Raw genomic sequence first — 51547 nt, 5'->3', positions numbered from 1 at the left:
GGAAAAGTGGGGCTGGGTATATTTATTTCATTGTATATATGCATGATTCTCAAGCATGAAAACATTTGAAAAACTAATATCTGACAACAACAGAAATTTATGTTGAAGAGGAGACAACCTGCTTGGCTGCTCCACAGAAGATGAGACGCCAAGACTCATTCACAACCTGAGCACTGATTAAGGAAATAGTGGTTATCCTCTTCACAGGCAACACCACAAATTTCACAGACTTAAGCCCTGAGGGGAATGTAGGATGACAACAACGATCCCATGGGACAAGTCGCCCTTAGGAATTAAATTCATTTTTCTATTTGCAGGGTCCCAACTCTGAAGTCAGGAACACAGAGGGTACAGGAGACCTGAAGGCTAAAGAGAATTTGGGGCACATAAGACATATTTTATTCACCAGCACACAGGCCACCAAGAAGCATAATGTGGCAGCACCCAGGCACATGCCAACACACATAGGCAGGCAGAGGCACACACACACAAGCACACAAAAGCCACGCAGAGGTAGGCACACAGGCCTACAGGCAAATCGGCACCCCGCGCCACACAGTGGAGAGAGAGGGAGAGAAAGAAAGCAAGTTTTCAATGTGAAGGCTGTTGCCTAAGACCTCAAGGTGATAATACAGAACCACACACATAAGGCATCCTGCCACAAATAGGTATATAGCAGATTACATCACTCATTTACTTTTGGGTTTTCTGGACTTCAGCGTCAACCTTTTTGTGTTGTTTTGTTATTGTTGTTCATATCCTCAGATGTCCAGTTAGCCATCTTGATCCATGCAAGATGGCCATGTTGTCTGAAGTATAAGCTGGCCTTCATGACCTCCTGTTCCCTAAAACTTCTCCATACCATGGAGGATCATTCCAGGCACTGTTTTGAGAGGGGGGCTTACAGTTAAAGCCTTCAGATAGGGTTAGCTGGGGAACAGGGGAAAATCACAATCTAGAAACCTGGTTGCCTCTCCTCCAGTGTCTGTGGGAAACAGCTGCTGTGAGGGAGAGGGCTGGTGCAGCCATGTTCAGAAGTTGAGCAGCAGGAGCCTTCCTGCTGTGAGGGGTGCAAGGGTCAGTGGCCTCACACTGTGGTGAGGAGCAGACCCCATCACCTCAGGATAAATGGTGTGAATGATAGTGCATGCAAACACACACACACACACACACACACACACACACACACACACACACACCTGAGATCGGCAGACAGATCAAGCATCAGAATCTGTGGACAGGAGGAAGGCCATGATACAAAGAAAAGGCACAGAAAACCTACTTAGTGGGATGGCAGTAAAGTACTTTTAAAATCTAGGGATGGAAATGAAGATCCAAATACCAGGTTATGAATTGACATATCAGAAAAAGCCTCTCTATGACAAATGATCATTAAAATGCCAATATGACAGAAGTAATATTAAAGTTGTAAGAGGTAAATACAATTCTGAAGTCATAAAAAATAATACCACACCTTTCAGCATCCCCCAAAACCATGGAAGCATGCAATGATGTATTTCACTCCCTGAAAGTGAGTAACTTCTAACCAAGGTACCTGTACAGATTATAATCAATAACTAGGAAAGGTGGTCATGGACAGTTCAGTAAACAGCAAATCCTTAACATGAATAGTGGAGAAAGAAGAAACATGATTCATATCAACAAGGAAACAACCAGCAGAATTACAGAAATCAGGATGTCTGTCTCAGAAACCGTCCTAAGAGCTAGACGAGGCTCAGGATTGGAGAGCTGGTGCTGCTCTTGCAGAGGACCATTCCCAACACTCACAGAAGCAGGCTCCAATCTACCTATAACTCCAGAGCCAGGAGATCCAATGCCCTCTACTGGCTTCTACAGGAGCTGCACTCGTGTGCACATACCCACACACAGACACATAGTTAAACAAAAATAAGGCATCGATGGGGTGTGGCCATGCCTTTAATCCCAGCACTGGGGAGGCAGAGGCAGGCACACTCTGTGAATTCAGGGCCAACCTGGACTGTATGGTGAGTTCCAGGCAGGCAGACCTATGTAGTGAGAAGTTGTCTCAAAAACTAATTAGTTATAGGATACAAAGATAAACGTGTATTAATAAAGGAACAATCCATCAAGAAAATATAAAGATTAGGGCAGGGAGATGCCCAGCAGGTAAAGGCACTTGACACTGAGCCTGATGATCTGAATTCAATGTGAATCCACAGAGTAGGAGAAGACAACTGAATTCTCCACTTGTTCTAAGAACCCACATGCATGCTGCGGCATGCACATGCCCACACACATATGTGCACCTATGTCCACAATAAATAAAGAAGTGTAAAAAGGAAAGAAAAAGTTGCAGTGATTGAGTTGGGCATAGTGACTCATGTCTTCATCCTCAGGAAGGAAGCAGGAAGCCTGTGAGTTCAAGGCCAGCCTAGACTACAGAAAAAAAATAGCTTAAAGTATATAACATGATGCTGCCTCAGAAACAAATAAACAAAAAACCTTACAGAAGCCCTGGTTACAAGCAGTGAAATCAAGTACCAAAAGGATTGTATCAATATTAAAAAGATAGACATAAATTTATATAAAAGATCTATCTTAGTGACTCAGAGATGGCTCAGTGGTTAAGAGCACCGGCTGCTCTTCCAGGGACCTGCATCCAATTTCTAAAACCCACGGGGCAGATAACAAATGTCTATAACTCCAGTTCCAGGGGATCTGACACTGTCATATACACATACATGTAGGAAAACACCAAAGCACATAAAATAAAGTAAAAAAAAGTCAGAAAGGCTATATATATTGAGTGTTGATGCACCCATTTTCATAAAGCTAATACTAATGGGTATAAAGAGACAGATAGTTCCAGATACAAGAATAATTGATGACTTCAGTATACCACTGTTACCAATAGATACATCATCCAGAAAAATATCAAATGCAAACCTCAGAGTTGAACTACACTCCAAACAAATGAACTGAGAAGACTTCTAAATGATACTCTATCCAACAGTACTGAAGTACACATTCTTCAATAACTTTTCCTAAATAAAGCATTTTGGGCCATTGTTGTAAAGTAGCCTCATTCAAACTGAAACATTCCCTCAGGAAGTAAGAGGAGGCTGGTGGGAGAGGGAAGGTCTCAAAGGCCTCTTCCCAGAATATCAAAAGGAGTCAGTGACTGCTGGGGGAGGAGACTCTGACCAGCCCAACCACAGAGAGAAGAGGATTCTGTGACTGTCCAGCTGCCTGCAAGCTGTGCAGAGCTCCAGGGCTGCAGGGATCATGAGTCATCAGGCATGCTGGAGTGGGCTTCTGCTGATGCAGCTGCTGTGGAGTCACCCTACTCCAGGTGAGAAAGCCCCCCGCCCGTGCTCCCCACAGTCACTCAACAGTCACCCATCAATAACCCATCAGTTCTCCAACATGGACGTTACTGCAACTGGTTCTTTGTTTTGTGGGTGAGTGGCTGTACGCTGAGGTGCTTGTGTGCATGGGTGCATTAGTGTGTGTGTGTGTGTGTGTGTGTGTGTGTGTGTGTGTGTGTGTGCCTGTCTATGTCTCTGTGTGTCTATATGTCTCTGTGTCTGTATGTGTGTCTGTATGTGGGAATGGCATGACTACAGGTACCCTCAGAGGCCAGAAGACAGCGTCAGATCCCATGGAGAGCTGGAGTCACAGGTGAGCTGCATGGTGTGAGTCCTGACAACAGATTTCTGGTTTTCTGAAAGAACTGTGCTTTTAACTCCAGCCCCTCAGCAATGTCTTTTATCTCTACAGTAACTACAAAAAACAATTTTTAAGGAGAATATTTAAGACTTACCTGACACCAAGATCTCAAGGTGATCACTGGGGTGTGAGGCCAGAAAGGGGCTTCTTTCTGGTGGTAGACACAGCTGTAGTTTCCTGTGTCTGTGGCTGTCACATTATGAAGTGAGAAGTCTGCTCTGTTGCTTTCTGAACTCTGAACCTGGACAGGTGATGGAACGCCTTCCTTCAGGAGCATGAACATTGTGTACTCAGTCATATTATCTGGCTTCTGGCAGTGCAGAGTCACATTCCCTCCTGCTGTTACTTTGCTCCACTGGTGAGATTGGAGGGACGGCTTAGGTAAATGTCCTGAGAGAGAAGAATCCTGTGATCAGCTGAGGAAGGCCTGGGTTACACTCCCACCTTGTTCTCATGACGCCCGATCTCTCCCACTTGGATCTGATCTCACTGTGCATCTCTGGCTGTCCTGGAACCCACTATGTAGACCATGCTGGCCTTGAACTCACAGAGATTCATGTACCTCTAGCTCCTGAGTATTGGGATCAAAGTAATGAGCCAGATCAAACCCAGTTGAAACTGGAAACCTTTTTCCTTCCTTCAAGTCTTAGTTAAAACTAAGGTATTAAGGTTGAGATATCTCAGCAGGTAGAGTACTTGCTGTCCAAAAGAACTGGGGGGAGAAGAAATAGTCAAGGCCCTAAGCTGAGCCCAAGGTTCCAGGAAGTTAGCTATTTGGGAACAGCAGAAGAAAAGCAACTGACCCCCTCTCCAGACACTGGGTGATTGTAGGATGATACGAAGACCCTGCAGTTGGAAACCAGCCTATCTAAGGAAGCAGCTAACCTCACATGTGTGCATGCATGTGGAATCTGGAGGGTGATGTTCACAATCATCCTCAATGGCTCTTCCACCTTATTCACCAAGGCAGGACCTCACAACCGAATCATAGCTCCTGGATATGGTTACTCTCATTAGCCAGCCACCCTATGGATTCCCTGTCTCTTCTGAAGCTGGAGGGAATCTATCTTCACCTTCTCTATCCCTAGCTACCGAAACCTCAGCTTAAATCATGTCACCTATGTTCTGCTCATTGAGCGACCAGGTCCTGTGCCCTGATCATGGCATGGACAGGACGAGAGACCATACCCTGTGACATTAAAGAAAGCCTGCACTAGCTGTTTGAAGTCATGTAAATTCTCATATCTCCTTTTTTCTACAATCTTAATTCTTTCTTATTCTTATGCAACCCAGGCATGAGGACCAGAGTTTGGATTCCCATGATTCATGTAACTTCTAGGTGAGTGGCCTGACTCTAACTCCAGCATCAGAGGCCAAGATAGAGGATCCCTGCGAGCAAGCTGAGTACCAAAGTAACCATTATTTGATTTTGAGTTCCACCCTTGATGAATTAGGTGGAAGAACAACTGACGACTTCCAGACTCCATATGTGTACACACATATGGGCACACCCTCCCATACCCATGGGTGCCCGCAAATATGCATGCACAGACATACACAACATGCACATACAAAAATGAAACAATAGCTAGAAGTATTCATTTCTGTTGCTATCACTCCCTGTTATCCCCAGCTGCCCTGAGGATGATCACCCTTTCCTCCCTTCCTTTCTCCCTCAGATAGATTGACTCATGTCATTCTGAGGAACCCCTCCTTACCCGTGACCAGTAGTAGAACTGTATCACTGTACCGGAACAATAAAGCAATGCCATCATGCTCATAGCATTCACATGTGTCGTACCCAGCATCACTCTCTCTATCTCAACCAGTGGAAATGAAATGAACCCAGAAACTGCCCAAACTGAATATAGTTTAGATGGCCTTTTTTTTCAACCCAAGTTTTGGCCGAGGATCCAAATTAGTGTCCCTCTTATGAATATCACAGTTCATATTTTTGCGGCCAAAATTTATACATTGCCGTGTCACATCACTTCTGGTGGGGACCACAGAGCTGGGCCGGGCCCTGAGGAGGGGCTGGGGTAAGAGGTCTGAAAAGAAATAAAACTGAGAGTTGCATATGACAAATCATCCTGCTTCCTGGAACCATTTCAAAGAAAGGGATGAAGTCATTTAAACACTTGGGATGAAGGATCAAGGCGGGGCTTGATTGAAGAGAGACTTGCTGTAGTCCCAAAATGTGTCTGTTTTTCCAACACACACACCCATGCAAGAGAATGACTCATGAGACCCAGTGCTTGCCTGGAGCTCCCCCATCACCCTCCCTGATTCCAAGAATCTGCTGCTGAGCTCAGAGGCTGGCTTCCCTTACCCAGGCATGTCTGTGCTCCCCACATGTGTCTTGCTCACCAACAGCCCATATCCTCCCTGTATACGTCTGCAACCCAGCACTGGGGAGCAGAGACAGGCAGATCCAGGGAGCTTGCTAGCCAACCAGCCTTCTGAAACAGGAAGCATCAGCCTCAGTGGGAAATCTAAAAAAAAATAGAGGAGAACCAAGAAAGATACCTTGTGTCCTTCCATTGGCTTGCCACATGTGTGCACACAGACAGACAGACAGACAGACACACAACACACACACACACACACACACCCCAAATACAAAAGAAAGAACCGTAAATGTCATATTCAAGTGCCAGAAGGCCACTGAGAAGTTCAGAACCTACTGATTTGGAGGAAAACAGGAAAATATGTGTAAAGCACTGAACACGTTCCCCACAAATGATATGTGTTCACAAAATGAAATTTATTCACTTCTCTTACAGCCTCACTACTTTCCCCACTGGCCTCACCAACTCCAGCTGCCTCCACAACCCACCCACCCACCACAAACATCCCCGCTCCCCTCAGACTTACCAAGACAGATCAAGGACAAGAACTGGGGATTGATGATGCCCCTCAAGTAACAGGATTTTTCCAAGAAGACCTCTTCAGTTTGTCATTCCTGTTGTCTGTGTTTAATTCCTGGGACCAGCAGAAATGGCCTTCCTTAGTTTTTTAATCTTCAGAGCTAACCCACAACTTCTGTTTAACGGTGACACATCAGGATATGATCTCTTACCAATATCACACCACTTCCTACTGGCTTGGCTCACATGGGCCTCTCACCACAAGGAAAGGAGTTAGCCACTTACTTCTAAGTGTATTTGTGCATTCTGAACAAGTTTCTGAGAAGATGCTAATCAAATACCAATACCATTGTGCCCTGCCCTTTTGTTCTTTGTTTGAACAGAATATTTTTATTTATCGTTTCATAATTTTGTACAGCTAACAATGTATCTCAAGAATATTCATAAACCGACATACGGACCAATGGAATTGAATTGAAGACCCTGACATTAATCCATGCACATATGAACACCTGGTTTTTGACAAAGGAGCCAAAACTATACAATGGAACAAAGAAAGTATCTTCAACAAATGGTGCTGGCATAACTGGATGTCAATATGTAAAAGATTACAAATAGATCCATATCTGTCACCATGCACAAAACTCAAGTCCAAGTGGATCAAAGACCTAAACATAAATCCAGTTACACTAAACTTAATAGAAAAGAAAATAGGAAGCACTCTTGAACGCATTGGCACTGGAGACCATTTCCTAAATAAAACACCGACAGCACAGACCCTGAGCACAACCATTAATAAATGGGACCTCTCAAAACTGAGAAGCTTTTGCAGGGCAAAAGACACAGTCAATAAGACAAAAAGACAGCCAACAGATTGGGAAAAGATCTTCACCAACCCCACATCTGACAGAGGATTGATCTCCACAATATATAAAGAACTCAAGAAACTAGACATCAAAGCACTGAACAGTCCAATTAAAAAATGGGCTAAAGAGCTAAACAGAGAATTCACAAAACAAGAACTACAAATGGCTGAAAGACATTTAAAGAAATGCTCAACATCCTTAATCATCAGAGAAATGCAAATCAAAACGACTCTGAGATACCACCTTACACCTGTTAGAATGGCTAAGATCAAAAACACCAATGACAACCAATGTTGGAGAGGATGTGGAGCAAAGGGAACACTCCTCCACTGTTGGTGGGAATGTAAACTTGTACAACCACTGTGGAAATCAGTATGGCGGTTTCTCAGAAAATTAGGAATCGAACTACCTCAAGACCCAGCCATCCCACTCTTGGGCATATACCCAAAGAATGCTGATCATACCATAAAGATACATGCTCAGCTATGTTCATAGCAGCACTATTTGTAATAGCCAGAACCTGGAAACAACCTAGATGCCCATCAACGGAAGAATGGATGAAAAAAATGTGGTACATATACACAATGGAGTACTACTCAGCAGAGAAAAACAATGAAAGCATGAAATTTGCAGGCAAATGGATGGAACTAGAAAAAAATCATCCTGAGTGAGGTAACCCAAACCCAGAAAGACAGTTATGGTATGTACTCACTCATTGGTGGATTCTAGATATAAAATAAAGAACAATCAGACCACAAACCCATAGAACCATAAAGGCTATATATATATAGCATGGAGGTCCCTAGGATGACTGTGCATATAATAAATTTCAGTTTTACTCAATTATTGAAAAAAAATAGCCAAATGAATGGAAACACATGAACTATGAACCAAAGGCTGAGGGGCTCCCAGCTGGATCAGGCCCTCTGAATAGGTGAGACAGTTGATTGGCTTGATCAGTTTGGCGAGGCATCTAGGCAGTGGACCAATCCTGTGCTCATTGCATGAGTTGGCTGTCTGAAACCTGAACTTATGCAGGGACACTTGGCTTAGTCTGGAGGAAGGGACTGGACCTCCCTGGACTGAGTCTACCAAGTTGATCACAGTCCTCGGGAGGACTTGTCCTGGAGGAGTGGAATGGAGGTGGGCTGGGGGTAAGGGGAGGGCGTGGGAGGGGGAGAATAGGGAACCCATGGCTGATGAACTGAATGATATTGTAAAATAAAAAAATATATATCAAAAAAAAAATTGAAAGGATACCGAAAAAAAAAAGAATATTCATCCCCAACTCTCTCCTCCCACTTCTTCCAGACACCCCCAACACATCCTTCTCCCCACTTTCTGTTCTCCCCCACATTTTTGTACCCATGTGCTGACTAGGTTTATGCCAACTTAACACAAGCTAGAGTCATCTGAGAGGAGAGACCTCAGTTCAGAAAATGCCTTCTTAAGTTTGCACTGTGGCCAGCCTGTGGACCATTTTCTTTTTCTCTCCTTTTATCTCATTTATTATTTTTATTTAAGAAATTTTCTCTTCATTCTACATACCAACTGCAGATCCCCTCTCATCCCTCCTCCTGCTTCTCCCCCAGCTTCCAGCCCCCCCCCCCCCCCCCAGGTCATTCCTCATCTCCTCCTCCAAAAGGGTAAGCCTCCCATGGGAGTCAGCAAAGCCTGGTACATTCAGTTGAGGCAGGACCAAGCTCCTCCCCGCTGCATCAAGGCTGAGTAAGGTGTCCCACCATGGGTAATGGGTTCCAGAAAGCCAGCTCAAGCACCAGGGATGGATCCTGATCCCATTGCCAGGGGGGCTCCTTAAGCAGATCAAGTTAAACAACTGTCTCAGCTATGCAGAGGACCTAGTCCAGTTCCATGAAGGTTCCACAGCTATTGGGTTAAAGCTCATGAGCTCCCATTAGTTTGATTTGGTTGTTTCTGTATGGTTCCCCATCATGATCTTGATGCCCTTTGCACATAGAATCTCTCTTCACTCTCTTCGACTGGACTCCTGGAACTCAGCCTGGTGTTTGGCTGTGGATCTCTGCATCTGCTTCCATCAGTTACTGGAGAAAGGCTCTATGATGACAGGGTATTCACCAATCTGATTACCAGGGTAGGCCAGTTCAGGCACCCTCTCCACTATTGCTAGTAGTCTAAGGTAGGGTCATCCTTGTGGATTCTTGGGAACTTCTCTAGCTAGCATCAGGTTTCTCCCTATCCCCATGATGTCTCCTGCTATCATGGTATCTCTTTCATTGCTCTCCCACTCTGTCCCTGTTCCAGCTGAACTATCCTATTCCCTTATGTTCTCAACCCCCAAACCTTACCCTCCATTGCCCCATCACCCCAGTTTATTCATGGAGATTTCATCTATTTCCTCTTCTCAGGGTGATTCATGCATCCCTCTTAGGGTTCTCCTTGTTAGCTATCTTCTCTGGATCTGTGGGTTGCAGTCTGGTTATCCTTTGCTTTACATCTAATATCCACTTATGAGTGAGTACATACCATGTTTGGCCTTCTGAGTCTGGGTTACCTCACTCAGGATGATATTTTCTAGTTCCATCCATTTGCCTGCAAACCTCATGATGTCATTATTTTTCTCTACTGAGTAGTATTCCATTGTGTATATGTGCCACATTTTCTTTATCCATTCTTTGGTTGAGGGACATCTAGATTGTTTCTAGGTTTTGGCTATTATGAATAATGCTTCTATGAACACAGTTTAGCAAGTTGTGATAGGATTGAGCATCCTTTCGGTATATTACCAAGATTGGTATAACTGAATCTTGAGGTAGGTTGATTCCCAATTTTCTGAGAAACTGCCACATTGATTTTCAAAGTTTGCACTCCCACCAGCAGTGGAGGAGTGTTCCCCTTACTCCACTCCCCACCCTCTCCAACACAAGCTGTCATCAGTGTTTTTGATCTTAGCCATTCTGACAAGTGTAAGATGGTATCTCAGAGTTACTTTGATTTGCACTTCTCTGATGATTAAGGATGTTGAACAATTCTTTAAGTGTATTTCAGCCATTTGAGATTCATTTGTCAAGAATTCTCTGTTTAGATCAGTACCCCATTTTAAATTGGATTATTTGGTATTTTGATGTCTAATTTCTTGAGTTCTTTATATATTTTGGAGATCAACCCCCTATGTCAGATGAGAGGTTGGTGAAGATATTTTCCCATTCTGTAGGCTGCTGTTTTGTCTTATTGACAATGTCCTTTGCTTACAGAAGCTTTTCAGTTTTAGGAGGTCCCATTTATTAATTGTCAGTGCTACTGGTGTTGTATTTAGGAAGTGATCTCCTGTGCCAATGCATTCAAGGCTACTTCCCATGTTCTCTTCTATCATATTTAGTGTAACTGGATTTATGGTGAGGCCTTTGATCCTCTTAGACTTGAGTTTTGTGCATGGTGATAGATGTGGATGTATTTACATGCTGACATGCAGTTATGCCAGCACCATATGTTGAAGATGCTTTCTTTTTTTCCATTGTATAACTTTGACTACTTTGTCAAAAATCAGGTCTTCATAGGTGTGTGGATTTATGTCAGGGACTTTGATTTGATTCCATTGATACATGTGTCTGTTTTTATGCCAAAAGATTGTGTTCTTTATGATGGCTTTTTTTCTTTTTAAAGATTTATTCTTTGTGGCTTTCACATCATGCATCCTGATCCCATTCATCTCCCCATCCTTTCCTATATACCTCTGCCTGGCAACCTCCCCACCGAAACATAAAATAAAATAAAACTTAGAAGGAAATTAAGAAAAAGAAAAAAAAAAAAGGAGAAAAATCTCATAGTGGAAGCTGTAGTTTGACACCGTGATTCGCACAGTGTACTCTTTATACCATATATCTTTATTTGCAAGGGCTCATTGCAAAAAGTCTTTTGACTGGTTTGAAGGCCTCTGGTTTCTTTTTTCTTTTTGGTTTTTCGAGACAGGGTTTCTCTGCATAGCTTTGCGCCTTTCCTAGAGCTCACTTGGTAGCCCCAGGCTGGTCTCGAACTCACAGAGATCCGCCTGGCTCTGCCTCCCAAGTGCTGGGATTAAAGGCGTGCGCCACCACCGCCCAGCTGAAGGCCTCTGGTTTCTGCTACACTGTTGATACCAGGCTCTCACAGGGACTCATTTGTTTAGATATTGTTGTTGTCCTGTGTTTTGAAGATCCTGTAGATTTGGATCTACAGGACTGGCCCCTTCACATGCTCCAGCAGATCACAGATATGGTGGATGTTGGAGTGGGCCTATATGTATTCCTGGTTCTGGGGCTGGTTGGTCGCAGGGTTGGTCAGCTCTCCAGCTCTTCCCCATCCTCACCACCAGGGTGACTCTCCAGCATTGTCCTGGCTAGTTTACCCCATGGAGCAAGGAACAACAGACAGGACCAGTTCTCCTTCTTTCACACTTTCAAGTATGACTCACTTACACCTACACCACCAGGGTCAGCTCTACAGTTTTGCTCATCGGGGCCCAGGACCACTCCTGAGTGCTGCAGCTGATGAGGGGCAGAGACAACTCCCTGCTTCCATGGCCTCAGGGCCGCAGGAGGGGAAGGTAGAGGCATCTCTCTCTTACCCATGACAACTTATGGCAGATGAGAGGCTGGGCCAGATCTCCCACCCTCATTTTCTTGGGGCCAGCTCACCCTTACCTCTGTCTGCAGGGTCAGCTCTACTGTGCTGCCCAGTTGAGGTGGAGGGCCCACTTTCTGGAGTGCTGCATCTGGAAAGGCGGAGCGTCATCTCCCTAGCCTGTCACAGGTGGTAAGGGGAAAGGGCAAGTGGGTCATCTCTCACTCACCCTTGCCATCTTATGAAAGATGAGGGGATAGGGCCAGATATCCCATGCTCACATTCCGAGGGCTCACGGACCTGACCCCACCCACAGGCTAAGCTCTATTGTGGGGGGCATCTCTCCATCACCCACGATACCTTATAGAAGATGAGTGGTGGGCCAGCCCACCCCCACTCTTGTCTCCAGGGTCAACTCTACCGTCCTGCCCAGGCGAGGTACAGGACCTGCTTTCTCAAGTGCAGCAGCTGGTAAGAGAGAGAGGGTCAGAACCTTTGTAGTTGTTTTTTTTAAACTCTTTTATTCACTGGGGGCTCTCTACTCAGCTTCCAAATAAATGCACAGAGATTTATTCCTATTTATGAATGCCCAGCCGTATCTAGGCTTGTTTCTAGCCAGCTTTTCTTAACTTAAATTATCTCATCTATCTTTTGCCTCTGGCTTTTACCTTTCTGTATTCTATATAACTTTCCTTCCTTCTTAACTCCATGGCTGGTTGTGTGGTTGGGTGGCTGGACCCGTAGTCCTCCTCTTCTTCTCCTTCTTTTTCTCTTCCCTCTTCTTCTCCTAAGCCTAGATTTCTCCCGCTGTTTATTCTCTCTGCCCGGCAGCCCGCCTGTCCTCTCCTGCCTTGCTGTTGGCTGTTCAACTCTTTATTAGACCTATCAGGTGTTTAGAGTGGGCAAAAGTAGCACAGCTTTCCAGCGTTAAACAAATACAACGTAAAAGAATGCAACATGGGGGCTGGAGAGATGGCTCAGAGGTTAAGAGCACTGACTGCTCTTCCAGAGGTCCTGAGTTCAATTCCCAGCAACCACATGGTGGCTCACAACCATCTGTAATGAGATCTGGCACCCTCTTCTGGTGTGCAGGCAGAACACTGTATACATAATAAATAAATAAATCTTAAAAAAAAGAATGCAACACATCTTAGTATCATTAACCAAATATTCACAGAATAAACAAATGTAACACATCTTAAACTAATATTCTATTACATTTCCCCTTTTTATCTGAATAAAATGAAAGTTTTAACTTAAACATAGTAAAACTATATACAACAAAAACAATTATCAAGTAAGAATTTCATTTAAAATAGTCAGTCCATTTTTATTCAGCAAATTCAGAGAAATTACTCTATTATATATCTTATCTTAGTGATCCAAAGTTTTATACCTAATTTACTTTCTATGATAACTAAGGAAAACTGTAACTCTAAGTCTATAACACCATCAAAGAATCAGAAGGCTATAACATTACCTTACAACAGACATTCCGGCTGCCTGGATAGTCACCAAAGTTCCTCTACAATGTTGGGGGCCTTGGTCTTCAGCCTACAGGCCTAGAATATCTGGCAAACTTTTCAGCAAAGCAGGAAATTTAAAGGATTGTCCTGCCTTGTATTGTCAAATTTGTTAGTCGCTCTCCTCTGTGTCCTGCAGAATATCTGGCAGACTCTTCTGTGAAGCAAGAATCTCAAAAGACAGTCTTGTCTTGTCTTGGCAAAGTTCAACAGTCTTTTTCCTGTGTTTCACTTGTCCGTTCTGTACAGCATACTGTCAGCAGTCAAGTAAGAGCAGTTTCATGCCCAAATAGGGCAAGCGCCTTGCCACATTGAAAGCAAACTCCATGTGGAGTTTCTTCAATGCCTATCATCTTCTTTGAAGAAAACTGGTGCTGCCAGGAGCAGATGTGTCTCATTGTCATGAAAAACCTTGGGTTACTACGTATCTTAAATGTCATAGTTTGTAGGTCTTTGAAGTGTTTGAAAATCATTTATCTGTCTAAAATATATCTGTTTAACTTTTAAAACATACCCAATGTCACTACGAGTTTGATTATTATTGATTATCTACTAACCTCATTTCTAAATTATACATTGTATTTTTAAATGAGCTGCCTAAGCACAATACCTCAAACAGGAGTAGAAACATATATACAATATAACAAAAATAACTTCAAATTTGTATCAATATACCAAAATCCATGCCAATGCAAAAAATCTGAGATTGACAGTCTTTTATCCTATATTCCTCTAAATGATAACAAATATCCATAACCACCAAACATCCAAAGACCACTTACCCCATCTCTTGGGAATGTGGGTGTTGAGTTCTTTATACTGCTTTTTGTTGTCTGTGTGTGAAGGCATCTTTAGGGGATCCTGAGAAAATTGAGATAATGGCCAAGTCCTTGGAAGAGCAGCTGTAACCTTTGTTGATGTATATTGCCTGTCAAGATTCAGGAGGCCTCCCCTGATCAAACCTGATCCATATTAACCTGGAAGGAATCCCAGCCTCTCATTTCCTGTGGAAGCAAAAGCAAACCCAGAGTATTTTTTGATTTCTGTTTGACAAATATGTTTTTTGACTTCTGTTTTTAAATTAAAGCATTCCTAAAGTATCTAGGCTGGTTTGTTTTCGGCAGTCCTTCTTTCAATCCCATGTCTCAAGGCAGCTGTCATTTGCTTATCAGCAGTCAAAAAAAAATTCAAAATCAACACAATACTATATAGGATCCAGACTTCCTGTGTATTTTTCATTGTTTTGTGCCTTTTTTCTTTAATATTACTTTTATTCTCTGTTTAAAGACTTCATTATTTTAAAACTATTTTTCCCTTTCTATGCCGGTCTATAATCTTTCTCTTTTCTTTCTTAAGCCTATGTACAGTTTTAATCACATTGGAACCTGTTTAGATCCCCCCCCAGCCTCAGCAATCTAGATCTCTTTTATCTAGTATCTCTATCTTTTTCTGACTCCATGAGCCTTTAAACTGCTAAGTGGTGTGGCCAGAATCTCCACTGAGGCTTTTGGGGCTGGCTCTGCTCACTTATTGGGTAGTTTAGAGTCAAGCGGTTCAATTGGAGGTGTGTCCAAGAACTACATTCCAACCCCCAGATCTGGAATACCAGAGCCCTGTACTGTGGCAGGCATTTTTTACTTATTTTTTGATTCTACTTAGTGTGAAAAAGACTGTTTAAGTACTTTGCTGTACAGCATAGTTTCTTAAAGGAACCATGCCCATCCCCCTTTTTTTAAAGCTTTCTCAGGCCCTATAGAAATTCAAGTCTCATGTTGGAGTGTTAAAATGTTGTTGGTTCTTTGTCAGACTCTGGGAGCCAGCCACTCAGCTCCCAAATAGATACAAGAAGACTTATCCTTGCTTATTACTGCCCAGCTTTAGCGTAGCTTGTTTCTAAGCAGCTTTTTAAACTTGAATCATCCCATTTCTCTTTAATGTTTTGTCTCTGGCCTTTTTTTTTAACCTTTCTTTATTCTGTGTATCTTTCCTTTTTACTCCATGACCAGCTGTGTGGGTGGGTGACTGGCCCATGGTGTCCTCCTCTCCTTCTCCTTTCACACTCTTCTTTTTATTCTCTCTACCTGGCAGTCCTGACTATTTTTCTCTCTTGCATAGCTATTGGCCATTCTGCTCTTTATTAGACCAATCACGTGTTTGACACAGGCAAAGTAACACAGCTTTACAGAGTTAAACAAATGCAACATAAAAGAATGCAACACATCTTCACATCATAAGACAAATATTCCACAATAAATGAATGTAACACAGCTTAAACTAATATTTCACAACAAAGAAGAGCAAATGTTGGTGTCTAAGTCTCTTCCTTGAGGATCTTATTGTCCCCTGCAGGGAGGTGGCACTGTTGTAGTGCTCCTGGAGCTGGAGTTGGAAGGGAGCATGGTTTGTACTGTCTGGGATACCCTTTTCTCATTGCCAATATCTGTCCCCTTTTCCTAGAGAAGAAATTAGGACTTTCTCTATACAAACATATCTCAAAAGTAAAACTCCAATATTCTTCTAGGTTGGGAGAGGGACAGTAGCTTTTAAAGATTTATTCATGAGCTGGGTGATGGTGGTGCACACCTTTAATCCCAGCACTCATGAGGCAGAGGCAGGCAAATCTGAGTTTGAGGCCAGCCTGGTTTATAGAGATGGTTTCAGGACAGCCAGGACTACACAGAGAAACACTGTCTCAAAATACAAAACAACAACAAGAAAAAAAACAAAATCAAGCAAACAAAAGTCTAGGCTGCTGTAAGAAACAGATCCCAAAGTATAGCATGTGTTGCTCAGTAGCCGGAACCATCTGATAGGGGAGTGGTTAGGTGATTTAGTCATTGTGTGCACATGTTATGTCTGTACTCATACCTAGATACTGGGCTGTCTTTAGCTCAGGAGGTCACGGGCTCTAGGTGGAATCTACCGCTGTTGTTTTGCTAAATGGACATATTGTTAAACTGCCCTCTAGATATCAATGTTTAATACTGCTATTCTCAACCTTGGCCAGGGAAACTTCTTTGCAGTAGTCAGCAATTAATGTAGAGTTGAACAACTAGTCAAAGTGCCGAGAATAATGACTATTGAGTACCTTAAGTGGGACATCTATATCTCCCCCATCCCACCAAAGAGAAGGTTTCTTTGGCTTTCATATCTCAGGTCACAGTTCATTGAGGGAAGCCAAGACAGAAACTTAAACCAGGTAGGAACCTGGAGGCCAGAGTTGATGAAGAAGACATGGAGAAAAGTTGTTTACCGGCTTGTTCCTCATGATTTACTCAGCCTGCCTTCTTATAGAACCCAGATGACCAGCTCATGGGTGGTACTACCCACGATGGCCTGAACAGTCTTCCATTAGTCACTAATTCAGAAAATGGTCCACAGGCTAGCCCACAGTGCAAACTTAAGGAGGCATTTTCTGAACTGAGGTCTCTCCTCTCAGATGACTCTAGCTTGTGCTAAGTTGACATAAACCTAGTCAGCATAATGGGCTACAAAAATGTGGGGGGAGAAGGAGACGTCGGGAGAAGGATATATTGTGGGTGTCTGGGAGAAGTGAGAGGAGAGAGTTGGGAATGGATATTCTTGAGATATATTGTTTACATGTATAATTAAAAAATTCTGTTGAAACAAACCAAACCAAACAGAGCACAAAAGGACAGGGCACCATGTTAGTTGGTATTTGATTAGCATCTTCTCAGAAACTTGTTCAGAATACACGAGTACACTTAGAAGTAAGTTGTCTGAGTCCTTTTTGTGTGGTGAGAGGCCATGTGAGCCAAGCCGGTAGGAAGTGGTGTGATATGGTCAAGAGATCACATTCTGATTATGACCATGATACAAAAGCTGTGAGCCAGCTCTAAATGCTAAAAACTGAAGTAAGGCCATTGCTGCTGGTCCAGGGATTAAACAGACAACAGGAATGACAAACTGAAGAGGTCTTCTTGGAAAATCCTCTTACGGAGGGGCATCATGAACTCCCAATTCTTGCTCTTGTTCTGTTTTGGTAAGTCTGAGGGGAGCAGGGCTGTTTGTGGTGGGTGGGTGGCTTGTGGAGGCAGCTGGAGTTGGTGAGGCCAGTGGGGAGGCTAGTGAGGCTGTAGGAGAAGTGAATAAATTTCATTTTGTGAACACATATCATGTGTGGGGAACGTGTTTTACACATATTTTCCTGTTTTCCTCCAAATCATTAGGTTCTGAGCTTCTCAGTGGCTTTCTGGCACTTGAATATGACATTTACGGTCTTTCTTTTGTATTTGGTGTGTGTGTGTGTGTGTGTGTGTGTGTGTGTGTGTGTGTGTGTGTGTGTAGGCAGGTGCCTGTGTGCATGCATGCAGCAAGCCAATGAGGACATTAGGTACCTTTACTTGTTCTCTTCTATTCTTTGAGATTTCTCACTGAGAATGAAACTTGCTATTTCAGCTAGACTGGCAGGCTAGCAAGATCCCTGGATCTGCACATCTCTGCTCCCAATGCTGGGGTTACAGGCATACACAGCCATGACCTGTTTTTATGTAGATGCTAAGGATTTGACCTCAGGTCTTCTTGCTTTCACAGAAATTGCTCTTACCTACTGTACCAGTAGACACACCAGTAAAGAAAATGTCTGTTTCTCACCACCCAGTAGTGCCGCTCCCTCTGGGGGCCATTTTCTTTCAAACCACCACAACATGTGAGGCTCTGGACTTGATCCCCACCACAGTGCAAAGGAAGAGAAAACAATGATCTGGGAAGTGTTTGGGAGGGGTTATTGCTTCTGGGTTTTTTCTACTCTATTCAATTCTATTTTTCTATTCCATCTATATCTGTGTGCTTTTAAAACCCATTCCAATGCCACAGCATCTGGATAACTACAGGAATATCACGTATCTTTGAATCAGGAAGACTGATGCCCCAATGTAGTGTTTTTTTCCCCAGAAAGATTGTTAACAGTTGTTCATACTTTCCCTTATTCTGTATAATCTTTTTTGCATGTGTCTCTGTATGTAGTGTAACTGTGTATGTGCATGTAGCTCACATGTGTGTGAGCAGGTACACAGCTGATGTTGGGAGTCTTCCTTAATCATGCCACACCTTATTCACTGAGGCAGAGTCTTTCAGCTGGAACCCAGGCTGGCTGATACGGCTACTCCTGCCAGCCAGCTTGTATTGGGGGTCCTCTGACTCCACCTTCTGAGTGGGGGTCCTCTTGCTCCAACTCCACTCAGTGTGACAGTTCACTTCCTGTTGCCTCAAGATGTACAACCCTCAGCTCCTTCTCTAGCACCACGTCTGCCTGCATGCTGCCATGTTCTGCCATGATGATAGTGGACTAAACCTCTGAAACTGTAAGCCACCCAATTAAATGTTTTCCTTTATAAGAAAAAAAAGAGAGAAAATGTCTGTTTCTGCCCCCACATTCAGCTACTGCTAAAAATCTTTAATCAAAACTGCCCCAAAATCAGATGAGTAGATAAATAAAATAAGATGCACATGCACAATGAAATTTTTTTTTTTTTTTGGTTTTTCTGTGTAGCATTTAGTGCCTATCCTGGAACTCACTCTATAGATCAGGCTGGCCTCGAACTCACAGAGATTCACCTGCCCTGCCTCCCGAGTGCTGGATTAAAGGCGTGCGCCACCACCGCCGCGCGGCACACAATGAAATTTTATGTAGCCCTTTATTCTTCAGAAAATGAAGTCATGACATTTCCTGGAAAATGGATGCAAGTGCTAACCATGTGCTAAAGAAAATAAGCCAGACTTAGAAAGAAATGTCTGTCTGTCTGTGTGCGTGCATGCGTGTGCATGTGTGTGTGTGTAAGTCACAAAATGGATCATGAGAGGAACAGAAAAATTGCTATAGAGGTGGATAATAAAGAGAGCATGGATTACATGTAGAAGGGAAAGAGAAGGTGTGACTGTGAGTGAAGAAGAGGAACAGGCTGGGGTGGGGAGAGGGGACAGGGGAGGACACTGAGAGGGAGCCACAGTTGAAGAGAGTACAGTAACACAAATGTATGAAGGCACTCTGGTGACAGGCCTGTGAGATGGCTCAGTGGGTAAAGATGTCTGCTGCCATGCCCGATGACCCGAGTTCAGTCCTTAGGACCCACATGGGAGAAGAGAAGAACTGACCTTCACAGGGTCTCCCCTGACCTCCACATGTGCACCATGGCATGCACGTGAACCACCTTAGGTAACGGTAATAAAAAGACATGATGATGAAATCGCATATGCTTTATGCTGACCTACTGACCTACATGGTTAATGTGAATAAAGGAAGGAAAACATGCTTGAGTCACTCAGGTTATTTATGTATGTTTTCATTGGGATGCAAAATCATGGGATTAATTGTGACATTTTCACATGTACAAACCACTGAGCCTTGCTACTATTCCCTCTCTGAACTACCCTCCCCCATCTCCCCTCTCTACCTCTCTCTGGTCCTCCTTTCTCCTTCTCAAATAGTCCCCACTCTGCTTTGGTGTCACAATATATAGAGTGAAATCTATATTTGCACATGACAAAGTATGTGACCTTCATCTTTCTTTTCCTGTTATATTCCCTTGTCCCCTTCTCATACTCCTATTCCTCTCCTGTCATGATCCCTCTTCTACTTTCTTGCTATATGTATATGTATATACATACATACACACACACACACATACACACATATACATGCATGCATTAGAAACTTCACTTGTTAGTGTGATGAGATACTCTACTAAATCAACTTAAGGAAGGAAGGGTTTATTTTTGCTCACAGTTTGAGGGTCTAGTCATGGTGAGAAGTCATATTACTGTGGCTATGGCAGGCCGTCATGTTACATGCATACCCATAATGGTAAATGTTGATGCTCAGGACCACAGATAATGGGATGATGCTGCCCACAGTTAAGGTGGGTTTTCCAACCTTGCTTTACCTAATCTAGAGGATCCCACATGAGCATTCTTTTTTTTTATTAAAAAAATTTTATTCATTTTACATACTAATCAAAAGTTCCCCTCTTTCTTCCTCCCTCTCCTCCAACCTCCCCCGCCCCAACCTACCCCATTCCCTCCTACAAAAAGGTAAGGCCTCCCATTGGGAGATACATTTAGTAGAGGTAGGTGCAAGCCCCTCCCCCTGCATCAAGGCTGTGTGAGATGTGCCATCATAGGTACTGGACTCCAAAAAGCCTGCTTATGCACCAGGGATGGATTTGGATCCCACTGCTAGGGAGCCCCTTAAACAGATCAAGCTACACAACTGTCTGGTTATATAGAGAGCCTAGTCTAGTCCCATGAAGGCTCCACAGCTGTTGGTTTAAATTTCACAAGTTCCCACTAGTTTGGTTTAGTTGTCTCTGTAGGTTTCCCCATCATGACCTTGATGCCCCCCTGCTCGTAGAATCCCTTTTTTCTCTCTTCAACTGGACTGCTGATGCTCAGCCCAGTGTTTCACCATGGATTTCTGCATCTTCTTCCATGGATTACTGGAGAAAGGCTCTATAACAGTTAGGGTATTTACCAATCTGATTACTGGGTAAGCCAGCTCAGTCACCCTCTCCACAATTGCTAGTAGTCTAATCTGGGGTCATCCTTGGGGATTCTTGGGAACTTCCTTAGCACCCAGTTTCTTCCTATCCCCATGATATTTCCCTCTATCATGTTATCTCTTTCATTGCTCTCCCACGCCATCCCTGTTCCAGCTTGACCATCCCATTCCCTGATGTTCTCATTCCCCACCCACTATCTTCCATTGCCTACCCTCATCCCCAGTTTACTCATGTGGATCTCATCTATCTCCCTTCCCAGGGTGATCCATGCATCCCTCTTTGGGTCCTCCTTGTTAGCCAGCTTCTCTGGAGCTGTGGATTTTAGTCTGGTTATCCTTTGCTTTACATCTAGTATCCACTTATGAATGAGTACATACCATGTTTGTCCTTCTGAGTCTGGTTTACCTTATTCAGGATGATATATTCTAGTTCCATCCATTTGCCTGCAAACCTCATGATGTCATTGTTTTTCTCTGCTGAGTAGTATTCCATTGTGTATATGTACCACATTTTCTTTATCCATTCTTCAGTTGAGGGGAAGCTAGATTATTTCCAGGTTCTTCTTATTATGAATAATGCTGATATGAACATAGTTGAGCATGTGTCCTTGTGGTATGATTGAGCATTCCTTGGGTATATGCCCAAGAGTGGTGTAGCTGGATCTTGGGGGAGAATGATTCCCAATTTTCTGAGAAGCCACCATACTGATTTCCAAAGTCACTGTGTAAATTTGCACTCCCACTAACAGTGGAGGAGTGTTCCCTTGCTCCACATCCTCTCCAACATAAACTGTCTTCAGTGTTTTTGATCTTAGCAATTCTGACAGGTGTAAGATGGTATCTCAGAGTCATTTTGATTTGCATTTCCCTGATGACTAAGGATGTTGAGCAGTTCCTTAAATGCCTTTCAGTCATTTGAGATTCTTCTGTTGAGAATTCTCTGTTTAGCTCTACTATTTTTAATTGGATTGTTCGGTATTTTGATATCTAATTTCTTGAATTCTTTATATATTTTGGAGATCAGCCCTCTGTCAGATATGGGTTGATGAAGATCTTCTCCCATGCTGTAGGCTGTTGTTTTGTCTTATTTACTGTGTCCTTTGCCTTACAGAAGCTTCTCAGTTTCTTTGAGGAGGTCACATTTATTTATTGTTTCTCTCAGTGTCTGTGCTACTGATGTTATATTTAGGAAGTGATCTCCTATGCCAATGCGTTCAAGACTACTTCCTACTTTCTCTTCTATCAGGTTTAGTGTAACTGGATTTATGTTGAGGTCTTTTATCCACTTGGACTTGAGTTTTGTGTATGGTGACAGATATGGATGTATTTGCAATCTTCTACATGTTGACACCCAGTTATGCCAGCACTATTTGTTGAAGATGCTTTCTGTTTTCCACTGTACAGTCTTCTTTGTACAAAAATCAGGTGTTCATAGGTGTGTGAGTTATTGTCAGGGCCTTCAATTGGATTCCATTGGTCCACATGTCAGTTTTTATTCCAATATCAAACTGTTTTTATTACTATAGCTGTAGGGTAGAGCTTGAGGTCAGAGATCGTGATGCCTCCAGAGGTAGCTTTATTGTACAGGATTGTTTTTGCTATCCTGTGTTTTTTGTTTTTCCATATGAAGTTGAGTATTGTTCTTTCCAGGTCTGTGAAGATTTGTGTTGGGATTTTGATGGGGATTGCATTGAATCTGTAGATTGCTTTTAGTAAGATTGCCATTTTTACTATGTTAATCCTACCTACCCATGAGCATAGGAGATCTTTCCACTTTCTGATATCTCCTTGAATTTCTTCCTTCAGAGACTTAAAGTTCTTGTCATACAGGTCTTTCACTTGCTTAGTTAGAGTTATCCCAAGGTCTTTTATATTATTTGTGGCTATTGTAAAGGGTGATGTTTCTCTGATTTCTTTCTCAGCCCATTTATTGTGGGGACCTGCCCCACCAGGAACTTAGGTCACCTGTGAAGAGGTGGCTTGGAACCGAGGAAAAGGCAAGTGCTCGCTGCTTGCCTGTTCCCCAGACTCCCTCTTACCCGGAGACAATCAGACCCAGTGGGGAGTCAAGTCAAGCAAGAACTCCTTTATTGATGGGCAGTACGTCTCTTTTATACCAGAAAACCTCAGAACCCTAGGAGGGGGTGAAGGAACCAACCAATCATTTTAAAGGGCACCCTATTTACAAGTTGTTTATGTCCTGACACTATCTCATGTTTTTTTAGTATCTTATCTTAGCATAAATAACTTGAGCTGACTTTCTTTCTCACCATTTGTATCCACTCTCTGTGTAAACACCTTAAAGCTTAAACTCTATTTATCTGAATTTATCTCGGCACCCTCTTTGCAGCCCATGTATGCCCCACAATTTATCATTTGTATATAGGAGGACTGCTGATTTTTTTGAGTTAATCTTGTATCCTGCCACATTACTGATGGAGTTTATCAGCTGTAGGAGTTCCCTGGTAGAATTGTTGGGGTCACTTATGTATACTATCATGTCATCTGCAAAAAGTGAAGGTTTGACTTCTTCCTTTCCAATTTGTATCCCCTTGATCTCCTTTTGTTATCTTATTGCTCTAGCTAGAATTTCAAGTACTATATTGAATAAATACCTCATGGGCATTCTTAGAGACTAACCTTAGGTAATCCCTCACAGGCATGATCAAATGCTTTTTGCTGAGGTCATTCTAGAACCTTTTTTTTGGGGGGGGGGTTGAGACAGGGTTTCTTTGTAGCTTTGGAGCCTGTCCTGGACTAGCTCTGTAGGCCAGGCTGGCCTCGAACTCACAGAGATCCACCTGCCTCTGCCTCCCAAGTGCTGGGATTACAGGCATGTGCCACCACCGCCTGGCACATTCTAGAACCTTTGAAATTGACAATATTAATCACATACATTTATATATAGTTCTATAAATATATTCATACATAAATATCTCTTTCTCTGTAGCGATAATGCCCGCGCTACTACCACCGGTTCATCATGTCCGAGCGAGGGGCTGTGGATCGAAAAATAGAGACAAAAGACAGCAGGTCATTCACCTCAGCAGAATGCCGAATGTCCAATGCCATTTATTGAAAGAGGAAGGAAACCTTAAAAACAGGCTTACAGCACAATGGGAGAACCCCAGAGGGCAGAAGTTCGCTACCGATGTTTACAATCTTGCATCTAAGCTGTTAATGCCCAATATGCAGGATACACAAGCAAGGAACTCCCCTTAAGCATTCAGGAGGGTGGAAACTGGCAGGGAATTAGGGAGGACGTAGGGAGGACATCTGATCAAGGTCAGCAAGCAGGCAACAGCTTACTCAGTATGGGAGGAGGCCAGCGCCCTACATCTGTGTGTGTGTGTGTGTGTGTGTGTGTGTGTGTGTGTGTGTGTGTGTGTGTTTCAGGGATGAACTCTGGTTGCCAGGCTTACCTAGCAAGTGACTTTCCACCTGAGAAGTACAGCCAGCACTGAGTTAATCCCTATCAAGTGCTTGATATAGTACCTGGCACCCAGTACATATAGACGTACTTGTTGGGTGGTGACTGTCCACATAGGGTTCATTATTTTTCTTTCATTCTGGACATGTTTCTATAAACCAGTGCTTCTCAACCAGGGTTGATCATGGCTTCAACTTTGCTGGCTCTACCCAAGGGACGCGTGCTGGTGGCACCCAGAGTGCAAAGGCCAGGCCTGCTGCTGGCTGCCCTAGAATGCACAGGCAGGCTCTACAGTCAATAGTCATCTGGCCCCAGATATCAAATGTTTTGAGGTTGAGGCATCATTGTACATGTATTCAAGTGTATTCAGCCTTGCCAACCAGATGACTATAGCTATTTGGGTTGATTTTGAGTTGTTTATTACATACACACACACACACACACACACACACACACACACACACACACACACACACACACACACCACACCACACCACACCAGCACATCTATGGAGGTCAGAGGACAACTTTCAGGAATAGGTTCTGTCCTTCTATCATGTGGGTCCCAAGGATTGAACTCAGATCATCAGACTTGGCAGCAAGCAAGTGACCCATCTCTCTGGCCCTGCTGTAAGTTAGAGATTTAAGGATTCTTCTGGTGGAATCTTTCTTTAGGATCTTCTAAGTAATACAATAGATCTTGCCCTGGAGAGTCTAGAAAAGAACACCCAGCCTTGACATCTTGATTTCAGCCACTGAAAGCCATGTTGCTGCCCTCTGCTGGCCTCCACGGGCATTGCATGCATGACATAATGGCATAAAACGCTTTTCAGAATGGATTATTTTGTTACAGCATTCCTAGGAAATGGACATTTAGGTTGATACTGATGGGAAACATGTTCTCAGGGAAGAAATGGAATGTTGGTGAGCAAGAAACATGCCAGAGTCCAGTGTGGGGAGCACAGACATCCCTACATAAGGGAAGCCAGCCTTTGAGCTTAGCAGTAGATTCTTGGGATCAGGGAGGGTGATGAGGGAGCTCCCGGCAGGTACCGAGTCTCATGAGTCATTCTCTTGCAGGGGTGTGTGTTGGGCAAACAGACATAAGTGGGGACAACGGTAAGCATCTCTTCATACATCTCCTACTTTAAATTGTTCCCAGGTAGCATGACAATATGTCATACGCAACTGAGTTTTGCTTTCTTCCAGAGCCCCCTTTCAAGCCCATCCTCCGCATGTGGCCCAGTTCTGTGGTTCCCACCAGGGGCAATGTGACACTGCGGTGTATCACTTCTACACGAGATGTAAAGTGTGTTATTAAAAAGGGAGGCACTTATTTGGATCCCAGGACCACGCAAGTTTTGACAACACAGACATCTAATTTACTTGTCATTAGTGGATGGACAGGTACAACTGAATTCCTTCTCACAGAGTTACAGCAGAGTGATGCTGAATACTACAGCTGTGAATGCTCCAAAAATGAGGATCCTGATGCAATGTCCAGTGATGCAAGTCTACTCTTAGTCACAGGTGAGACGGGCCTTCCTTAGAGTGACATGTGTCAATCTATGAAAGGAAGAAAGGGAGGGAGAAAGGGCGATCACCTTCAGAGCAGTTGGCGAGGGGAGGAATTGACAGCGACAGAAATGAATACTTTTACTTATTGTTTCATTTTTGTATGTGTGTGTTGTGCATGTGTGTGTATGCCTGTGTGCATGTGTGTGGGTACCCTTGGGTGTGGCTGTGAATGCACATATGTGTGCATGCATATGAATTCTAGAAGTCATCAGTTGTTCTTCCACCTAATTCATCAAGGGTAGAACTCAAAATCAAATCATGGCTCCCAAATAGGATTACTTTTGGTACCCAGCTTGTTCTGGAGGATCCCCTGTCTTGGCCTTCTGAAGCTGTAGTTACAGGCAGGCCACTCACTTAAAAATTATGTGGGCCATGAGGATAGAAACTCTGGTCCTCATGCCTGGGTTGTATAAGGATAAGAAAGAATTAAGATTGTAGGAAAAAGGAGATATGAGAATTTACATGACCTCAAAGAGCTAGTGCAGGCTTTCTTTAATGTCACAGGGGTGTGGTCTCTAGTCCTGTCCATGCCATGATCAGGGCACAGGACCTGGTCACTCAGTGAGCAGAACATAGATGACATGATTTAAGCTGAGGTTTCGGTAGCTAGGGATAGAGAAGGTGAAGATATATTTCTTTGGGCACCATGTGATTGTTTGGTGTGTGTGATGACCCACCTGTAACTCCAGCTTCAGAAGAGACAGGGGATCCACAGGGTGGCTGGCTAATGAGAGTAACCATATTCAGGAGCTATGATTTGGTTGTGTGGTCCTGCCTTGGTGAATAAGGTGGAAGAGCCATTGAAAATGATTGTGAACATCACCCTCCAGATTCCACATGCATGCACACATGTGAGGTTAGCTGCTTCCTTAGATAGGCTGGTTTCCAACTTCAGGGTCTTCGTATCATCCTACAATCACCCAGTGTCTGGGAGAGGGGGTCAGCTGCTTTTCTTCTGCAGTCCCCAGATAGCTGACTTCCTGGAACTCACTCAGCTCAGGGCCGTGGCTCCCCCGCTCCAGGAGAGTTCTTTTGGACAGCAAGTACTCTACCTGTTGAGACATCTCAACCTTAATAATTTAGTTTTAACTAAGAGCTGAAGGAAGGAAAAAGGTTTCCAGTTTCAATTGGGCTTGATCTGGCTCATTACTTTGATCCCAATACTCAGGAGCTAGAGGTACATGAATCTCTGTGAGTTCAAGGCCAGCATGGTCTACATAGTGGGTTCCAGGACAGCCAGAGATACACAGTGAGATCAGATCCAAGTGGGAGAGATCAGGCGTCATGAGAACAAGGGTGGGAGTGTAACCCAGGCCTTCCTCAGCTGATCACAGGATTCTTCTCTCTCAGGACATTTACCTAAGCCGTCCCTCCAATCTCACCAGTGGAGCAAAGTAACAGCAGGAGGGAATGTGACTCTGTACTGCCAGAAGCCAGATAATATGACTGAGTACACAATGTTCATGCTCCTGAAGGAAGGCATTCCATCACCTGTCCAGGTTCAGAGTTCAGAAAGCAACAGAGCAGACTTCTCACTTCATAATGTGACAGCCACAGACACAGGAAACTACAGCTGTGTCTACCACCAGAAAGAAGCCCCTTTCTGGGCCTCACACCCCAGTGATCACTTTAAGATCTTGGTGTCAGGTAAGTTTTAAATATTCTCTTAAAAAACTATTTTATTAATGTCTATAGAGATAAAAGACATTGTTAAGGGGCTAGATTAAGCACACTACTGTTCTTGCAGAGAACCAGAATTCAGTTTTCTGTACTCACACCAGGCAGCTTGCAACCACCTGTGACTCCAGCTCTCCATGGGATCTAACACTGTCTTCTGGCTCTGAGGGCACCTAAACTCATGCGCATTCCCATATTCAGGCACAATAGACCTCCCCACACACATACACTTATAACTAATGAAAATCAGTATTACATGGAAATAAAACCACAATTTCAAAGAAATTATTTATATAATTTTGCATTCATTAAGACTTGCTTTATGGCATTTATGTGGCATTCTTTTCCTGAGTAGATGCAAAACATTTGAGCGCGCGCACACACACACACACACACACACACACACACACACACACACACGCACACAGAAGACACAAACTTATTCACCCCACAAAGGGAGCCCCGGGACCAAAGAAACAGTTGCTGTAAATGTCCAAGTTGGAGAACTGATGGGTTAATATTGGGGTTACTAGGAAGCATGGTATAGGGGGTCTGCTCTCACTTTTCACCCAGGGCACTCTTCAGCAGGGAGAAGTGAGAAATTTCCACTTCTTAATTTTTCAAAGAGCCTCTCAGGCACCTCAGATAGACTGAGGTCTGTGTTAGGTTGTTCTCCTTGATTATTTCTTTCTTTACCCTTCATGGAGATATGCTTTCCATCAAGCATACTGTCTTAAGCTGGAAGCTATTAAGAAGAAAGTTGTCCATTCTTGACTCTCAGCCTCTGGCAGGAGTGGGTACTGAGCTTAACTCAGCTCTGGCCCAGGTTCCTATTGAGCTTACAATCACCCACAGCAATCTTCACAGCTGCCACCCCTCCTATTACAGGAGTAGAGGGTGATAAAGATGGAATATCTTCTTTTGGAATTGGTTTTAAGGTGTCTATAACAGCCTTAGCTGTGCCAAGCCCTTTTTTAAAATCAATAAACTTGATGAAAACTGAATCAGATAAACTACTTCAAACTTAAAGATTCCCTTAGCGTTTACCAAACTCTGGTTCATTAACATCAACATAATTCTAGTATAAATATTACTATGTATATTTACAACTCTCTCAACTATTATCACTATACATATTTACACTTTTTGCAAGCTTACATTAAACATTTAGACTCACATTCAACATTTACACTTCTTACAAACTCACATTCAAAGGGAAACGTTTATAAACTTTAGCACGTTTTTAGAAGAGATTTCTTAGAACTATTTACCAAATTTATATTTAAGAGGAAACTATAGAACTCTTAGAAAGACTCTCTTAATACTACTAACTTACACTAGAAAGAATCTCTTAGCAGAACTTAGCAAACATCTAGAAGAGATTTTTCTTTTCTTTCTTTTTTCTCTTTCTTTCTTTCTTTCTTTCTTTCTTTCTTTCTTTCTTTCTTTCTTTCTTTCTTTTTTCTTTCTTTCTTTTCTCTCTCTCTCTTTTTGGGAAGGAAAGGGTTTATTTGCCTTATACTTTCAGATCATAGTCCATCATCGGAGGAAGTCAGAACAAGAACTCAAGCAGGCAGAGAACCTGGAGCCAGGAGCTGATGCACAGGTCATGGAGGGGAGCTCCTCACTGTCTTGCTTCCCACAGCTTGCTCAGCCCACTTTTAAAAAAAATTTTATTTATTTTATTTTACAATACCATTCAGTTCTACATATCAGCCACGGGTTCCCCTATTCTCCCCCTCCCCCCCCCTCCCCTTACCCCTAGCCCACCCCTCATTCCCACCTCCTCCAGGGCAAATCCTCCCCCGAGGACTGCGATCAACCTGGTAGACTCAGTCCAGGCAGGTCCAGTCCCTTCCTCCCAGCCTGAGCCATTTCTTTTGGTTTTTTGAGACAGGATTTATCTGTGTAGTTTTGGTGCCTGTTCTGGATCTCACTCTGTAGACCAGGCTGGCCTCAAACTCACAGAGATCCACCTGGCTCTGCCTCCTGCATGCTGGGATTAAAGGCATGCACTTCCCAGCTTAGAAGAGATTTCTTAACACCTAAGAAGAGATTTCTTTTTTTATGAAGAAAAAATTTTCATTCATTTTACACACCATTCAGCAGGCCTAGTACTGTCCCATGCAGGCTCATGAGTTCCCACTAGTTGGTTTGGTCATCTCTGCAGGTTTCCCCATCATAATCCTGATGTACTTGCTCATAGACATCATCTTCTCTCTCTTTGATTGGACTTCTGGAGATCTGCCTGGTGCTTAGTTGCTGATCTCTGCATCTGCTTCTATCATTCATTGGAGAAAAGCTCTGTGATAATAGAGTATTCACTGGTCTGATCACTGGGGTAAGCCAGTTCAGTTCAGGTACCCTCTACATTATTTCTAGTGGTATTATTTTTTGTGACTTCAAAATTTTATTTACCTCTTACAAATTTTAATATTTTTATTTCCTCTGTCATATTAGCATTTTAATGATAATTTGTCATGGAGATGCTCTTTTCTGATATGTCTATTCATAACCTGGTGTTTTGATATCTATTTTCTTCCCTAAGTTTTAAATATATTTTACTGCCATCCCAGTGAATAGATTTTTTATACCTTTTTTTCTGCCACAGCCCTTTCTCCTGTTCCACAGATTCTGATATTTGATATGTCTGTTGATCTCAGTTTTGTGTGTGTGTTGAGGGAGGGCTATCTTTCACTCCATTTATCCTGAGGTGATGGGATCCATTCCTCACCACAGAGTGCAACCACTGATCACTGTACTTTTCACAGTCCAAGGCTCCTGCTGCATCAACTTCTCAATATATCTGCACCTGGCAGACATGTCTAACACAGGGGCTGGGAATCAAACTCACGTCCTCTGGTAGAACAATACAAGCTGTTAAACACTGAGACATTTCTCTAGCCCTGTCTTTTTGTTGTTCTTGTCATTGATATAACCCACTAAGTACAATTATGCTGCCCCTATGTGCATTGGTGTTGTGCCATCATTGGAGCATGGGAACATCCAAGTGGTCATATCCTCAAAAAAGATCACCCTCCCCACTACTCCTGGCAACTATCAGCTGCCAACAGCCACTCAGTAAGTGGTGGGGTCCAGAGATTGTTTACCCATCTATGATAAGGTTTTGGCTGACGTGATCTTGTGCAGGTCTAGTTCAGGCAACCATAGCCGTTGCATGTTCATCTCTGTAATAGTTGAGTCATGTCCAGAAGACAGCATTTCACAGCATGCCTTCCCATCCTTTAGCTTTTACACTCTTTCTGCTTCTCCCTCTTCTATGATGCTCCCTGAGGTTTGATGATGGTAGTGGTAGTGGCTATGGAAGTGATGGTGGTGGCAATGGTGGCAGTGATGGTGGTATTGGTGGTATGATAATGGTGGTGGTAGTGGTACTGGTGGTAGTGGTGATGGTGTTGGAGCTGAGGATGGTCCTGGTGCTGGTGGTGGTGGTGATGATTGTGGGTGGGTGTGATGGTGATGGTAGAAGTGATGGTGGTGGTGGAGGTAATGGTTTGTTGGTGGTAGTGGTGATAGTGGTATGGATGTCCCTCTTACTCTCAGCACTCAGATAAGTTCTGCATTGCTCCATTGACTGCTGCCAATGGCAAAAAGAAGCTTTTCTGATCAAAGTTTCATATAATCCCATCAATCATTTTAATTTTTCTTTCTTTTACATTTTGGCTATTTTCCAGCATGTATTCTATAAACCAAGTGCAAGCCTGATGCCTCTACAGGCAAAAAGGGTGTGTCACAGGCTCTGGAACTGTAGCAACAGGCGATTGTTAGACACCATGTAGGTACCTGGGTCCTCATGAAGAGTGGCTAGTGCTTTAACTCCTCTGCAGACTCTCCAGCCCATCTTTTATGATTTCTAATGTTCTTCCTCTTTTTAGGGTAGAAGTGATTCTTTGATACCTGATAGTTAATATTTCTGGTGTCACTCATCTAATCCTTCATCATGCCTTGAAAATATCTATCCTGATGCATGTCACCTAAAGCAATGACCAGTCGTGATAGCAGGGTTACCCTGTTCCAAGAGATTTTCCAGACAACTCCCAGGCATATGGAAGGCATTTGTAACATCAGGAAGGAGCCAGACTCATACTCAGTCTGTAGCTATTACCCAGTGTCCTACATAGCTCTGTCTTTCCCTGGAATGAAGAATGGAACCTAGACACAAAAACCAAGGCCATAAGTGAAGTGACAGGAATAAAAAAATTGGGGATAGAATGATATGAGAATGGAAGGAGTTATGGGTTTTAGGGAACCAAGAAGCTCTGAAGCATTGGGAGTGAAAGCAGAAAGGTGGCAGAAGAGAGTCTCAGGAAACAAAGGAGGTGTTAATTTGGCCTAGAGCCAGAATCCAGCTGTAGGAGCATACAAACCCTGACTGTGTGAACTTGGGCTCTCTCAGCTGGAACTTCTGGGGTGCTCCTCAGAACCAAGATGGGAATCACGTGACTCTCAGCAGTACTTGTACATCATTTATAACTGTTTTGCAGATCTGAATGATGGCAAAACAAAGAGAGATGAAAAGTGATTCAACCACACCCAATCTGAGCTTTCATCACAAATGTTCCCTATTTCCTTCCTGGGCTTCCTGGGAGCAGGTGGATGTGATAGATAAAGACAGATTTTTTTATTTCTCTCCAGATTTCCTTCCCAAACCCAGCCTCAGTGCTTGGCCCAATGCAGTGGCATCAGAGAACAGCAACATGACACTGAAATGTGTGAGTCCCATGCCAGGCATACGACTTGTTCTCAGAAAGGGAGATAAAATTTTGGATTCTAGGCTTCCACATCACTTGACAGAGGGGACGGCTGAGTTTCGTCTGACTAATCTTCGGCTGAGTCATGCTGGACATTATACCTGTGAATACTATTTAAAGGAGTCCCCCGATAAAATCTCACCTTCCAGTGATGTCCTAATACTATTGGTCACAGGTGAGGAGAACCTTCCTCAGTCAAAAATCAGTGATTTTCAAACAGGGATGATCATGTGCCCTAGGGAATGTAGTTTGGGACAAAAGAGACATCACCTGAAGCTGATGAGATGGCTCAGGTGGGAGAAACTTTGTTTGTCAAGTCTGCCAACCCATGTTTTATCCCAGAGACCTACATGATGGAAGGAGAGACACCCACAAGTGGTTCTCAGACCTTCACATTCATGACAGCCTGTACCCTGTCCAATAAGTAAATAAAATATAATTTTGGAAGAAGTGTACCTCTAGAGCAGTTAAGGAAGACATGATGTGATAAGGACAAAACTGATTACCTCAGCTTTCCTCAGATCCGTGAGAGTAAAATAAAAATCTCTGTTCTACACTCATAACACACAAGAATGGCCCTATCAACAATAAGTAAATGGAGAGAAGGGCTTACATGGCTTTATTGTGTATAACCAAACTATCAGACTCTGGGAGAGAGGGACCACTATCATTAATGTGTAACCTCTGCTGAGCCCAGTGGTCATCAGTAGATTGCTCCCAACTCATGGCCACACAAATGGTCCTGGGTAGTCTCAGTGGGTCCCCAAACAAAATGAATAGAAGTGAACATAGTAGAGATTTGTGGAGATGAGGAGTGTGTTAAGGAGATGGGGTGAAAATAGTCAGTATGTACTGTATACATGTGCAAAATGGTCTACAAACAAATATAATTAATAAAAATACATCTGTTGAGATTCAGGATCGACCATGGGAAAGTTTCAGTATGCAGAAAGGGTGAATACAGGACACTAGGCTTGACCACTTCCCCTTGGCTCTTGTTCCTCTTACAGGGGACTTGCCTAAGCCTTCCCTCCGAGTCCAGCACTTGGGTCGGGTCACCACAGGAGAAGTGGTGAAGCTACAGTGTCAGAAGCCACACAATTCAACAGAGTTGTCCCAAATGTTTGCTCTGCTAAAGGAGGGAAATTCATCTCCCATACAGCCTCTGACTTCTGAAAACAACACGGCAGAATTCACCCTGCAGAATGTGACAAGTCGAGATGCAGGGAGGTACAGTTGTGTGTACCTCCAGGCAGAAGCCCCTTTCAGGACCTCCCATCCAAGTGATTATCTTGATATCTCAGTGGCAAGTAAGTATTCCATTTCCTCATCACATTTACCCCTTCTTCTCTCTTTAAAAAAGACCTATTTTATTTTTGAAAATTATGTATATGTGTATGTCTTTATGTGGGCAAATGCATATGAGTGAGGAGCACACAGAGGCCAGAAGGGGGCATTGTTTCCCCTGGAGCTGGAGTTACAGGTGGTTGTGAGTTGCCTGATGCGGATGCTGGAAACTGGAATCAGATCTTTGCCAATGCCTATATATTTAAATGTTTTCCTCTAGTATTTTCATTTTCAGTTCTTAAATTAAAGTCTTTGATTCATTTGGAGTTGATCTTTTTGAAGGTGAGATATAGGGATCTAGTTTCATTCTTTGTGTGGGAGTCCTAATTTCCCAGCATTTGCTGAAGAGGCCATCTTTTCTTCAGTGTGAACTTCTGGCATCTTTGTTAAAAAGTGTCTGCAACCTTGTGAGTTTCTATCTGGGTTGTCTGTTATGTTCCATTGATCAATGTGTCTGTTTTGTGTTACTAACACACTGAAATAGCCTTTCTTGAGTACAACTTAGATTTATAATGTTCCAGGCGCTCAGATGCTAGGTGAAGCTCTGCTATGCTCAAAGACCACATATCATTTTTGGTCTGGGACAGATGCTGATCTTCCCTGGATTTCTGTGTTCTGTGTTCTCCTTCAGTCTATGTTTTTCTCATAGGACTAACCCTTACAGTATCAAAGGAAATGGAGGGGGAAAGGAGTTGAGTAAAATTATAGAAATGAGATAAAGAAAACAGGTGGTGGTGATGGTGGCAAACTTCTAATACCAACACTCACAGATAGGGGGATTTCTGAGTTCAAGGCCACCCTGGTCTACAGAGACAGTTCCAGGACAACCAAGGGTATGCAAAGATACCCTGTTTTGAAAAACAAACAAAAAAATTAGATAAATACAAAATAAACAAGGGAGGAGAGTTAAGGAAGTGTGGTGCTTTGAATGAAATGGCCCCATATATTCAGACATTGGAATGCTAGGTCTCCAGTTGATGGAACTGCTTGGGAACGATCAGGAAGTGTGGCTTTGTTAGAGAAGGTATGTCCCATAAGGTGGACTTTGAGGTTTCACTGTCTTGAAAATGGAGAGAGAGAGAGAGAGAGAGAGAGAGAGAGAGAGAGAGAGAGAGAGAGAGAGAATAAACAATGGAGAAGAGGTAGTCTGGTGGTTTGAATGAGAATGGCCCAGTAGATGGAATGGTTTGGGAAGGATTGGGAGGTGTGGCTTTGTTAGACAAGGTAGGTCACAACAGGTGGACTTTGAGGTTTTAAAAGCCCACGCAATTCCCAGTCAGCTCTCTCTGCCTCTTGTTTATGAGTCAAGATGTAAGCTCTCAGCTACTGCTCCAGTACCATGCCTGCTTATTGTCATGCTCCCCACCATGATGGTCATGAACTCTAACTCTCCCATACTCTGAGCACAAAATTAACATTTTCTTTTATGAGATGCCTTGGTCATGGCTTCCTATCATAACAATAGAAAGCCTAGTCAAGATGGTCAGAATCTTAGTTAGCCTTGATTGTCAACTTACTCCAGCCTAGAATCATCAGAAATAAGAGGTCTCAGTTGAAGAAATACCTAGGTCAGATTTGTCTGTGGAAATGTCTGTGAGAGATTGTCCAGATTATTAGTTGATATATGAGGCTCTATCTTACTTCGAGTGACATCACTCCTTAGGTAAGTGGTTCTGAGTTGTATATAAAGCAGCTGAGAAAGAGCTGGAACCAGCTTGAATACAGGGTTTCTCTTTTCCTTTTAAAGATTTATTTATTTTATCTCTGTGAGTATTTTGTTCAGATGTATGTCTGTGCACTACATTTTTGTTAGGTTCCCAAGGAGATGAGAAGAGGGTGTTGGAGCCCCTGAAACTTTAGTTTTGAGTGGTTGTGAGTTGCATGTGAGTCTGGGAGTAGCACCCCGGCCCTCTGGAAGAGCAGCCAATGCTGTTTACTACTGAGCCATCTCTGTGGCCCTTCTCTGTTTTCTATTTTCAGGTTCTGCTCTGACTTATGTCGACAATGGATTGTAACCTGAATGATGAGATAGACAGTTTCCTCCCTAAAGCTGCTTTTTATCAGAATATTTTCATCATAGCATAGAAAATAAAGTACAATAACAGAATGAATACGTAGAAAATAAGGTTTAAAAAAACACGTCACTTCAACTCTCATAAAATAATACATTTTCTGCTCAGAATGGAAAGCTGCCCACCACCAATGTTTAAGTGCATGGAAGAAAATTAAAACCTGTTGATCCTTCTAGGGAGAAAGGATGCTCATTACAAACAGTGTTTATTATCTTCTCTCTTTCAGTGTCCCCAAGTGCCTTGTCAAAATGTTACACCAAGATTAATCTCATCAGGTTGGGAATGTCTGCCATGTTTGTGATATTTATGGCAGTCTTCCTGGCTGAAGCCTGGTACAGCCAGAGAGTGTCCCCAAGCAGACTCAGGTAAAATAACTGAGATTTTCCCTATTTCATGCCAGTTGGGTAGTTATGAAGAGTGTTTGACCACCAAATTAGTGGAACTATAACTGAGAATAAAAATGACCAGATGTAATAGTGTATGCCTTTATTTCCAGCTCTTAGGAGGCAGAAGTAGGTAGATCTCTATGAATCCAGGATCAGCTATGTGTACATAGTGAGTTCCAAACCAGTTAAGCCTACATTGTAAGACCCTGCCTTCAAAAACAAAAAACAAATGCAAAAACAAATACAAATAACAAAACAATAAAAAATAACAAATGATGCCCTGATATAATTAGGATTTATTAATTTTACATTAATCAACAGGGGATAAAATTAAGCATTTAATTATATATTAAGTAGCTACACTAATATTTAAATAATTACCACAAAGTACGTAATGAACCTACTTATGAAAAATTTACTTGTTATACAAAATTGCCATTAACCAATATGGTCACCACAACTGTACTTTTGATCATTATGTGAAGTTATCTAAAAATCAGGCTTTACTGTGAAGACTTCTCATAGTTTCCACATGGCCACTGATATAATTTTATATTTTATTAAGCAGTACAATGTCATTTCCAATTAAATGGCAGGTGAGGCCTCCAATTTGAGAAACAAAAAATTTCTCATGGAGCTGGAGAGAAGTCTGAGTGGTTAAGAGTGTACTGCTTTCGTAGAGAAGTTGAGTTTGGTTCCGAGGGTCCAAAAAGTCTAGCTCACATCCACATGTAACTCCAGCCCCAGGGGATCAAATGCTTTCTTTTGGCCTCTGCAGCCCCCACTCCATCATGCACATACCTATTCCCCCACACACATTTAAAAAAGAATGAATAGTATCTTTTTTAAAAGCACCTTCTACCTACTGTAGCTTTCAAACATCTCAAGTTGGAGTGATGGGAAGTTGGGGTGGGGACACTCAAGAGTAGAACTCATGTTTGGAGACCCTAAAAGGTTAATTTTGAAGCAGTTGGCATGACTTAGTGGGTAAAGGCATTTGTTTCTAAGCTTTACGTCCTGAGTTTGATCCCCAGGATCCACACAGTAGAAGAGAACCAACCCTCACAAGTTATTCTCTGACTTCCCCACACATAATATGGCACCCATATATGGTCACACACATGCATGCACACATGCACATGAAATAAATAAAATATGACAAAAGAGTTAATATTTCTCAATCAATTCAGGTCTAATATTCTTTCCCCACAGGCCCTGCAGCTCCCCAGCACCACCATGAACCCTTGGTCAAGGTCACAAGCCGCTCTTCTGTTTTCTATGAAGCCTGCACTGCCAGCTCTCTGAGAGCTCTCCAGACATGGGATGGCAGCTCTGACCCTTCATTCTTCCCATGGCACAGAGGACAGAACTGGGCACAGATGGAATACTTCACTGATTAACAATTGCTACACTGAAACTACAGTAGTATTTCTCCCTATAAGATAGGGCATGCTGCCTAGATCATCAACCAAAACCACAGACTGTGGATCTGTTTCTGTGTATGTGATTGTGTTAGCATGATCTATAAGGCTTTATTTGATCACTCCTTAAGAATGGATTTTGTTTACCTTCTCAGGTATCCTTGGCTCAATGTATGCCAATTACGTATATGTACATTTATGAAGTATATATTACATGTATCTTCTATACAATAACTTTTAATGCTTCTGATAAGTAATTAGGTTGATGTTTTGTTCATTTTATATGTGCACATGTCTGTGTTCGTACATGCATGTGTGCATGTGGGACTAGTATCATGTGTCTTACCTTTACTACTTGCCATTGTGTTATAAAAGATTTGTTTTTATTTTTTATTTTATTTTATTTTATTTTATTTTTTTTGTGTGTGTGTGTGAGTGACTTATGTGCAAGTTCCCCCTGTGTCCAGAAGAGGGCATCAGATCCCCTGGAGTTAGAAATACAGGCAGTTGGGAGAAGCTTGATAATAGATGCTGGGAACTGAAGCTAGGTCTTCTGGGAAAGTAACAAGTGCTCTTAACTACTAAGTCATCTCTCTTATTCTCCATCCCTCCATCTTGTTTTTGAGGCAGGGTCTCTCACTGAACCTGCAGGTCACTGATTTGCATAGACTGTCTGGACATGAAGCCCCAGAGATCCTTCTATCTCACCTCTTCCTGGTAAGGGATTACAGGGACATGCTGGTACATCTGACTTCTTATGTTGGTGCTGAGGGTAAGAACTCAGGTCTTATGCTCTTGAGGTTTCAAGGAGAAGCAAGAATTCCATAAAGAATGAGACCTGATGGAGGACATTTGTGTTGCCTTCTGGCAAAGAATCTAGCTACATTTTGATCATGTCCTGAAATTTTGTGTAAGCCTGAAATGAAAGTAGAAGACTTTGGAAGAGGAAACTTCAGATAGCATGACATTAGGCTGTGATGTGAGGTTATTGCTCATTGATTTTAGCCAGATAATAACAAGAACAAAAAGTTAAACAGAAGGAGGAATGTGAGGTTTAAAAAGGAAAACAATATGAACATGGTTAAAGTTGTACATAGTTTTGTCACCCAGATACTTGGGAGGCAGTATTTGAATGCTTACACAGTGTGCACCAAGCCTTTGCTTCAAGCCCCAGAACTACAAGACCTTTATTAATTAAAAACTTAAGTTGTAGAGTGAGTGCTAAAGACAAAGCAGAGGTAGTTGTCAAAACATGGTATGCACTCACTAATAAGTAGATACTAGAGGTAAAGCAAAGGATAATCAGACTACAACCCACAGCTCCAGAGAAGCAAGGAAACAAGGAGAACCCTAAGAGGGAAGTATGGATAACCTTGGAAAGGGAAAACAGAGGAGATCCCCATGAGTAAAGTGGGGATGGGGGGCAATAGAGGAGAGGGGATGGGGGATGAGAACGTGAAGGAACGAGATGATTGAGCTGGGGGAGGGACAGAGTGGGAGAGCAATGAAAGAGATACCTTGATAGGAGACATTATGGGGTAAGGGAGAAACCTGGTGCTAGGAAAATTCCAAGGAACTCACAAGGAAGATCTCAGATTAGACTACTAGCAATAGTGGTGAGGGTGTCTGAACTGACCTACCCTGGTAATCAGATTGGTGAATGCCCTAACTGTCATCATAGAGCCTTCATCCAGTAACTGATGAAAGCAGATGCAGAGATCCACAACCAAATACTAGGCCGGATTGTGGGAGTCTATTTGAAGAAAGGGAAGAGGGATAATATAAACAAGGGGAGTCAAGGTCATGATGGGGAAATCTACAGAGACAATTGAACCAAGCTCATAGGAACTCACAAACTTTAGACCAACAGCTATGGAACCTGAATGGGACTGGACTAGATCCTTTGCATATAGAACACAGTTGTGTATCTGGATCTGTTTGAGGGGCTCCTGACAGTGTGATCAGGCTCTGTCCCTGGTTTCATGAGCTGGCTTTGTGGATCCCACTACCAATTGTTGGACACATTGTTCACCCTTCATGCACCAAGGAGGGGCTTGGTCTTGCCTCAACTGAATGTACCAGGCTTAGCTGTGCCCCCATGGGAGAATTTACCCTATTGGAGGAAGGGGTGAAGAATGAGAAATGAAAGGCAGGGGTTGGGGAGAAGGAGGAGGAATGAGAAGGGGATCTATGGTTGGTATGTAAAATGAAGGGAAAAAAAGATTGAGTTGTTCAAAAGTTCAGTGCTTTTAAAAAGTAGCCCAGCACTGTGTACTGAGACAATAGGAAAGGGCAAGACCCTCTCTATCAAAGACTGAAGGATGCAAAAATATAAATTCATTTGTAAGGCTTTCATTTGAAAAAAAAATCCTTTAAAAAATGCCTGGCTCCAGAGAGTCTTCAGCATGCCCTGCTGTAACAAGGAATCTTTGAGAAGTGTTTTGCTGCATTCTTTAACCAGGCAGTCAGAGCCAAGCAGAACCGTGGTAAAAGAGGGCTTGTAACTGCTCAAACTGTAAGCAGAACTTAATATAATCCATATGGGTGCAAGTTTTGCAGAGATGCAGAATGCAATAGCTACAGGTTCATGGAGAGTTATACCAAGAATCACAGGAAAAAAGCCAATGAGGCCAGATAGTATGTAGAATGGTCAGATTCTCAGCAGAGAGTCCCTGAAAGGCCAGTGAGTTGAGCTATAAAAGTAAATCCTTATGTTCTCATCCCCCATCCCTTGTCCTCCATTATCTCCCCTCACCCCTAGTTTGCTCATGTGGATCTCATCTATTTCTCCTTTGCTGGGTGATCTATACATGCCTCTTAGGGTCTTCCTTGTTTGCTAGCTTCTTTGGAGCTGTGGGTTGTAGTCTGGTTATCCTTTGCTTTACATCTAGTATCCACTTATGAATGAGTACATACCATGTTTGTCCTTCTGAGTCTGGTTTACCTTATTCAGGATGATATTTTCTAGTTCCATCCATTTGCCTGAAAACCTCATGATGTCATTGTTTTTCTCTGCTGAGTAGTACTCCATTGTGTATATGTACCACATTTTCTTTATCCATTCTTCAGTTGAGGGGAAGCTAGGTTATTTCCAGGTTCTTCCTATTATGAATAATGCTGCTATGAACATAGTTGAGCATGTGTCCTTGTGGTATGATTGAGCATTCCTTGGGTATATGCCCAAGAGTGGTGTAGCTGGGTCTTGAGGTAGGTTGATTACCAATTTTCTGAGAAGCCACCATACTGATTTCCAAAGTCACTGTGTAAATTTGCACTCCCACTAACAGTGGAGGAGTGCTCCCCTTGCTCCACATCCTCTCCAACATAAACTGTCTTCAGTGTTTTTGATCTTAGCCATTCTGACAGGTGTGAGATGGTATCTCAGAGTTGTTTTGATTTGCATTTCCCTGACTAAGCAATTAGTTGAGCCATTTATTAAGCAATTAGTGGTCCCATTTATTAATTGTTGCTCTCAGTGTCTGTGTGCTACTGGTGTTATATTTAGGAAGTGATCTCCTGTGCCAATGCGTTCAAGACTACTTCCTACTTTTTCTTCTATGAGGTTCAGTGTAACTGGTTTTATATTGAGGTCTTTGATCCACTTGGATTTGGGTTACATGCATGACAAGATATGGATCTATTTGCAATCTTCTATATGTAGACATCCAGTTACACCAGCACCATTTGTTGAAGATGCTTTCTTTTTTCCATTGTATAGTTTTGGCTTCTTTGTCAAAAATCAGGTGTTCATAAATGTGTGGGTTATTGTCAGGGTCTTCAATTCTATTCTAGTGGTCCATGTGTCAGTTTTTATGCCAACACCAAGCTGTTTTTATTACTATAGCTCTATATTAGGGCTTGAAGTCAGAGATGGGGATGCCTCAGGAGGTGGCTTTATTATACATGATTGTTTTGGTTACTCTGGGTGTTTTTATTTTTCCAAATGAAGTTGAGTATTGCTCTTTTCAGGTCTGTGAGGAATTGTGTGGGTATTTTGATGGGAATTGCATTGAATCTGTAAATTGCTTTTGGTAAGATTGCCATTTTTACTGTGTTAATCCTACCTATCCATGAGCATGGGAGATCTTTCCATTTTCTGATATCTCCTTGAATTTCTTCCTTCAGAGACTTGAAGTTCTTCTCATACAGGTCTTTCACTTGCTTAGTTAGAGTTATGCCTAGGTCTCTTATATTATTTGAGGCTATTGTAAAGGGTAATGTGTTGATGTAATCAACAGTCTTATTAAATAAGAAACACAGAAACAATGTAAAAGAGAAAGCCCAGAGGTCAGAGCTCAGAGCTAAAATCTCACCCTTCTGCCTGCGGTGTCCCAGCTTCCCGAAAGAGAGCTATATCCTGTCTGTTTGGTTTTTTTATAGTATGTTGTTCTGCCTTCTCATTGGTTGTAAGCCCAAACACATGACTGCCTCGTCACTGTCTGAATGTACAGCCCCCTAGGTCTTAAAGGCATATGTCTCCAATGCTGGCTGTATCCCTGAACACACAGAGATCTATGGGATTGAAGGCGTGTGCCACCACTGCCACACTCTGTCTATGGCTCTAATAGCTCTGACCCCCGGGCAACTTTATTTATTAACATACAATCAAAATCACATTTCAGTACAATTAGAATACCACCACATTTCCCCTTTTCAATTTTAATAAAAAGAAAAAAAAGCAAAAGGTTATAACTAACAAAAGAAAAACTATATACAAAAGTGCAATAACTATATACAATATATACAAGTAATAAATACCTAAACAGGTATTTGACAAATCAGAGAAATTAATTCCGTTATCTATCCTATTTTGGTAAATCCAAGATGTATCTAATGCACTTTCTATCCTAATTAATTTTCAACTATAACTAACTAATCTTCAACCATAACTAACTAATCTTCAACTCCCTCAGAGACCCAAGAAGGGAATAATATTAGCTAACAAAAATAAAAACAGGAAGTGCATGCAAGCAACTTCCAAAAAATTTTGTGAGTTGACAGAAACAGCCAGCTGCCTGGATAGTCACCTGAGGTTTCTCCGCAGTGCTGGGGCATCATCTTCAGCCTATAGGCTTAGTGTATCTGACAGACTCATTTGTGAAGTAGGATGTACACAAGGTCAACAGTTCAATCTCACATTGGGTGAGAGCAGTCTATGTACCAGAAACACCTGAATTCCACTAGTGTCCTGTCATGATTCAGGATTTTAAATTCTGGAAATTGTTGACAGTTTTTAAATTCAGCTGTCCATTCTTCTTGGCTGTGTATATATGGCTTCATCTCAGCATCCCCTTCTTCTCCACATCCCTCTATTAAATGCCAGTCTACTTTCGAGAGGCATGAACTTTCAGCTGCTGTTCCATTGCATAACAGAAGTCATCGGCCCTCTGCCTGTTAAGCTGCCTTTGAAGAAAAGGGCACCGTACCTTTTCCGGATGTGAAGGCCACTTCAGGGATGGGGCCATATTGTCCTAGCCTCAGAAGATGCCTTTTCATAAAGCCATAACCACACTTGTGTTGGCAAGAATCAGTAGTCCCTTGTTTCATGTTCTGTCTGTCCATTTTGTCCTGTTGATTCGAGGATACTTTGTTGTCCAGTGGCTAACTTTTGCCACAATGAAAGTTGACCCCATATGCAGTTTCTTCAATGCCCATATTTTCTCTGAAGTAGATTGGTACTGCCAGGAGCCGACATGTCTCAAAAAAGAAAAATTTTCTAAGTTATTAAAACATTTTTTTTTTTTATTTTTTAGTAAATTTATTTTACAACATCATTTAGTTCAACATAATAGCCACAGATTCCCCTGTTCTCCCACTCTCGCCTCCCTCCTCCTCCCCCCACCCCATCCCCATTCCCACCTCCTCCAGATCAAGGTCTCCCCCGAGGACCGGGATCGACCTGGTAGACTCAGTCCAGACAGGTCCAGTCCCCACCTTCTAGACCGAGCCAAGTGTCCCTGCATAGGTCCCAGGATTCAAGCAGCCAACTCATGCAACGAGCCCAGGACCCGGCACCAACACACAGCTGCCTCCCAAACAGATCAAGCCAAATGACTGTCTCACCCGTTCAGGGGGCCTGATCCAGTTGGGGGCCCCTCAGCCTTTGGTTCATAGATCCTGTGCTTCCTTAAATGCCATATTCTGTAGATCTCTGAACGGTTTGAAGATGACCTGTCTAAAACATCTCTGCTCAATTTTTAAAACATATCTAATATGACTACAAGTTCTATTGTAATGTCTAACTACTAACTTTCATTTCTTTATATCCTAATAGTTGGTAATAATAACATTCAAGGATCAGAAATTTGCATTACATTGTTAAATGAATGGTATAAATACAATTAGAAATATACATATAGAATTTTCTAACAATATCAGTTTCAAATTTGTAAACAATAGAAAACAATCCAATCCAATGTAAAGTATTTAAAACTAGTAATTGTCTTTTTCTTTTCTTTCTTTCGTTTCCTTCCTTTTTTTAAAATAAGAACCTTAAATCTAATCTCCTTTGCTTAGCCTTTTTCCTAACCCTTGACAACAACTTGTAACCAACCCCCCTAAATACTGAAAATTATCCCAGACCCAAAACCCATTAAAAAGACCAAAAAACCACCCGCCCCACACCACCTCTTTGGGAATGTGGGCGTTGTATTCTTAAAATTGCTTCTTGCTGGGTATGGGCGAAGTTTTCTTTATCCTGAAAGAAAAATTTTAGGTTAATTGTCAAATTCTAGGAGAGGTAACTATATCCTTCATTATCCAGTCTGTGTATAATGCCAAAGTTCAGGGTTTATCTCAAGTCCTTATTCAAGTAGTCTTTGAGACTGGATCATCTCAGCTAGTCATCTCAAAATTGCTCTGAGCACCTTGTAGTTCAAAGCTGATCTGTGGATGATGTTTGTCAGCTTAATGATATTATTATTGTCCATGTGGAATTGTTGTTGTTGTGGGGCCCCATCTTCTTTCTGGAGACTTCAGTTGATGTTAGGCCTGGCTGTGATTTCCTGCAGAAAACTGAAAAGAGACTTGAACACAAAAACATATATATGCAGCTAGCCTTTTTTCTAGAATTAGTTAGTACTCTATATGACCATTCATATCTTAACAAAGTTTTAAATGTATATATATATTATATATATATATTAATCTTGTAAATTTTGATATAAAATTTATACTTTAAGAAAAGTTTAAAGAATCAGAATAGAATCAAAAGAGTTGAGATTAGTAATAGAATAGTCCCTTAATTAATTTTGTCTTTGTCTTGTACCATAGCAGAAGATGGCTCTTTTATTCTTGCATGATACAGGGAGTTTGCATTTTCCTTTTAACAACATGCTTGAGTTTAAAGAAGGAGAGAGTCATTCTCCAACTCCAAAGTCAGCTTTAAATTTTAATTGAACTGGGACTATTAGAAGACCAATAGTGTTAAATCTTTAGAGAAAAGCAGAAACAAACATTTAGGAAGACATAAAATTTTTTAGATAATATATACCCATACATCGTTTCATTCTGTTTCTTGGGATAGGTGATTTGTCCCTTTTCTTCAGTTGTCTCATTTGTCCAGTGTTCTTCAAATTCCTTAACCTTCATTCTCCTAAAAGACAAAAACAAAAACCTTTCCGCAAGACTAATTTTGGGGATGTTTCCTTTTGACAAGTTATTATCTGATTAAATGAAAAGGCATGTTTTATTGATACAAGTTAGTTTAAATTGGATGTTCATGCTGGTTGATGAACTATCACCTCCTCTAATTAAGAGGTTTCTCTTGTTCAAATCGAACCTTTATCAATTTTGATGGTACCCACAGCTTATCTTCTCCTGTAGAAACAAAAGCAAAACCTCATCCCCAATGTAATACATACCCTGGTTTTCATTCTGAGGTCAGCACATCCTTAAAGTATATAGGCTGATTTAATTCTGTAGTTTTTTCTATTATCCAATGTCTCTCTGCAGCTGTTGTTCCTTTCTCATTGGCATTCAGAAAATTCAAAGTTAGAAGAGCATTATGCAGTCTATTTCTGGGGGGTTTTGTTACCCATTTCTGTTTATTTAGCATATCCTTTAGAGTTCTGTTTGATCTTTCTATAACTGCTTGACCTGTAGGATTATGTGGTATGCCTGTAATATGCTTTATATTGTAATAAGCAAAAAACTGTTTCATTTTAACAGAGACATATGATGGAGCATTGTCAGTTTTGATTTGTGCAGGTATACCCATGATGGCCATAACTTCTAGCAAATGAGAGATTACAGAATCAGCTTTTTCAGAACTCAAAGCAGTTGCCCATTGAAATCCTGAATAAGTATCGATAGTGTGGTGTACATATTTCAATTTTCCAAATTCTGCAAAGTGAAACATGTCCATTTGCCAGAATTCATTTCTCTGAGTACCCTTTGGGTTACATCCTGCTGGTAATGGCGTTTGATTGTAGAAGGAACAAGTAGGACATTTCTTTACTATTTCTTTGGCTTGTTGCCAGGTTATGGAAAAAATCCTTTTTTAAACCTTTACTATTGATGTGATTTTTTTTATGAAATTCTGAGGCTTCCAGAACATTTTCTATCAATAATTTATCAATCTCATCATTGCCTTGTGCTAGAGGGCCTGGCAGACCAGTATGGGATCGAATGTGAGTTATATATAAAGGATGATTCCTTTTCCTGATTGTATCTTGTAATTGAATAAATAGTGAAGTTAATTCTGAAGCATCAGGGATAAATTATGCAGTCTCAATATGTAACACCACTCTTTCAGCATACTGAGAGTCAGTTACTATGTTGAGAGGTTCTGAAAAATCCATTAATACCAACAGAATAGCATACAATTCTGATTTTTGAACTGAATTATACGGTCTTTGAACCACTTTACTTAAATTTTCTGATTTGTAACCTGCCTTTCCTTCTTTGTTGGCATCTGTATAAAATGTGCGAACTCCAGATATGGGTTTTTGCCATACAATTCGAGGCAAGATCCAATCAGCTCTCTTTATAAGATCAATTCTATTGCATTTGGGATATTTGCTGTTAATTTCTCCCAAAAAATTACTGCAAGCTCTTTGCCAACGTTCACTTTGTGTCCATAATTTTTCAATGTCTTCCTTAGTTAATGGTACAACAATTTCTGCTGGGTCTATGCCTGCTAATTGACGAAGTCTCAATTTTCCTTTGTAAATCAAGTCAGAGATTTTTTTTCACCTAAGTTTTTAATTTTTTATTTGGTTTATTTGGTAAAAATATCCATTCCAATATAATATCTTCCCTCTGCATTAATATTCCAGTAGGAGAATGCCTAGAAGGTAAAATAACCAAAATGCAATCCAGCTTTGGATCAATACAATCCACGTGTCCTTCATGCACTTTCTTTTCTACCAAGGCCAATTCTTTCTCAGCTTCAGGTGATAATTCTCTTGGACTATTTAAGTCCTTGTCACCTTCTAAGGTTCTGAACAAATTAGTCAGTTCATCATTTTTTACCCCAACAATAGTTCGTAGATGAGAAATATCTCCAAATAATCTTTGAAAGTCATTAAGAGTCTGTAGGCTATCTCTCCGAATTTGCACATTTTGGGGTCTAATTTTTTGTAGCTCTATTTTATATCCTAAATAATTAATAGAATCTCCTCTTTGTATCTTTTCAGGAGCAATTTGTAATCCCCAGCAAGGCAAAATTTTCTTTACTTCTTCAAATATTATTTCTAAAGTATCTGGATTTGAGTCAGCTAGTAAAATATCGTCCATATAGTGATAAATTATAGATTTAGGAAATTTTTTATGTATCACTTCCAATGACTGTTGTACAAAGTATTGGCACAGAGTTGGGCTATTCAACATTCCCTGTGGGAGGACCCTCCATTGAAATCTTTTAACTGGTTGAGAATTATTATAAGTAGGCACTGTAAAAGCAAATCTTTCTCTGTCTTCTTCTTGTAAGGGTATTGAAAAGAAACAGTCTTTTAAATCAATAACTATGAGAGGCCATCCTTTTGGTAACAGAGTAGGCAAAGGCATCCCAGATTGTAGAGAGCCCATTGGCTAAATTACTTTGTTAATTGCTCTAAGGTCTGTTACCATTCTCCATTTACCAGATTTCTTTTTAATAACAAATACAGGAGAATTCCAAGGGCTGGTTGATTCTTCAATATGCTGAGCATTTAACTGTTCTTCTACCAGCTCTTCTAAAGCCTGGAGTTTCTCTGTTGTTAAAGGCCATTGCTGGACCCATACAGGCTTGTCTGTTAACCATTTTAAAGGTAGAGCTGTTGGTGTCTTTGGAAGATCATCAGTTTTTGTGCCCTGTTCTTGTATAATATGGATGGCTGGTGACCACTCATTAGAACAATATCTTCTAATATTTCTCTCAGTAACATGTGCTAGTTTATGATTTGTTTCTGAGATTGGAGGGATGTTAATCTGAGTATTCCATTGTTGCAACAAGTCTCGACACCACAGGTTCATAGTTATGTTAGCCACATATGGTTTTAATTTTCCTCTCTGTCCTTCTGGACCTATACATTCAAGCCATCTTGCACTCTGTTTCACCTGAGATAATGTCCCAATTCCTAACAGTTGAACGTTTACCTCCTGAAGAGGCCAAGTTGGATGCCAAAATTCTGGTGCAATTATGGTAACGTCCGCACCTGTGTCTACCAGACCAGACAACAAAACACCATTTATTTTTATCGTTAATTTTGGTCTTTGTTCATTAATAGAAGTTTGCCAAAAAATTTTCTTTATGTTTTCTCCTGAATTTTCTATTCTCTCTGTTTCATCATCCTGACCAGCATGATATATTCCAATAGGCATTTGGTTATTTAATCGCTCAGAGCAGGGATTTCCTCTATGGCTGCAGGAAAGGTTTGAACTGGATTTGCAATGGGGGCCTGCGCGAGGCCCCTCTGGGAGTTTCCTGAAGACTGAGGCAAAGGATTACCCTGTCTGTCCTTTGTTGATCTACATTCGTTGGTCCAGTGTTTTCCCTTACCACACCTTCTGCATACTCCAGAAGGAAGGGGCATTCTGTTGCCATTGTTCCTTGAAGAAACATTGTTTCTCGGAATGACCTGTCTACAGTCCCTTTTCAAATGTCCTTGCTTTCCACATCCAAAACATCTAACACTCCTCAAACCTTTTGAAATTACTTCTCCTACCCACGTATCATCATGCTCATCAGCTTCAACATTAATTGTTTCTCTAATCCAATCTTCCATAGGTGCAGATCTTGCCCTTAATGGCCTGATTATTCTTTTGCATGCTGCATTCGCATTCTCAAAGGCCAAAGATTCAATTATTGCCTTACCAGCTTCTGAATCCGAGACCATTCTCTTTACTGCTGAAGCCAGTCTTTGTAAAAAATCTGTAAAAGACTCTTTTGGACCTTGCATCACCTTTGTAAATGACTCATATTTTTTTCTTGGTTCCTCAACTCTGTCCCATGCATTCAAGGCTGCCGTTCGACATAAAATTAGGGTTTGGACATCATATAAACATTGTGTTTGTGCTGAAGCATATTGGCCTTCTCCAATAAGCTGATCCTGGCAAACTTGTATTTCTTTATCCCTCCATTGTTTTTCTATGTTTTTAGCCTCCTCCTTAAACCAGGTCAGAAATTGAAGTCTCTGGCTGGGTTCCAGAACACCTTGTGCAAGGTCCCGCCAGTCCTGTGGTACTATCCTATTATATGTTGACCAAGAGTTTAACATTTGCTTTACATATGGGGAATGCATGCCATAAGATACTATTGCCTCCTTAAACCTTTTTAAATCCAACATTTCAATTGGAGTCCAAATATTTTGTGTAGCCATTTGAACAGGCATCTGCTGTACGGTTACAGGATAAATTAAGGGTGACTGTGTGAAAACAGGCTTTCTTTCTACAACCTTATGATCCCGACTTGAAACAACTTCACTGTTAATTTCTTCTGTCTGAATTTTTACAGGTTTAACAAGTTCTTCTAAAGCTGTTATCCTGGCACTTAAATTGACTATCTTTTTAAATATTAAAATGTGGATTAGCATAGTGATAAGCTGCATAATTCCACCAATACTAATATTATATAGTTGTTCCATTGTCAGACTGCCTAAAATTTCGAACAAAAACCAATTTTCTTCCAATGTACACATAAAACCCATTTTTTTTTAATGTGGAAAAAATTCTCTTTTAGATAGTTTCCTTTAAAATATCTGATATGTTATGACTTACCAAATCTGCGTAGAACAGTAGAAATCCGAGGGGATTTTCAAAACAGCCACCTAGTGTCCCAGGTGTAAATCCAGAGAGAGAGAGAGAGAGAGAGAGAGAGAGAGAGAGAGAGAGAGAGAGAGAGAGAGATAATGCACAAGAATGCGTAGCCGGCTAAAGCTTAAATCCAGCCACGTGTTCCCTCTTGTGCCGAGTCAAGGCTTGGGTCTGGCTTCCTTAAGCTCCGACCACGTGCGTTGACTTTACAGGCAGGGCCCTGTTCAGCAGGGCAGGTCTGAGTTTTTTGTAACACCTGTAACACCGGCTTTAAGCAAGCAGGATTTAAGCAAGCAGCTCACCGATAGTCCAGCCTGAGGTCAAGCAGACCTAGACCCAGGCTAAGAAGCCGCCGCTCGGACTAAGAAGCCGATCGGTGCCTGTCGCCGCCTGCCGCTGCTGGCCGCCTGCCGCCCTTGCGGGAAAGTGGACCTGCCGCAAGCCAAGCGGTTTTTAATGGATTCTTGTCACGTTGGGCGCCAGATGTTGATGTAATCAACAGTCTTATTAAATAAGAAACACAGAAACAATGTAAAAGAGAAAGCCGAGAGGTCAGAGCTCAGATCTAAAATCTCACCCTTCCACCTGCGGTGTCCCAGCTTCCCGAAAGAGAGCTATATCCTGTCTGTTTGGTTTTTTTATAGTATGTTGTTCTGCCTTCTCATTGGTTGTAAGCCCAAACACATGACTGCCTCGTCACTGTCTGAATGTACAGCCCCCTAGGTCTTAAAGGCATATGTCTCCAATGCTGGCTGTATCCCTGAACACACAGAGATCTATGGGATTAAAGGCATGTGCCACCACTGCCACACTCTGTCTATGGCTCTAATAGCTCTGACCCCCGGGCAACTTTATTTATTAACATACAATCAAAATCACATTTCAGTACAATTAGAATACCACCACAGTAATGTTTCTCTGCCTATTTATTATTTTGTACATAAAAGGGCTACTGATTTTTTTGAGTTAATCTTGTATCCTACCACTTTACTGAATGTGTTTATCAGCTGTAGGAGTTCCCAAGTAGATTTTTTGGGGTCACTATGTATACTATCATATCATGTGCAAATAGTGAAAGTTTTGACTTCTTCCTTTCCAATTTGTATCCCCTCTATCTCCTTTTGTTGTCTTATTGCTCTAACTAGAACTTTAAGTACTATTCTGAATAAATATGGGGAGAGTGGACAGCCTTGTTTTATTCCTGATTTTAGTGGAATCACTTTGAGTTTCTCTCTCTCATTTAATTTGATGTCAGCTTGTTGTGAATTGCTTTTGTTATGTTTAGGTATGTTCCTTGTATTCCTGATCTTCCCAAGACCTTTATCATGAAGGGGTGTTGGATTTTGTCAAAGGGTTTTTCAGCATCTAATGAGATGATCATGTGTTTTTTCTTTCAGTTTGTTTACATGGTGTATTATAATGAACATTTTCATATGTTAAACCACTCTTGCACCTCTGGGATGAAGCCTACTTGACCATGGTGGATAATTTTTTTGATGTGTTCTTGGATTCAGTTTGCCAATATTTTATTGAGTATTTTTGCATCAATGTTTATGAGGGAGATTGGTC

The 51547-nt window shown here is 41.8% G+C and overlaps 1 protein-coding gene across 1 annotated transcript; it reads left to right on the top strand.

The window, feature by feature from the left end:
- The first annotated feature begins 25666 nt into the window (after window positions 1-25666).
- On the top strand, window positions 25667-38135 carry LOC119086759 (T-cell-interacting, activating receptor on myeloid cells protein 1-like). Its single transcript, XM_037199848.1, has 6 exons — window positions 25667-26021; window positions 27420-27716; window positions 32403-32693; window positions 33529-33828; window positions 36164-36302; window positions 37536-38135. Exons 1-6 carry the CDS (start codon window positions 25667-25669, stop codon window positions 37561-37563), a joined length of 1410 nt encoding a protein of 469 aa, XP_037055743.1. The 3' UTR covers window positions 37564-38135.
- The last annotated feature ends 13412 nt before the right edge of the window (window positions 38136-51547 follow it).

The sequence above is a fragment of the Peromyscus leucopus genome, chromosome 1 (assembly GCF_004664715.2).
Source record: "Peromyscus leucopus breed LL Stock chromosome 1, UCI_PerLeu_2.1, whole genome shotgun sequence".
Lineage (NCBI taxonomy): Eukaryota > Metazoa > Chordata > Mammalia > Rodentia > Cricetidae > Peromyscus > Peromyscus leucopus.
The sequence above is the reverse complement of the archived record's forward strand: the minus strand, read 5'-3'. Positions and strand labels throughout refer to the sequence as shown.

Coding starts and splice junctions, on each gene's coding strand:
- LOC119086759 (XM_037199848.1), top strand. CDS start 25,667: ATGTCATACGCAACTGAGTTTTGCTTTCTTCCAGAGCCCCCTTTCAAG. Junction 33,829..36,163: donor TCTTGATATCTCAGTGGCAA/GTAAGTATTCCA, acceptor TCTCTCTTTCAG/TGTCCCCAAGTGCCTTGTCA. Junction 36,303..37,535: donor GTGTCCCCAAGCAGACTCAG/GTAAAATAACTG, acceptor CTTTCCCCACAG/GCCCTGCAGCTCCCCAGCAC.